The sequence below is a fragment of the Lampetra planeri genome, chromosome 4 (assembly GCF_965212315.1).
Source record: "Lampetra planeri chromosome 4, kcLamPlan1.2.h2, whole genome shotgun sequence".
Classification (NCBI taxonomy): Eukaryota; Metazoa; Chordata; class Hyperoartia; order Petromyzontiformes; family Petromyzontidae; genus Lampetra; species Lampetra planeri.
The window spans coordinates 3,813,561-3,885,649 of NC_136110.1; the positions used below are offsets into that span (position 1 = coordinate 3,813,561).

Below are 72,089 nucleotides of genomic sequence, written 5' to 3' on the forward strand. Positions count from 1 at the left end.
CAAATTAACTCATTGAGAGTCACCGCAGGACAACACGGGATCGACAGAACACGTGTGTGATTGAAGCCAAGAGATTTTTTTCGGGGATTAAGACAGCGTGGGCAGGAAGACCCGCGGAACTTCCACGTGTCTATCACGCATTGAGTTATGGAGCCAGTAGAGGTGGGGGGGGTGACGACGACAGCAAATCTGCAGTCTTCTGTGACAAGCTCAGCACTTTTGTAAACCCACTGCTGGATGAGTACCTCCCCACGCTGCGCGGTTTTGCCATACTCCTCGTTTTCCGTTTGCCCATTCTTCACAACGCTAGTCAGTGCGGGCTGCAGGACGAGAGGGCATCAGGTCTGATTCAGACGTCACTCGCCAATGACGTTAGCCGTGGCCGGGAATCGAACTCAGGTGTTCGGGTTAGCACAGTGGATTGACCACTATGCCACCACTCCCCTTTCCGTATTACTACGGGACTGCCTTGTGTTGTGGATTTCATATTTTTTCTTGGTTTAAGAAATATCAGAAGATGACATGAATAAATACGAAATACAAACAAGCATAATTTGAGGGTTTCCATGTTTAAAAGCAAAGTCCGTTATGGGTCATTCAAGGTAAGTGCGATTGGAAATGTAGAATCACGACATTATTTAGATAAATATGCAATTGTTACGTTATCCCCCAATGTCAAGAAGTTTAAATCGCTATTTAAATGTCGCAAAATTGGAAACTGCGGCAATAACGTTAAAAATCCAGATATGCCATGTTGATTATACGGTTCAACTTTTAGGCTTGGTGTCACAACATTGATCTCTGCCTCAACGCAGCATGGGATTCACTTGCAAAAACGTAACAATTTCTCTCGCGATAGAATTTACTGGCAGACAACTACGGAAGTAAGCACTTGCTGTTGAACATTCACCCCTGAACATGAATTTCCATGTTCAGGGGTGAATGGAGCTGATCAATGGCATCGTAAATACCGGCACTGGGAATTCCAGTTGGAATCTCCATTGTTGCTCTGCGATGTCCTCTCATAATTCCCGATGGGGCCAGGGGGTGGAAGAGGTGGGGGGGGGGGAGGCGGGGAGTGGTGGTGGTGGACGGGGGGGGAGGGCTTGGGTTATGTGGTGACGTTGGACTCGTGGATACACAAAGCATGCTTCATCAACCCATCCCAAGGCTCCACATTCCTCATGTGCGGGTGCATTCCCGACGTTGACATGGCAAGAATTTCAAATCCCTTTGCAGACAATCCAAGGAGTTCCCCCCCCACCACCCAGATTAGGGAGGATATATTCGCTCTGGAACTGAGGCCCACGATTGACAGGTCCGATGGTATCGGGAGTTGTAAACTCACGGCGAATTCACTGGAAATTATTTAATATATTTCTACTGCGATCTCAGAAGCATTTGCCAACACCAAGACCTCACGTTAAGTTTGTCAACAGAAATGGCTGCGTCATCCTCTTATTTCATTTGAGAACACATTTTGGCAATTTACAAACTATTGTGAAGAGCGGACTCATTGCATAATAATCAAAATAATTTACAGGTCTTTGCATGAATCCACTGCCCGTTGAAAGTATCTTCATCCCATGATGGCCACTGAGGTTTTTAACCATATTTTAGCACGCTGGTCAGTGCTGTGTTGGTGCAGTTGTTCAAGTTCAAGTTTCAAGTTCATTGATTAGGTATAGCCCTGTGAGCCATTCGACTCTTGAATCGGGTGCAACCGCAACAAACAGAAAACAAAAACATGAACAAGAAAACATCTTAAAGTCACTAAGTGCAAACAGAAAATCCAAAAAAAGACAGCAAAATATTGCAGAAAAAGCACCGTACACCAACGCTGTGCAAAAATCCCAGTAGGATGCAAGTCAAACAACAACAACCACAAGGCAACTTAGATTAAGGCCATCAGTCTAACTCTGTACTACAACAAACAAACATGGCCAAACCAATTTTTTTTCGAAAATCACCAAAATAAAGCAATAAAAGCAATGAAACAGTGATCATAGGAACTGTGACCGAATTTTCACAATAAACGACGTAAACAACATGTACTACCAAACTCTGCAGCCAGAGCTGGCTGCATGAGTCACTCCACAACAGCAGGAGCATCAGTCGGAGTATCAACATTTTTCAATGTTTCAATGTTGATACTCAGTTGGGGAGCATAGATGTGACAGCCTAGAAGTACCATACAGCAATTGATTTTACTGTACTGCTCGATGCTGCACAGTGTAGCTCGCACCCTAGAATACTGCTATATATATGGTGGTCACCCATCAGAACACGACTCAGGTTAAACCCTGCTTAGTTATTTAGATCTGACGAGTTTGGTCGTATTCTAGGTGATTTGGTCACAGACCCATTAAGTGAAACCAACTAACTGTGCTTATACTTCATACAATACACCTGAATATTGTACTGTACATTCCCACGAATAACCTTTTGGTGATGCAAACCAATGCATTCAATGTGGTTGTGATCATCGGATAATTTATACAATGTAAAATACAATTGCATCAACTGGCAGGTGTTACATAAAAAAGCGACATCAAACAAGTGGTGCAGAATAATCTTGCGAGCATTTGCTGAAAAGTTGTTTTATTAATAGTTTATAAGAAGTTCAACTTTTGCGGAATCGGAGATCTCACAGCGCCTTACAGTTGTGCGCAGGAACTAGGGCAGTTGCATCACGAAACTGTGAGAAATGGCTATGGTTTTGCGTGACCTTCAATCAGCAGCAAAGAGACCATGGCTGCTGCCGGTGATTAAATACAGGCTGCGTATGAGAGTGTAAGTTTAAACTGGCAATCTATCTTAATAAAAAAAAACAAATAGCAGCTTCGGTATTAAGAGGTTTAAACAATCTTCTTGGTTCTTTCGGTAAAGTCACGTAGAGTGGAAATAATAAAATAATAAAAATAAAACATAATAAAATTATTCTCACGACGTTTCGGCCACAACGCAAGCAGCCGTCCTCAGGTGAAGAACAGGTCTGTCAGAAAGACAGCGTCTGACGCTGCGTCTGACGCTGTCTTTCTGACAGACCTGTTCTTCACCTGAGGACGAGAAGAAGATGAATCCCTGCAGTCACGAAAGCTTTAAATCGAGGTTTAAACAATGTCTCGTGCTGCATTTCAAAATGCCTGCAAGCTCCAGAAACTATCACCTTGCGCATGAGAAGATAGAGGGCGCTCGTGGGTTAAATCCCGACCCTGAAACCGAAATATTTGGAGTTTGCACGCTCTCCCCGTGGTCGCGTGGATTTTTCTCCGGGTCCTCCGGCTTTTCCCTCCACATTTCGAAACAAACGAGCGTTTGGGGTATTTGGCTTCTAAACATTTCCACGGTCGCTTCTGAATTAAAAAAAAAGAACTGTATAGCTCAGTGGGCCTTATCCGGTAAAATGAAATAAAATATAGTTTAATAGTTTAAATTAGTATAAGAAAGCAAGGGAGCAGGCAAGTGCGGCATTGAACTCGCCGCCTTACGCGGCTCAATAGACACCGAAACGAGCCTGGACTCCGCGATTAAGGCTCGGGCTTTTAACGGCTCGGAATTAAACGGCACATCACGCCATAGTCCACCGCGTATGGGCAGGGGAGTTGCGCGGACGTGTTGATGATGCGGGTAAGCTAGAGGTCGCAAACGGGTTTTGATTCCTTACCCATACCCGGCCGCACCAGGGTACAGGTATCGGGTACCCGATTGCGACCTCTGGGATGAAGCCATGTTGCAGGCGCGGGTGGGTTGATTCTAGGAACTTGAATTGTGAGAAGAGACAAGACGTTGGGAAATGAGTGACAAACAGTTACTCTCCAGTGACTCACGGCCTACCCGTACCCGGTCGCACCAGGGGCGCAAACGGGTACCCGTACCCGGTCGGGTACGGGTAGCCGGGTATCGGGTAGGGTACGGGTATCGGGTACCCGGTTGCGACCTCTGGGGTGAGCTCGCGAATGTGCCCCCCTCCCCCATACTGCCACGCCACCACCGTCTCCCCCCCCCCCCCACCTTGTTTGTTAAAAAAGCGTTTCTGAATGTATTTATTTATTTGTTTTGTTTGACAAGGTTTAGTGATTTTTCTAAGTGCTGATGTAAAAAAAGAATGTGCGTTTGAATTGATTTAAGCTGATTTTATGTTTTTTGGTAGCGAAAGCTTTTTTTTCGTCTTTAACGCTGAAGCTCACGTTTTCCGCAGCAGTGGTAAGTTGAGTCTGTTATAAGAGGAATTAGTGGTGGGTAGTATGACAGCAAGCTGGTGGTCATCAAGGCATAACTTGAACGCACTAAAGAAAAAAATATATATGTTACACAAGACACAACAGTAATATGGATAAAATAATGAAGTATTTTAATAAAAAAACAAGATAAATGGATCAATAGTCTTCCAGAAGGAAATTCACTGTCATGCTGAGTAAATAATAATAGTAATAATAAATAAGTATACACACGTACATTAAAAGTAGTATACCATTGTTAGAGTACTGTAAATGTATGCTCTCATGTTTATATTGAGTTCAAATAAACCATCAACATTGATAACGTATACACACAAATATGAAAAAAGGCTTCAAGGTTAACCTGCACTGCTCTGGATTTTTTATTTGTTAAAGTGAATTAAACTTACTGTATTCTTCAATACATTGCCCTGTACACTTTATCCCCATTATTGTTGTAATTGATTAACGGTGGAGGAATATAATGGTACTTAGGACAAGCAAACGTCTGCATCAACGTCCTCATGACTTGTTTCACTGGCTCGTGTCCATTATAAAAGTCTTGTGCGCCACTCAACGCACGCTTCTGGGCCAAGCACAGATCACCGAACTCCACAGATAACCTGTACATTGCGTCTGCTTTCACATGTTCCCCCACCAGAAACTTCATCACAAGTCCATAATAAACGTTTTTGGGTTAGATCGCATTATTTATATACGTGTCGTAACCCTACACCACCCGACATGGCCAATCAGCAAAAAAGTGTCACGTTGACAAAAGACAAATAGTTCACTACTTGAGCCCACCTGTGTGTTGAAGAGTGAATCCACAACATTTACAGTGAACGTTATTATAACACATTCCTGCGGAGGGAGCTGGTAGGAACGTTGGGTTGCTCGGTCAATGGCCAGGGTCAACGGCGGCGTGGTGTATTCCGCAAATATGCCCGACTGTGAGGGCGGGCATAAGCCGGCGTGAGTAGGTTAAACGTTGAGTTTTATAAGGGCACCACGGGGTGACCAGCCCCTACCCACCCAGCCCCACGCCTCCCACCCCCACCAAGCCCAAACCTTCCCCACCCACCCCTCCCCACCCAGCCCCTCCCCACCCACCCTTCCCCACCCAGCCCCACCCTCCCCACCCAGCCCCTCCCCACCCAGCCCCTCCCTGCAAGACGGACGGACGGACACAATAATCCCATGTGGGCTGGAGTAACCAGGAGGTTCCTACAAGTATAACTGAATGACGTTACAATGACGACAGAAAACCCCATAAACGCAGCGTAGTTTATATCGACTCTACGAAAACAGCACAAACAAACGATGCCACATTGGCTTGTAGCGAACACAAGAAAAACACGTGCTGCTATGTAGAGGCCTAAAGAAGCACCCACGATTATAGCGAAAGGGCGAACTTTCGTCCAACTTTTTAGCATAACACAGTAGGCCACTATTTGCCAGGGTGAGGTTATGAGCTGTTGGCTGCCGCCACCACCACCCCCACTGCTCTCCATGCCCCCCCACCACCACCCCCCTAAAGAAACAATTAAATAACCCACGAAAGGAAATATAAACAAACCGAAGTGAAAGTGGTCGGTCGCACCGGCCGTTGCTGCACGTTAAGGCTCCATGGGAGGCGTGCTCTGGGCAGGGGTGTGCCAGGGCCGCGGAGCGCTCGAACGGCAAGTGGCCCTCTTCCTCATTAAATCGCAATTTGGTCGACTTGTAAAAGGGGGGCGGCTGGCGAGGAGCACGTCTCGGAAGGGGGCCTAGTGGGCGCTCCATTTGCCAGCTACTAGCGCCATTTACCGCCATATGTTTGGCCCTGCCCAAACGCACTGCTGCAGCGAAAAGGGGTCGTGTCACCATATGCGAGGCACGAAAACTTGGGAAAGACTAATGACTTGGCACCGAGGCCTGCTTTTTTGGCTGTTCAATTATCAGAGAAAGCTGGCCTCCTTGTTTTGTGCTATGTGTAATTAATCACATCCTTCCCTGAGTGCGGTGCGTTGCAATGATTATTAATTTTATTCTGCATGTAATGGTTTTGACCCAAGAGTCTGAGCTAAGAAGCTGAAATGCATGATGTCTTGCAGGCTTTCTTTCAACGCATCAGCCTTTCCGGGCATGGGAAGAGGGCTTTTTTTCTTTTTTTGCGCTAGTTTCCTTAGAAATTGAATGAGAGAAATAACTTAGCTCGCTGTTGCAAAACAAAAGCAAAGAAAATAACGATAACTTCTCCAACCATTCCTTTCCGGTTATGTCACCAGCAAAACAGCGCTTCAGTATTTTTCACGTATCAGACGGATGTACGCAATATCGCTTAAACAATGAAAAAGTGTGTCAAAAGTGAAATTGAAACCGCAATTCATATTTCCAATGGCCCTTCCAGCGTTGTTTAGATAAATTGCATTTTGCCTTGTGACCTCAGTTACAATAAAACAAAAGCCAGTCCTAACACCCAAACCTCAGGTTGAGTTTCAGGACAAGACAACGCCAGAAACAGAGTAAATTGATAAGCAATTGAGCGTTGGGTAACATCACAACAAGGTCAGGCGTTTTAACTCGGAGGATTTCGCGACCAATATCATCCATTATAGTGGAAGGTCACGCATGCAAATGCACAACTTCCTACACTCGCGCAGCATGCCCCATGAATGCAATCGCCCACTGAGTGAGTCGAATGTTCTCTCTGATGATTTATATATATATATTTTATTCCCCCCCCCTCCTCCAACCCCCCCCCTCATTTTTTATCCCGATCGTCCCCTCGGTGGTATGTCACGAGACGAACCATACATTCGGATCTCTCGCACAGTAGTGCAACCCTTCGTGTTTGAGAACGGCCCGTGGAAGTGGTTATCACAGAGCTGCATCCGAGATCACTCTTTTCAGTGACCCCTGCTCGACACAGCGGAGGGCAGCACTTTCCCACCTGCTTTGCCACTGTGGATATTTTTTTTTGTCGCATGACAGTCATATTGCTATTTTAATTTGTACAGCCACTTTTAACATGGTGTTTTGTGCAGTCAATCGCGACCGGGCTGACACCATCGATGCACTATCCTGAGAGTCTGGTTTAATCACTGCCAGGTTTCAAACCCAGGATCTCAGTGATGCTGGCTCAACGCCCTACCTGGTTTCAATTCCGAGGCTTTCAGCAGGGCAAACCACCCATACACAGCTAGTTTTTATTTTAAAGTAACTTCGTTCACGTGCCCCGAGCATGAAGGAAGAATAGCAGCGGTGTATTTTAAGCCAGTTGAGTCTTTAACGAGACATTATTTCTCTTTCTCCGAAGAAAGTTGGTGCGTTTCTTTTTGCAGGCTGCGGCTATCTGCAGGTGCTTCCTCTGCCTCCTGTTCCCAAGGCTGTCCTGGCTCCTGCTGTGCGGCCGCAATCAGCACAAGGACAGCGAGGTACAGGCAGCGGGCAAGAGACACAGCGAAAATATTGCGTGTGAAGGCCACTGCGATCCATGCCAAGCAACTTGCGCTACCACTCCTGCTTCTGACGTTCTCATTTTGCGTCTCCCCCTGTCCGCGGCCAACATCTCTCATCCCACCCACGCTGCCACCATTCCATCACCCTTTGAAAGCTGAGAAAAAAAAGGTGACCTAACCAACCCATTAAGCAGAGCCTTATACATTACCTTGAGGTATCATGCAAATGTAACCGGGTGGGAAATTCAGGGCTGTAGCAAAGTGAAGGGCCAGCCACACACACGCACGCACACGAACGCATACTCTTGGAGGATACGTAGGGAAATGAAGAGTGAGCGCAGAGCAGTATTTTACATAAACTGCTCTGTTCATGTATTGTTAATGGAGTCGGCTGGTAGGCAAATATGGCCATTGTACGATATACATCGGATGTTTTTCATTGCGCGAAATCAATAAGTAATTAAAAGCATGTCAAGCTTTTTCGGAGACTTCCAGCATTGCATGTTCATAAAGTAGTCATGTTTGCAACACATTCATCATTTTAGAATTTTTATTCTTTACAGTAATCACCACGTCAACAACACAATGATTTCACTTCGACAGTTTGTATTTTAGCTCCAAGCTAAACAAGTTAAAGAAAGAAAAAACTTGCTTGTGTTACATTTGGAAGGAATTTTTCAAATCCCTGCCTTGCAAAGAAAAGTCACTTGACCATACGGTAACCAGTTGTTTAATATATTTATTTTAGCATTGTCTTATTATATCAGCTAAACTTGCTGATGCAACAATAACAATTTATAACCACAATTATTAAGATGGTATAATATTGCCTGCATATTACTTGGCAGCAAAAGAGGATGTTGTTTTCCCATTCCAAAACTAACACACAAACATGTTTTTTTTATTATCCATACTAGTTTGTGGTTTCTTGAGGATCCCGTTACTATTAAAATTAACAATGCTCTCAGGTTGATTTCAATTGGCAAAGTAAACTGTGGAACATTGTGTTGCAATGTTCACCAAACCATCACAAGACACACCAAATATATATTTTTTAAACGAAACTAGCTTCAAGAAAATACTTGCAAAGCACAACCCCATAATAGCACGGCATGCCAATAGCCCTTACTATTGCCTTGGTCTCGGATAGAAAGTAAACAACTTTTGGATGCTATGAACATCATGAATTCATAGTTCTTATATTCCGAGGCTCGTTAACAGGAATGTGATTATAAATGTTGCATTTTCAATCGCTCCACCTCTCGACCATGTACGCGTCGGTCTAGGCAGAGTGTATTACTGAAGAACAGCACAGGTACAATTAGCATTTGTCCCATTTTGTTATGTACAATTTAAATAAAATGCCGGCTTCACCACTGTCACTCCACCACAAAGAAATAATAAAAATAACACATACGCAATTTAAATAAAAAAAACACACATTTTAAACAACTATATTATGCTACATGGGTCAAGTATTACTCTATACGGTGTGCAGCAAAGGACAATGCAGCCAAAGCCACTGTTGTACGGTACTTCTGTGTTCCCACTTATATGTACCCCGCCTTCACCAACCCACACTGACCGTTGTGGTCACGTGTGGTCAAATAGCCCTCACGAGTCACGCGGTTGTGGGAAGGACCTCATCCGGCAGCGGATTCAAAAAAAGGGCGAGAGCTATGATGAAAAGTGCGACAAAAAACATGTCATCAGTAAGGCGAACTAAAATGTCTCGAGATCAAACATGTGCATTGCATAAACGTGGCTAGCGCGGTGACTGTGGGGCGAATGTACGAGTTGGAGGCGGGTGAGAAGTGGGTTGACGCTAATTTTTGCTGGGTGGGTGGTAGTTTTAATTTTGTCACATCTGCCAATAACTCATCCGAGCCTCACCGAGAGACCGACAATGGGCAGCGAATGGGCAGAGTCTTGGCAGTCACGAGAGCGGATCGATTTGGCTGTGTATGGTGCAGGCTGCTGGGCGGAGTTTTTTTTTGTTGGTCCTGTTTAATGCGGATACTGTAAATTGCCATGCAGGCGCTTTCATCAGAAGTGAAGCCCTCCCTTCCACACAGCGGCGGCGGCCGTAGTGGTGTGGTTGGTGGGTGGCAGGGGTAGTGTGACAAGGTCCCACCCCTTGTTCGTGATTGATGGCTGGACTCAGGCAAGGTCAGCTGACAGGAAGCCAAGGGGCAGGGTTAGAGTTCGCTTCCCCCATACCTTTATTCCCCGGCTGCAGCTGAAGGTGATTTATGGCTCGTACAGCGGATTCCGTGGGGGCCCGTTCGTGCCTCTGTTAAAGAAAGAGGATAGAGGAAGGGAGGTGGGGGAGAACGAGAGTGTGGGGGGGGAGAACAGAAAAAGGGAGGAAAAAAGAATGGGCCTTCACTTCATTTTCAAACGCTGCAACAAAAAATGTGATTGCAGAGAGTCCAATCAAATAACGAAATGTCACTCATCGGCGGCGCGCACAAATGGGTTATTATAAATCACCGTGTCAAAGGCAATGGGATGATTTCATACAGAGCCCTGCTGAAATATTGGTGGATTAAGTTACAGCATGCCGGTTCTAATATTACAAAAAAGGCCCAAATGCAGGAAAGCGCATGTTTTCTAGGGAGAAACTCGCAGGAAATGTGTGAAAGATGACTGAAAAAATAGAAAATAAGGAACCTCACAAGTTAAAACATTTATTTTCCCCATTCTTCACTGTGATTAATCCACATTATTCCAAATGTAGCTTAATGTTCACGGCAATTGACCTCATTACAGTGATTTTCAAAACGTAATAAGTCATTTGATTACGTTTAATAAATATATATTTTATGATGTGAAAAAACAAGCTAATACAACTACATTTTCCACTTCTGTTTGTATCACAATAGCATCACGAGCCACTTAAAAAAATCTGAATTTCTTGCAAACATTAAAAAAAATCCCATAAAGCACCGGGTGAAAATAAACACTTCCGTTTTCACAAGCTCCCAGGTGCCGATGGCCACGTGCTTTTTTTACAGTTACACGAATTCTCCACAAAAGCTCCTTCACGAAAAAAAATAGCAGAGGACCGGGCCCCCCGCCTCCGTTCACTCGCCGTGGCTCAGCCTCGTACATCACTGTCGCGTTATTCGTGACAAAGCCGTTTATCAGTGCGCCTTTTTGGCATCATTTGAGCGGCTGGAGGAAGCAGATATGATATCCCAGAGTCGTGGGGAAACCTGGGAGGCACAGGGTCTGGGTTTGAGACCCCCCCCCCCCATCACTGAACGACAATTTGGCCCGTTCGCGACTGGACGAGATAGTTGTCCAAAAGGAAAAGATGTCGATAGGGGCATAGAACGAGATACCTTTGCACCTTTAAACTTGTATGTAATGCCGTCATTCCGTACTGACAAAAGGTGTGGGGGGGGGATAAGAGGAAGTCTAAGCTATCTTTCTCTGAAAGTTAACAAAAAAGAAGTGGCTTTAAGCAGTAACAGCTGAGCAAAAGTGATGAGATATGATTTCAAAAGTGTTACACAGAATTGTCTTGGCTCTTTGCTTGAACTTTGATGAGACGCACCTGCACTGAAATCCACAATACAAACGATTACCAGCATATGAAAGCATTTTAAAGGGAGGAAAAAAAAGCTATAATTCAATCTGCATGTTTCTAGAACATGCCAGAAATGGCACTTTCATGCAACGCTGTGCGTGGCGTTGCCGAAAGGTAGCAAGAAATGTAAAACAAAAAAAAAACTCGAGAAAGCGATTGAAAGGTACACGCTCTGCTTCGGTGTTTAACACACACACACAATGTGCAGAACAGCATTGCATTGGCAGGCAAGCAATGAATAACTGGGCACAAACAACTTGCTTGTGATAGTATCATCCCATTACGGAAAAAGCGGAGATGAAAAAAAAGTGTCCGACCATCTGTATATAATTAAGCTCGTTGGATGTGGGCCGACAGGGCCACGCGAGCTCTCTCCATCCTCGCTGCGTCACATTTCATGGTAAATTTCATTTGACGTCGACTTGCTTCATTGCACTTGTCTTTCTTCCGCGTCCTGTTCGCCTTATGTCCCGTCTGTTTTGAACCATTTCACCAATTTATTTCAATTCCCCTGTCAATGCCCCGCCGTTGCTTTCATTGACCCAAAAGCTATCTTTCGCCTCCCATTTGTTAACTTTTGGATATTTTAGTTTTCATACATCTTTTATACTCTTGCTCCTTCGTCTTTTTTTTTTAAACGCTGCGAACAAGCAAATGTTCCCGTATATTTCCACAAAAAAGGCGACGAGTATTAACATGAGCAATGTACACAGCCTCGAGTATTGGCATCAACCACACTGGCTAAAAACGCCAAGGACACCAATTCAGTTTAGTTTACATGTAATCAATAAGAGCGACCACACTTCTCAAAAGGCCGTGTAAAACATTCTTACGTTCACATGTTAATGAATACCAACCCTCCTTACTCCGCACTACGTTCTATCAAATTACTGGGGCTTTTGGCAAAGCCTTGCGGGAAATTCAGTGGGGAAGGGCTCTGCTTACTTTAGCCGATCGCGTTAATTGCAGAGGTCAAGCCTACGCGTTCAGCACTGCGGTCAAACCCTTATCCCCTTGCTTGCCGTGGTATAATGCCAAGTCTTGCCAGCGACCCACATCATGGCAGGAAGTTGCCCATTTGGTTTTTTTGGAATACCAAAGTAGAGTATTTCTCCTGGGTCAATCAGTGTCAATTTGAAGGAGGCAAAAAATGTTTTTTCGAGGCAAATGTTAAGTGGCAAAATTAAATTTAAAAACAAGGAAAACATTATTTCGTTTATTGAAATTGTTGTACATGAGGAGAGTATTTAAATGAAGTTAGGGATTTATCACCAAAATGAGAAATGTTTTGCACACATTTTATTAAAATCTTTTTTATTAAAACTCTCAAAATGTGTAATCAGCGATTAATTCAAGAAAATCCAAACAAAACACATACCAGGAGATATTCACCCTCACTTTAACAGTTTAAGGCATCAAGTTACAGAATGAAGTATCCATTGCTGAACCCTGAAACCCTGACTGTAAATATATACACGTACCAACTTAAATCTCTGATTAAAGTTACATTATTTCAAAATTGTTAATGGATTATATTTGCCATTTCCAGCCTCAAAGTATTAAACGTTACTCTACAACTGAAATAACATATAAGTCTAGAGAACAGAATAAGCTTCCCATACAATGTTGCAAATTACAAGACTAAACTGCAGTACTCCAGTAAAACCAATTGACAATGAAAGACCAAAAATCTTTAAAAGAGCTGTTCATAACTGCATATCACGAATATACAATGCGTACACAGCACATGTCAGAGAAAGCTGTGTACACATTTAATCCTCATACATGGGAGCAATACACATCAGCTTATGCATGACAACAACTCTTAAGGTCACTGGCATTTTTTATTAAAATTAATATCTAAGTAGTTAACTATAATTGATACTACTGCTTGTTTTTTTGCCTACTTAATAAATAATTGAACACATTGCCATTCACAATGAGGCTGGAAATGATTACTTCAGTGCATCGTCAATGCAAAGGACAATATTTGAACATTAGACTCGAAGACAAAAGGTCCTGATCGGTATCTGGGCACAGAATGACTTTCACTCCCAAGGAAAAGGTAGCACACTCCCTTTCCCTTCCAGGATGACAGCATCGTGCCTAGAAGCCTCGAAGCTCAGAATGTCAAAGCGTAAGGGATTTCCTCCATAAGTCAGTTACATTATCCATGAATTTTCAATTGGAAAATATTTTGAAGAGTTCAATATTCTATCATGATCAGAATGTAAAGTAGCTTAAATTGAAAAAAAAATATGTATTACAGCCAATGTTACCATTTTGCATCCCTTAGTGTATTTTAGTTTGAGCGATTAAACTACGATGAGGAATGCCAATGTTATGTTTAAAGCGTATCAATTTGTTTTTACAGATGAAGGGACATAACATGTCAAAGTTAGATTGTTCACGAAATACTTTACATTTTTCTTAAATGATTACAGTATACAGGTACGTTAATCAAATGCTTCAAAATTATTACTTAACAAATAAATCAAGTGTATGGCGTACTATGCGTAACATTTCTCATGAAAAGCATTTGCACAGAAGCTGCTCAGCATCTGTAATTGTCGAATAGTACTACACTGCGCTCCTGTATTGACAAACACTACACCAGCAAATTACACTTGCCCTATTCCGTGACTGCATGCTAAAGCAGGGCACCAAGAACAGTAATTGTTAATGTTCGCTAGTTTATCGACCATTTCAACGTGTGACGTTTGATACCATTACCAAAGCCTAAAGGTCAATTGGCGGTGTACACATCGCGGATTATATGCCAATAGGTGTATCCAACTTTCGTCAAGAATTAACATGATTTGGGATGTTTTAGGTATGGGTGACCTATACCTTAAATGATTCACTTTGTATTGGAAAGTGACTGACTTCTGAAAAAAAAGATAGCAACTCACATGAACATTCATAAGATTAATTACTTTTGGCCCAAAACCGTCATGTATATCGTATGCATTCGTAAAATCATGCGGGTGAAAAATAAAACAGGCTGTGTCGGCAAGCCATTAGACGAGTGACAAAACCAAACACACAGTAACGGTTGACCGGTGGGCAATTGTTCAAGTTAAATCCCTGGGCAATGCTACGTAGGTGTTAACAAAGGCCATTGTGTTCCCCTGTACTTGCAACTAAATAACCATACATTTTACTTAGTGACTTGAATTCTACTTTAAGATTATAGAGATGAGGCCACGAAGAACAAAACATTTTGCACATGAGGCTTTTGAACGTCATATTATTGTATTTGGAAAGGATGCTGCAAAATGATCTGCTGTTGACTCCAAACGCCAGCAAAGTTTAAACTGACATTTCTATACCGCCGCAGTAATTCAATGCTAGAGTAAAATTACAGTTGCACATGAACACAAACTTTACACTGGCCGCTTGGATGAAACGTTGGCTTGTCCATTTATAGCCCTGCGGAAACGGTTTTGGATATATTCAATTTCAAAGTAAATTAAGCAGTACATACACACAATTGGGAGACACGCATATATGTACTGAAGATAATATTGCAGCTCTAGCAACGACGACTCTTCAGAATGAAGGAAACAAATCTGAACCGAGCAAGAATGTTAAAACTTTAGCCGACAGACCTTTATGAAGATGAGGATTTCATTAGGTCTGCCCGTCAAATATTGACTCTCTGCCTGCACAGTTCGGATGAAATATATTTAAAGCATGTATATATATGTACACTGCACACGTGTGTATATACGTTTGTGTGTATGTGTCAGCATACATGTGTATACTTTCAATTACACACACGCAAGCCTGTGTACATATATGCACGCAAATACATTGCAGACATGTACTATACATGTATTAGTCAATGGGAGCGAATAAACTATAATCGGTAATCCAATCCCACGTTATTTAAATTTGTTAGAGTATTATGAGGTTTCTTATATACAGGGTGTTTCAAAAAGATGGACCCAATTTCAGAGATAGAGCGATTTCAAATCGGGTCCATGTTTTGAAACACCCTGTATAATTTATAGCGCATCCATCAACCAAGCCAAACATGTACCTAAACCATTACTAAAACGGTCTGACCTACATTCAAAGCACTGATTTGGATATTATTGAAATCACTAAACAAACAACAAAACATGAGTAAATTATTTATTTCCCATTTATCCACACGAAATTTAGCAACCTCTACCCCATGAATAAGGCCGGTAAAAATCTGAAAAAAGCACTTAATGGAGCCGCAACTGATTTTTTTACAAAAAAAAATTTGAGTATACTGTTATTCTAAAAATGCAGAAAAATAAGCTCTGTAGTATTACCCAGTCTGATATTTTGCTACGACTGTATATGAGAGCAAACGTACAATGACACCGATGTTAAAGCATGCCAGTGCCTTCCTCCTCAGTTGTCCATTGAGACGACTTCCATTATCAATATTTTTTCCCCCCCATCACAAAAAAACACACTTTTATAACCGCAAAGAGCCTTCAAACGCTGCAGCCAATGACAAACATTTAAATAAGAAAATCACTTTAAGCAAATAGACCAATCAAGTAAAATGCTATGCATCAAAATAAGTTGTGCAAGATTGCAAATAACAAACTAAAGATTGAAATCCACGGCAAATGATGATCACTTGAATGTAAAATCTGTACAATGGATGATACTTGGAAGGGTAGTGATTTACAAAATATCCCTAAAATTTATCTAAATATGGAAATGCATGCAATTTTTATGTCAATCTTAACGTGTGTTCGTACGAGTGGGCGGTGGGACTTGCCAAGAGCAGTAGCCTGAGTAAGCACTTCGTATATGCGCATCTCATATTCATTATTTTACTTGATGAGCGTAGGTTTAAATGGTTAGTGAGGAAGCATGAAACAATTGCATAAAACCCATGTACTGCCAACGTATTTCATTTATTAATAAAAAGTTTATACACAAAACAACCATATTTGCACCTCTTTACCCAAATAACTTTTGTTACCCCCCTGATCCCACCAACAACTAATCTTGTATAGTCTTTATTTGCTGAAATTGGCAAAACCAGAGAAGGCGTCCGTCTTTGGCATGGAGCCCGGAGCCCCGCCCGGCATCCCGGCGCGCATCATGGGGGCGGCGCTCATGTTCATTCCCACCATGCCTTGCGGTGGAGGCTGCTGCTGCTGCATTACTGGAGCAGGCACCCCGAAGTGCTGCTGTTGCTGCAAGTGCGGTGGAGACATCATGCCAGCAGCCGGCTGCATCCACGGAGAGGGCCCGGGCGCCCCGGGAAACTGCATGCCCTGTGGCTTAGGGGCGGCGGGAGCTGGGGTCCCACCCAGCGACATGTTCCCAAAGCCCTGGTTCAGTGAATTCATCGGCGGCTGCTGCATGGCTGTGTACATGTACATGCATAAAACATAAAAATAAAATAAAAATAATTGGTGGATTTTTCTTCTTCGTCCACTACAATACGAGTTTCAATTTAGACTTTCACAAACGTTATGAGAACGTTATCCCAAGATATGTTAAGCTGGTTACAGTCGAGAACACATACATGTGAACATATATAGACGCTTAACAACGTACGTATGGGAAATGGATACATCAAAAAGTACAACTGTATAATATTTATAACTCTACTACAAAAAAGATTGCATGCACGATTGGCCTTGATACAACCTTAGCAGATTTGCTTAAATACATCAAATTTATAAAAGTTAATCATTCATAACTCAAATATGTTGCATGAAAAATGTATTTTAAATAATAAATAATATAAGTTTTTTTTTTTACAGCTAAAACCATACAAAGAGGGCTCTCTCCTGTGAATGCACTCCCAAACTTAGGCGTTCAATGGGTCCCTAAACCACTCATATCATGTGGAAAATTATTTAATGCTGGATATAACAGCAGTGACAGGTCAAAAAAACGAGTTTGGGAGATACATTTTGGCAGTAACAGCTGAAACGGTGAATGAATTATTTACAGCCGACATTGCTGCTTAAGTGGTGCAATCCAATTGGTCTTGTAACTCAAACCATAGCAGAAGAACCTACCTTGTTGCTGCATAAGGGCATTGATGGAGAGCTGAGGCGCTTTGGATGGCTGTGCGTAGGGGCTGAGTCCCTCCAGGCTAATGTTAACTCCACCACTGTCGGACCATGTCGAGTTCTTGGCACGGTTGTCCAGGCCTCCTGCGTTCATGTTTGCCATCGGTTTCATTCCGGACATGGGCTGCATAAACTGTGACAAAAACACACAACAAATGGACGGACACAGAAATGTACACGGTAATTTTGTGAGAATACGGGTAAAGACTTTACAAAGTGTCTATTATTCACAGGATCTTGACAGATGGCAGCAGCTTGGGGAGGCTATCATCCAGCAGTGGATAGACCAGAGCTGATGACAATTACGGTGAGCATTACAAACACAGCATTCGGATGACGAACTGTAATAGACGTGCAAAATTTTGTCAAATCTGTCAGCAGGTCATTGTCTCTCACCTGCATGCCTTGTTGAGGGTTTACGCCAAAAGTTCCAACTGCTCCCGGAAAGGCAAAATTTTGCTGTGGCTGCTGGAGCCCAGAAAAAAGGTTAGGATTTGTGCCGGACAATGGGATACTCGGCCCAGGCATTTCTCCAAAAAGGTCCAGGCCGGCGCCACCATGATTCGTCGCAACATGCTGCATGGAGGCGTTGCCTAATAGGTCATCACTTCCACCACTCAAGGCAGCAGCAGCAGCATTGGGACCTTGGCCGAATGCATTCCATCCTCCCTCAAAGCCACTGTTGGCACTGCCAATGGCCGCTGGAACAAAAAAAAGATCAAAATGTAATAGCTTCAAAACATACAGTTCAAACAAATACAGGTTATTTAGAGTGAAGTGAAATGAAAACACAATAGACCCTGCATTTAAAAGTAAATGTGGTGACAGGTACTGCTGGTGAGTTCATTTCTTAGCTTGACATAAATCGGTTAGGGAAGTCTGGCGAGAAGCTAACTCTACATTCTGCCCCATAATTCTTTCTTAAGCACTTGCAACAATGACCCACTCATTTTAGGCTGGACCATCCTCAGGGAGGTTTTGGTCAGACAGAAGCTTAACTCAAACTTTGATCAATATGGTGAGTGGGAATACGATACACAAAACCACAAGGCCCACCTCCCCTTTTATGGAGATTTACAACACACACAGATAAAGCATCGTTACACAGAATCTGCACACGAGTGTAAATCGCATGAGTTTTTCTAAACAGCTAATCCTATCCCAACTTCCGTACGATAAGGACAACTTTGTCCAACAATGCGTGCAAAATCCCTTAAGCATAACATTGGCTTAAAATGCAAATATTTGTCTACCATCAATTCAAGCAATGGCTCAGCAATTTCAGAACAGTGTACGGAAATACTTCGGCCCTTAACCAAACGCAACACTAAGGGCATATGACCCACAGTGCCCCCCCCCCATCCTTGCCACCAAGAGTAGAGACACAATGTGAGAGAGGTTTTTAACCCCCCCCCCAACCTTCTCCCCCTACAGGAAATGGTGTGAAACGGTGTGAAACGGTGTGAAGCAATGTGTACAGGGATCACAGGCTAAAGGTTACATCAAAAATCTGTCACTAGCCCTGATCAAAAATGAGAAACGTGCCAAAATTAAGGTTTCTTAAAGCCAGGTTTAATGCTTTTAAGCACTGCATAAAGAAGGTCTTAAATTATTTTACTTAAAAATTTGTGAGAAAAAGATTAAAACACAAGCAAATTAAGATTGTCAAGTGTCTCTTGTTTTTTTCCTTTCAATATTCAAATGTTAACCTCTCCGATGCTTAACCTTGAATAATGAGGCACTTATGATGCCAATGTGCAGTAACAGGGTGAAATGTGTAAGGCAAACCTTGTGATTGGGGGAAGCTGGGAGCCATGGTTGGGGGTCCAGCTTCTTGGAATGCAGTAAAGTCTGCAAAGAGGTCTGCCAAGGGCACAAACAGCATGTGAGCATTGTAATGCAAAGTAAATAGTGCAACATGTTCAACTACAAAAATCGAAATCATTTAGATATTGGTTGGCCACACACTTAGGGTTCATGGCCACACACACTCAATGGTAAAAACAAGGGGTAGATGCCTAGCAGGGCTTGGAGGACTCTGCTCACCCAAAATTGTTATGTCACTGCTCTTTCAAATTGGGTCACACGATAGCTGACGGCACCCACCATCGAAACACATTGCCTCTTTACGACTTAACTGCTGGCTGTTTGTCATGATCTTGATTTATCTAATATTTAACAGTTACATTTTTACTTGGAAAAGTAGAGAAATACGAGTAGCTCTGTTTCGCAGCATGCGCACGTCAGGTGTGTCCAACGCGTTGATGGATAGTTTTCCATGCAACGCACGTCATGTTTATTGGCCACACATGAAGTATGGAAGTGGGGGAGGGGGGGGGAAGGTGGCAGAAACACTCAGCCCATTCCTGCCCACACTGCAGGGCTTAGCGCAAGGCTGGCGAAGTGACCTGTGCCAGACGCAGAGTGGGTCGGAGCGGTGCCCGAGAAGCCTGGGTCAAAGAGCAGGTCGGCAATGTCACCCGTGGACTTGGAGGTAGTGGCGATGGTGGTGGTGGCGACGGCGGGAGCAGACGCAGCAGCCACGGCTGCCAGTGGAGTGGGAGTAGCCTGCAAAACATCCACCACCACCACCATCATCAATTATTCAGCAACCAACATAACATTCCAAAAAAGAAAAATTATGAGCACCACTCATAATTTCAGCCAAGGTCAAAAAGAGTCAAAGTGGCATTTCTCAATCAAGCAAGAAGTGGTGGGTTGATGCGCATCCTGCTTCGAGCTAAGCCGGTTGTGGAATATACACAGTTTTCAGGTGGGGGTAAGTCCATTTTTATCAGATCTGGGAGAAATTAGGGATTGAATTGAACCCCAACTAGTATTCGAGCTTGCAGAATTCTAATAGCACACAGCGCAGCTCTAACTGCTTCGTACTTGTACAGCTGCTGTGTCAGTCAACAGCTGGATGAGCGTCTCCGCACCATTCACCACACTTGGAATTGCAGAACCACTGCACTAGCTGGCCTTATTAATAAAAATATGAATAAATAAGAAGGCTAAAAAGTAACAAAAAGAATAAAAAAAAGATAATCTGCTTTCATTAAATTCTGAATATAAACTAGCAGAGTAACTATATTGTGTTTTTTTTTTCTTCTTTACGGACTGTATAAATACAACTTAAGTAAATAAATCCTTTGACCTAAACAGACATATCTGCCATCAATCCCAGAGGTCTCTGTTGCAAAGGCTCGGTAACGAGAAATGCGGAAACAAAGAGGCGGCGTTTATTTGGGAGTGATGAAATGAAAAGGGGTGTGAAAAAAAAGTCTTAATGTCACCCATTAAACCAAAGCAGCATCAATTTGTATGATCCTGCCCTTGGGTACAGCTATTTATACGGAGAGGTCAGGCAATGACTTTGCTGCTGTATCATTTAACAATAGTGTAAAATAAGGCTTATTTAACTCTGGGTTTCAGCGCAAAGATGAACGCACGCAAAAGCTCTATTTAAAATTGGGAGAAAAAAAACGAATCTTCATTAATCACCTGCATAAGTAACTATTGCACAAAAGAAATAATTCTATTTCCAGAGCTATTGGTTACCCACTTTAAAGAAAATCTGCATAGAAATGCAAAGCATTCACCGGGCGACAAAAAAAACATAACTTAATTTAAGTTTTATCGCATAAACAGATGGGAAGGCGGGCAGATGCCTGGCACTGCATCCAGTCTGAAAAGGTTAAATGGCTTCACAGTACGTGTAAGCACTACACAGCTGTGTTTTAGCGAGCATCGCTGTGCCACATCCGTTTCATATGCTCACAACATCTGATGACCTCGAGAAATGGATCTTGCCAGCTGTGCTTAAAATCATGTCTACCTCTAATCACATCCAGTCCAGATGCATCGATGGGTTAAACAAGTAAAATATAACTGGGGGATTTTTTTTTATACGCTATATATTCAAAAGTAGCAAAAGTAATAAAGAATGCATGCTTTCAAATAAGTTAAACATGTCAAAATTAAGAAACTATTGTGTAATCATTTGGAAAAAAGTTAAAACGTACCCTTACCCATGCATATATTTATATACATAGTGAATGGAGGTGTTATTGTATAATATTTGCGTTTACATTTAGGCAAGTAAACATTCATACAAGTACGCGTGCATGTGCAAGTATACGCGCACATAACCACGAGGCGCACAGTTCAAAACTCGTACACGGACATAATAAAGTAATCGGAGGAAATGCAAAAAGATGGAAGGGTGCAAACACAGACATCCACAGGACCCAAAAAGGCACATGCCAGCTGCACTCATCGGAGACGGTACAGTGCATTGCACTGCTGTGGCGGGAACAGCTGGGGCCTCAGCTTGACAGCAGATGGAGGGAGCGTAGCCATAGGGTACAGGGCGAGCGAGAGGGAGACGACGGAGAGAGACGAGGGCAAAGCGGTGGAACGGGCCCATTACCCAATTTCAAACAACAACTGTTCGAAGCCGAAAACTGCCGCTGCCAACAAATAGCTTTCAGATGCCAGTTGTTTCAGCCTATCAGCCTAATGACGGGAAAATAAACGGATTCTAATGGGGTTTATCTTTGACGCACAGCTGTGCTGCAATGTGTTTAACGTTTACTGGGGAAGGAGGATGTCTCCCCTGTTGCTCGTAGGCAAGCACATTTCATCCCCGTACTTTAACGCATCAGATGCCTCAGCTAGCCTAAATGAGGCAGGGACAAAAGGACTGCTTTGTTTTTTAGTTGTAGAATGTTTTCAAGTGGATCCTCAATTAAATGTCTTAAAAAAGTACAAAACTAAATCACTGGAATTTTTCCGTAATGCATAAATGCAGCAATACATATTGTGCGTGCAGATTTACAATACGTGCATACGATGGATATGTGAACATGATATTAAAAAGTCGTGTGTGCATGTGCATGGCTATGTTCCGCATCATTATATGATATCAGTCATTTGGTCACTCTTGCTTACGAATACAAGTCCTTCGTCATGCAATGGTTCGTAAGACAATATGCAAAACTGGAACCAAATAAAACTTAATAAGAGTCGTACATGATGGGCAGGTCAGTGGTTGAACAGGTAAGTGGTGCATAACATTTAAAGACGAAAACCATAAACTGATGAGTAAAGCTACAATTGGTGACAAAAATTTGATGTAGCTTGTAATTTGTTATTTGTTTGGTGGTGTGGTATGGTGTTACATGTGGCACACGTGCAATTCATTATCTGTGAACAATTCATAGCAATGAAATCTGGATTTCCAAGCCAACAATGGAAATATCGCATATACATGTTCTCCACGTAAATTTGTCTTAATCTAGTTGCTTAATGTTATTTTATATGCTTTATAAAACGGACCATTAGTAAATTAAGTTAAAATACATTTTTTAAATAAAAGTTTTTTTTTTTAAACACAAGGTTAATTCTGAACGATTAAGCACAATTAAATATGGCATTGAATGTAAAAGGACCTTGACATTAAACCATGAAAGTCAACTTCCTATAATACTGTAATCATCTCAAAATAATGAAACAAAATCTTACCAAATGGTTACGCAGACTACTCGGTAAAAACCAGCACGAGCAAAACGTCAAGCTACCCACGCAGAAGCTCCTGCGTCAAGAACCAGGATACGCGCACGTCGGGGCCACGTACAAAATTACCCCCCATCACGCACGCACCTGCGTTTTGACCGGAGCGGGGAGGCCCCCCTTCTTATCCGCCCCCTTGTACTGCGTCGCTGCTCCCAGGTCCACCATCTTGGAGGGTACGGCGGGGCGTTTTTTGCCGGCCGCGCTGTTCTCGGCGGCAGCCTTAGCGGCGGCGGCGGAGCTCGAGGCACCGAAGTCGGCTTCGTCGTCCTCGTAGGCGTTCTTGCTGCTGGAGCTGTTCCGTCGCGGCTTGTGATCCTCCTCGCTGTCGCTGCACACAGCGCACACGGGGCAGCCGGGAGACATCTTCAACACGCGTTACACCCATCGTCCCCGCGTGCGGCGGCGAGATGAGCCACTGTCACCAACGTCGTCGTCGTCCTCATCATCATCCGTGATAAATCCGCTGCTGGATGATGGACCTCCCTAAGCTGTAAAGGACGCGGCAAAATATGTATATGCCTAGGACACTTACTGAAGGCAGACAGATCAGAATGATGAAAGAGTCGGTTGGAGTCGCGAATGTATTTTGTATAAAATGCCACGTTATCAAGGCATAATTTGTAACTGCATGGATTTTTTAATTGACATAATACAGCAACGCTGATAACTGAAAGGAGCCACAATCAAGCCAGCTGTTAGGTTTAAAGTGTCACCGTCCTTGACCTGTTTCATCGACAATCTCATGCGCACAGGTATGAAATTTAATTATTAACAGGTAATCATGTCATAGGTTTTTTTCCCCCCACAAGCAGTTAAATGTTTCCTAGAGCCATGTAAGAAGTAAGGTTATAGAATGCACCTTAGGCCCCGAGTAATATTACCATTCTACAATTGGTTTTACATAAAATTACTATGCAACATACTGCAATGGATTGAGAGAGGAGGCAGCATGTAAACACTCCTTAGAGGCAATTTTTTTTTAGATTTCCTAAAACTGTGTACACATAGCCAGTGTTTTTCATCGACCAAGTAATTTTTTTTTTATAATAAATGCTCAATTAGCTTTACTGAACACACCGGGCCAAGACAGTGGAAAACTTAAGATTGGATCTCTTTTGGTTATGCTGGATTTCCTTAAAAACATTAAACAGAAGAAAAAATAATGATGTATATGGATTTGTTTAAGCAAAGCTGGGGGAAACCTTTGGATATTGCGGGTAGAACAGGGGTAGAGAGGGAGGAGACGGGGATATGGAGCACTCAAGAGGCATCAAAGTTTTTATAGGAAATTGCGCACACACCTATCGCGGTACTCCTTTTGTTTTCGCCGAGGTTTGTCGGAGGATTCCTCCTCATCGTTTGTCGGAGGTTTTGGACGTTCCCAGTCATCGTCATATCGCATCTTGGGTTCCGAATCGTAACGATCATCTACAAAAAAAATCATCCAGTCACATTTACTCCATTTTCATGAATTCACTTTTTAAAGCCAAGTTAAACAATTGTGATGGATATAACCACACAAAAATTAGGGGTAGGGGGATTTATGCCATTTCTATAAATATATGGTTATGAAAATGTTTTATTAGTTCTCAAAAAACAGATTTTTACACATTATATAGAACACTTGCTCGACTAAGCACTCCCAAAAAAACTGCATTGGACTGCGCCAAATTGTTGCACAGTAAACGGAAGAACATCCTTTCTGATAAGTTTATACAAATAAATGCAATAGCCATCATTAAATGCACAGAACATCCTTTCTTGAGACTAATTTTCTCTGGCCCTCACGAATCAAGCGGAATTGAAATTAAATGTGAGGAGGCCAATTTTCCCGCTGCAAATCCCCGGTCTGCCTCCTGACTTTTACTTGCGATTTGCTCTCCAAACACTGGCACTAATTTAGGCTGCAGCACTGGGATCAGGGGATTCACTCCGCTTGCCAGCCATCTTTCCGTAGATTAATACGCCCAGATTAAACATTAAAAGAGGGGATTTAGGAGCGTTAACTTGGGAAAATTCTGCTTTGAACCTTAAATACACAGCGGGGATACTGAATATTTGATTAAGTTGTGCTTAAAATTAATTTTGAGGGCACGCGGAGATTCAATAAGGCCAAACACACTAGCCGGATGATAATTTTGCTCCAAGAGCTTCTAGCTCTTTTTAAAAAGGTGAGAAATGTTACTCAGGAATGTGCACTCACAATTATGAAAATGTATTATACAGTTCACCAGATGAAATGTAAAGCCTTTATTTTGGTAATTATATTTTTACTTCGTATAAATAGCTTAAAAACTAAATGGAGAAATAACTGCTTAGGAAAATTATTGTCACAATTTTAATCAATTAGCAAGCACACATTTGAAACAACGCAAACTACAGGCGAGTGCATAATCTGCACTCGGTATTAATTTTCCCCACCGAAAAACAAGACGTCGTACAATTTTACCGTTTTTCACAGTTTTCATTGAACAAATGCAACGGACACCATCACAGCCAATGCACTTTTGTCATTCACCACTCCCCCCAGATGTTGATCCGTACTCACTGTAGCCAAAGCGCGTGTCAGAGGACACCCCGATGTATTTATCTCGATGTTTCTTGGCCTTCTTGCGCTCCTCGCGTACCCGCTCGTCGTCCTGGACAAATTCGATCATCTCCTTTACCTTCTGCCTCACGTTGACGCCCTGATCTTTCCCATTCTCGTCTGTAACACAGTTGGGGGGGGGGGGGGGAAGAACCCACAAAGTAAAATAAACATGCTCGTCACATTAGTTGACTGATATTATTCTCTGTTTAACGAGGACGAAAGTTGATGAAGGCAGGTCTATTTCCTATATATATGAGGAATACATACCCTACATTAATAGGAACAAATGTTAAGATTTTAGATGAGTTATGGACATTGGTACCCAGGGGTGGGAATCCAGTGTTATGTAAATGTATTAAGAACATTACAAATAAATGCAGGTTCATGAGGAAATGAAGGGGAGATAATGAAAAGTAAATATATTTGTTTAAATCATAATTAGCCATGATCAATATGCTGCTGGATAAACAAGACATGGTATGCATAAAATAATACTGAGGAACCAACTTTGTAAAATAAAATTAATGCACATTGCCAGTAGATAAACATTTGTTATACGTGCATGATATGTTTATGGCAGCCTCGAGGGAAAGATTTTGCATCCACAATTTTGCCTCGTGAATTCACAAACTAAAAAAAATTACATCTTATTTTAATAGTAGTCTTTGGTTTGTAATCACAATTTACAGTATTGGTAATTATACCATTACATTATCAAGCGGCTAAGCTGGAGCATAGAAAAAAAGAGTACGCGGTTTTTTCCGAGAAGAAATATTTATATATATATTTAAAAAACACCCAACTGCACATGAGCAATAATGAGATAATAAGGCACGGAATTATCCCGCCGTATGCCACGCTGGAGTTCCTTAGACATTGCATGCGTAAAATAAAGCACGTTTGCGCAAGATTTAAAGGCACGGTCATTTTTTTTTTGCTGTCATTGCATCAAGCCTGGCTAACGGGGTCCCCAGACACCTCACACTCATCTCCCACACGATGACCATAGGGAGTCTAGCACCCGTTTGAAAATCCGCAAACAATTACGTGACGTTGGCGCACCGCTATCAAACCTCGATGGCCCCCCTGCTGAGCTGTGACCGCATCGAGTAATTAATACTCCGGGGGGTGGCGTGGTTGGGCGCACACGCACGCTATTTGTTCGTGCATGTGTGAATCTGTTTACGCTTGCAAGCATCCATTTGCTTTGCACATTTGTACGTCCCCACCCTTGTGGTGGTGGTGGTGAATGAGCGGAGGTGAACAAACGAATTCGCACGTCGCCGTGAAAAAATGCGATCCGGTGTTATTGGTCGTAGACATTTTTTAAGTTGGTACAGTAGAAGTGGAACGGACAAGAGTGCTATCGGCTGATGTGCATAAGACTCGGCGAGAATGTGAAGAGCACAGATGTGAACCGCTCGCGGTATAAACGTGCCTTGTCATGCGAGAGCAAAGAACAAGCCATATAGTCAAATAATAATAAACAAAAAAACAACTACACCCACAATGCAAGCTTACCAATTACATCGATTCCCTGCTTGTGTGAAAAAAAAACGTGAAAAATCTTTAAACAAAGAAAGCTTGCTTTCCTTGAATTTCAACAGCCTCATTTTCACGAGACTTTGAAATCCCAGACCACACGATGGCGATGTTTGGCAGGGGGAAAACCACTCCTGCGAGTATGTGCATCTCATTGAGGAATCGTGTCCCCTCCCCCCGTTTAAGCCGTACCAACAAAGTGGTAGTCCTCCAGGGAGCGCAGGTCATACAGGTGCTCGCGTGCACTTGTGACCACGCGCTCAGAGCCATTGCGCAGCAAGTACGTCAGCAGCAGCAAACCCTGGAAGATATAAATGTTTTAAGGATTCAGACAGATGGGGGGAGTACTCTTACGCTCATACATTCATATCTGGTTTACTTATTTTGCCCCATGCAAATGTTTTAGATATCTGTTTAAGCACCATCCCGTTACATTTTACTGCCTTTTGTTTAGTTTGTTTCTAGACAATTTAATTTATTGCTGAATTTTAAGTACCGCAATATGACGAGGGCCATTTTAGCAGTTGCCCAAGTCACAGCTTGTGGAGGTTTTACATCACTTGGTGGCAGTTTAACACCCTCAAAGATCATCTGTTACGAGTTTGCATATTGAAAAACAGCTGCTTTATTTCCCGCATTAACTAATTTATATGAAACCGGGACAGTGGTTAACAAGCATGAAACATTAGCATTATAATAGGACAGACGCATTTTTCATTTATACAATAGGGGATGTAATTATTAATTGGGATTTTAGTGATGACATTTTTTGTTACCGCTTACAAGTTGTATTTTTTGCAATTACGACTAAAATACTCTTTCACATATACATTTGACAGACGTCGCATGTTCTTTGAAGTGATCAAGTAGGGGGAACACACGAAGGGGCACCGATTCATTGGGAACTATGGCAAAATGATTCGTAACCTAAAAACCAGGTTTAGGAGCCTGCATTTTAGGGGCTTTGGTTTGTTGCCGTAACACCCGAGCACATCAATGCTTGCAATTAAACATGTTTAATGAAAATATTCCATGATAGATACACATGTTGTGAACATTTTTCGAATCATATAATTTGGTATCTCTTAAAAGGAAAATGGTTACTCTTCTCCAAATGAGATACATTTAGTACCACCAACATGCTCACCACCCCCTTCCTTACAAAAGGGTTTCCCAGTGGTCCTTTATCAGGACCTAAATAAAGGAATACCATTAATTTAATTTGGCACCCTTTAAGGTGTATCATATTTAGGCTTACCATTAAGTTTAGGTGCCGAGCTTTACCCCCTTATTATAAAAAATGGTTCAAGAATTTACAAACACGATGACAGAATTCAAAAATGTTGCAATTCTAATTCTACAAAAACATAATTTTGAACTGCAATAAAATTGTACATAATTAAGTGAAATAAACATTGCAAGGGGGCACCTTGTACGCCCTGCGCCAGTTGTTTTTGTTTTCGCGCAGCATCCGTGCCCACAGCATGTTCATCACCTCCGGAAACAGCTCGTACATAAACGTCGCTCTGTGGGGTGGAAGAAGCAGCAGGGGGATGAGTCAATCTGGAGCCTCGGAGCGACTGCTCCGCCAGGCATAGCTCCCTCAACTCTCGAGTTCTTGCCTCCACCGTTCAACACGTACTTCGATGATAAACACTAAAGCTGTCAATTTTAATTGTAACATTGACAGAGGTAGAGCAGCGGCAGCGGCAACAGAGAGCCCGGGTATCAATTACCTGTGAAATTAGGAACAGCGGTAATAATGATTATGATGTTCCAATACCAACAGTTACAAGGGTGAAGGATAATTTTTACAATTATAGCCAGCAGTTACAAATCAGCTGTTAAACTGACAACGAATATAATAACATCATCATCATCATAACAACATCTGTTACCTGCACCACCTATTCTCAAATATGGTATCATTCTCATCATTAAAAAACAAATAACTCCACAATTGGTAAAAGGTCAAATAAAATAGGTAATACAATCATAACAAAGAATTGTGCTTTGTTAGCACAGAGCTCTGCGTAGCATGCGCATTTTCTTCACTGTTACCTTTTATAATAATCCCAAAGCAAAGCTTTGGGGTATAATCTTCTGCACAGCACTTGCTACAGCCTGTATCGTACAAAAACTGCCTTCCACATTGCTGCAGGAAACACTAAACAGAACCTTTCCAAATTGGCAGCTTTAGAGGTCAAGTAATTATAAGACTGCAATTACATGTTAAATACCATTTGACAAGATTTGTTAAACAATAACATCACAGTTCAAAAATGATGTGAGAATTAAAAACAAAACAATCTGGAACAGCCAGTTCATTAAGTAGGTCTCAACATTTTTAGTAAAAGTTAAACTCAAGTTGTACTGAGTGCAGTACATTTTGTGCCTACACAAGGCAGTACATGCTGTGAAGTGAATTAATTATTCATGAATCAGTAACACGCACTTAATTTGAACCATTGTATTCATTTTGTTGTAAAACTCAAAGCGCGAGCATTCAAGTCCACTCCGGAAGCCTGGTCTCACAATTATATATATGTAACACGGCACTCGTACAAGCATTTTAACAAAAACATTACTAAATTGGACAATGTATTTTCTACATTGAATGTCATATTGGCTGTGTGTGAATGCAATTAATGAGCAGTAACCTTACATTTGTAAGTTTGTTTTGTTTGTATCATAATTTGCGGAAAATAACCTGCATTGTTAAATGACAATTTGGGAGACTAGCGTTTTAATTAGTAGAAACTATTGAATGGTACAGTGACCATTACCATTGAATTTTGGTAAAGTCCAGCTTAGCTTTTTTCTTAAATGCTTGTGTTTTTTGTCAAGTTCTACTTGAGCGAACACGAGACATTGTGCAAAAAATCCCAGATCTCCCTGAAGGCGCAATAACTGGCTCCACATGGCCGAGGTATGCGCTTTTGCAAATTAAACGACATGAACTTCATTAACACTGCTTTTTTTTTTCCCCCCAGCTTTTCTTCCAGAAACCGGTGCGATTTTGACGGATCAGGGCTTTGCGTCCGGCATGGGAAGTGAATGGCAATTTTAAACATTTTTTAAAATTATATTTTGCCACCCCCATCTCCCCCAACCCCGCTGACCCTAACCACCACCGAACGCACCCTAACTCCCACCACCCCCCAACTCCTTTAAATTTACAATGCCACCCCTACAATGCCAAGCCAGCACCCTCCCACCACCACCAATCCATTTCGCTGGCCCCCTTCAAACTCAGACCCCAACAAACCACCCCATACTCATTAACCGTGACCATGGATTGCAGGAAACGGCCTGTGAGGGCGCGAAAAATCTGTTTATCCAGCTGCAGACGTGTCAGCGCAAGGCCCAAACCACTGACCTCATGGGCCCCTGCCGCTTCCTCTGTTGCGCAGTTGTCATTTGTTACCCCCCCCCTTCCCCCCCATGACATACAACCTATCAAAATACCGCTAAATAACACAAGGAAGCTCAGTCTTGACAAAATGTATGGGAGTATATATATGTGTATTTTTTAATTTCGGTTAGGAATTGAAGAAGATCATTTAGTGCGAGCCACCGTCACTGCAGCCATTCAGCAGGAAAAGTTGTAAATGCTCTATTAATAGCAATGATGATATTTCCTCCCAACAATTGTTACCCAGGTTCAGGATATTTTTTTAAACATGTTTACATTTTAAGAAGGAAAGGATGTTTCCACGTGATAATTTTTTTAAGATGTGCAAGATTTAGGTTTCAGTGAGAGACAATGCACACTTCTTTGTACGTGATATTTTTCAACAAATCCAACAATTTAGTTGACTAATATTTAAAATGCATTTAATAAGCAAATCGCACAGCAGTGCAAAAGTAATTGTCATACCCGATTTAAAACAAAGATATGCAATACATGTAATACAACCACTGCAGAAAGTAAAACGCTGTACAAAAAAAGTGGTGCCCTTATTGTTGATTATTTTCCCGACACTGTAACTAAGTATTTGATCAGCAGGCCCTAAGACTCACTCTCTGGCACTCGAGCAACATAATACACGGGTGAATATGGTCGACTCAGAAAGAATGCATCCTGCTGTGCCCAACAATTACAAATCTTTATTTGTGACCCTTTGAGATAGGTGCAGAATCACAATGGGGCGACACTATTCTCAAGGGCTAGTCGCCGGACGTATGCCATCAAACGCTCTGGTAATAATGTAGACCTATGCGATTGTCATGAAGGAAAATGTATCACCATAAATTTGGCAGATAAGTGCAAAAAAAATGTCAAGGGTGGCTTGACGACGCTTTCAATTTACTTGACTTTGAACGATGCGTATATATTTATGGAAACTAAGCACATATGGTAATGGTCTGCCTCATTTTTTTTTATGTGACTGGCCATAAGCCAGCTTAAAAAGTAAGGACTTATGGCAATAAAACCAATTTTTATGCTTAAGGTCCATGCATGGCATACATGGTGTAATATTATGTTTTCACAAATGTCCAGATGCCAATGCAAATATATAAACAATATTAAAAACCACTAAAATCGCAAAACGAAAAAAAGGTTACTAAAGCAGGACAAAAGTTAAGCCCCATCTATCTTCTTGGTTCTTTCGGTAAAGTCACGTAGAAGGGAAATAATAAAACAATAAAAACATAATAAAATAAAAATTATCACGACGTTTCAGCCACAACACAAGCAGCCGTCCTCAGGTGAAGAAACAGAGCCGTTGGAGGACGGCTGCTTGTGTTGTGGCCGAAACGTCCGTGAGAATTTTATTGTTTTGTTTTTATTATTTTATTATTTCCCTTCTACGTGACTTTACCGAAAGAACCAACAAGATGAATCCCTGCAGTCACGAAAGCTTTAAATCGAAAAGCCCCATCTATTTATTGTCACTGACCGTTCGGAAACATTTCAAATCCGTAGTCCTTCAGGTTGCATGAATTACATAACTGAAATCTGAGAACATAATATTTCTGGCATACATAACTGGCAAATAAAAACTCAAGCAGTAAGAGCGCCGAGTAAAACATCTTCATCCCATTGGGGGTAGCGGAGCGAAAAAAAGGATGTTATACGCTACACAATGTTCTCAGAAACATGAATTAAATCTGTCAATATCCCCCTAAACCTATCCTAGTTGTGCTCAGACTCACATTCATCTGCTAATGTGTCAAAACAACAATTGAGTCACAAGAACGTGTGCACGCTCACAACAGGGAATTTTAAAGTGCTATCTTTTACGCGTTCGATGTTTGTTGCAATTGATTAATCTGCTAACTTTATTACAACTTGTGATATTTCACCTGAATCCTAATATACACACACAAACATACACACTCATGATATCAATTCACAAGCTCGAGGCACATTCCTGGGTGGTGGTGTCTTGCAAAAAGCATAGAGCAGCTCTACATCTCGGATCACATGAGACACAAATCAATGTACGTTTTGATGCAATGCCTGCAGCTCCGTGACTACGCATTCAACATTTAACTGGCAACGCTCTCAGACTTGACCGAGAGTGCCGACTGTGAGATGACCCTGCCGGCCACGCCCTGGAGGATACACTTGTTAGAACGGCGAATGAGCACATGTGCTGCAGTGACACTTCCAAGACGGGCAAATGCTCAAGGCCAGCACAGCTTGAGAATCTTAACAATAATGGCATCGGCATTGTGATACACGTTAAATGCAAGGTCGTTTCAATAGAAAAATCCACTACATATGTATGTTGAACTTATTTCGCACCGAACGTAGCCAACCATGCTCATCGAGGGCTATCTTTACCCATGATAGGCCTTCAGTTTAATGAATGAATAGCTGAAAACAGGAAATGCCTATTTATTTGTATAGAAATATACACTTCATATCTCAGACTGGATGTGACCTTGGCACAAGACAGCAAATGTGAACATGATACAAACTGGATCTGATGAATCTATTCAGCTTCATCACAATTTGAGTGAGGCTACCATTACGCAATTAGCAATTTCAAACTGTAATTTATACGGCATCGAGATTCGAACATCAATATGACGTACAGCTGAGATAAATGGTTGTGGCCTAACAACGTATAAAACATAACACAGATGTAGAAAACTGTAACAAATAATAAACAAGGTCTTACCCTTTCCATAGCAAAATAAAGTAAAACCGCTTTCCTCCGAATCAATGTTCACCAATGTCATGGTCCCTGATTGATGGAAGTTTTTATTCTAGTTTCTCCATCCTCCTCCCTCTAAACTACAACCCCTAAAATTTCACTGATGTTGTGAGTGTAATACAATACATAATTTACTTGAAATGCTTGGAAAATTAATTGTTGTCAACTCTAAGAGAGATCATTTTTCTCAAGCTGTTAATTTGTTTCAGGTAAGATAACACTTTATGTCATTGATTGTAAAATATTAAGTTCAAATCCTATGATCTCTAAACTAAATGATTTATCAATGTCAAATATAGTTGTATTTTAGTTGCACCTTTTACCTCGGCATAGTGTGTAAAAGCTTTCATTGTATTTAAACAAATTTATAACATCCATGTCAAGCAACTTTCACATTATGAGGTAATTTGAGGTAAAATTCAATCTTTTAAAATTGCACAACAATTTAAAACCTTTCCGGTTATTTTAGGTTTTATGCATGTACAATTAATTACAACTATGCAAAACAAAGTTTCAGAAAAGTATAATTATTGCAAGCTCAAAATATGCCCCAACCATTTTTAAGTCATTACCATTTATTATGTACCGGTTTCAATTCCTGTAGTTTATTAACAAAACATTTGCTAACCTACCATTTCACTGTAATAATTTAAACGAAACCTACCCTTGTCAACCCATTTTCCAACAATTTCCCCAACTACACAAGTCAAAACTGCCTAAAAATTTATACGCCACCACATAATGGAAAATCATGCCGGACATCTGCAAGCAGTTACCGATACAGTACAATTACACGCGGACGCGTTTTTATAACGAACTTTTGGTACAATTATGAGGCGGTTAGCACAGCTGGTCTCCCAGTGGTCCGAGTACCACGGTCAAATCACCCACAATCCCCGAGGGGCAATGATGTAGGGATGTGGACCAAGCCAAGTGGCAGGAGCTTAAACAGCGACATACAGTCAATGTTAAATGAAGCCTTTTTCCATTTTTACACGTAAAAAAACTCAAACATATACTGTATATATCGTAAAAAGGAAGCATATAAAACCCATACACTATTTATTATTGCCAAAGAAATTTTTATAAAAACGCACGGCAATTGTTTTGGAATTATGAATTCCCTATACGCCCTTAAGACATTTCATACATGCATTATATTTATATACAACTACGGATATGAACGCTTACGACTTTTCTCCACTATACTTGCTGTGAAGACGCATAGAAAACATAAAATGCAAACAGCTTATTGCACTTGAAAGTCTTCGTACAATAGATTAAGACACAACGTAGATGACAGAGTGCTACAAAACAAAGCTGGTCGACTAAAATGAATATATAGACAGAAGTAAATATTCAAAAATGGTTGGGGGTACAGGATTTTTGCACCAGTCCTTCCAGTGTTACTCACTTGGCTATCTCTCCCATGAGCTTCCCAGAAGGTCCCCACGGTTCATCATTGGTGGCCTCCCGCACCTTCGCCTCCATCTCCGTGTAATTCATAACGATGTTCGTTCTGAAACAAATGAAATGCACACACACGCAGAGGCGCACACACACGCAGAGGCACACACACACACCCGACAATGTTAGCCATCATTATTCTCATGTATCCCTCCTGTTTACATGTACAAGAGCCTTCAACCAGAAGTCTCTATAACTGCACACCTCTTATGACGACGTCATTGGCCGCGTTGAATCAACTGCCGGATGGAAGGCCTCCAAGTCTGCAGAAATCTTATGTATTCATTATTTTCAAGTGAACAAATGTTTTACCGTGTAATATGAAGGTATATTTATGGAGGCATTGTGTATATTGTTGGTCAATTGAATTACAGCTCAATAACAAAATATAAATTGTATTGCAACATATAAAAATAAGTATTTAAGAATGTTAAATTATGTGTGCAATTACATAATTTCCAGCTGCAATGTTTGCTGCGATTTATCTCGAAGTTAAACACTGGGGTTTGAAACATCCACAATTATCTGCGGACAAAAACACAAACAAAAGCATCCACTGTTCCCGTACATCTGCCCACCACAAGGTCCACAATTAAAAAAATTACTCCTCTCTTTTGGCTCTGGATGCAGGTGTCAAGAAACAAGCAGGCTCTGGGTGCCCCAGGTCTGCACGCACGGAGTTGTAAACCCGCACGCCTCTCTTAACACAGCTTCACATTGTTCCCGAGCCTCCGTGCGCTCGCGTTCTCACAGTGGGTTACTGCAGAAAAAAATTACAGTGAAGCATGCTGCTGGGCAATTTGGCTCTTCTAACAGTGAAATGAGCCTAGTTAGTAAGCCTTAGCAGTGCAATTTTTTGCAGAGATTAAAAAAAAAGTGTTACCGCAGAAACACTGATTTGCTATTGACGATTTTTTTTGCCATTCTGGCTGTATAGCAAACAGAAGGAATTTCGTTTTTTCCTTATTTTAACAGTCAAATTCAGCCCAATCGCATTAAAAGTATGTAAGGAATATTTGACCAATGTATTATAGCAAGGGAATTATTATTCTTCAACTTAACTTAATCAGCAAATGTGTCGCATTTCAACACCAAAAGGCTATACAATCAAATGACGGCCAATTTGTTACGCTAAATAAATATCAGGTTTAAGGTGCACAATGGACACGTGTCAAATATTTTGTATATAATTGGAGCAAAAAAGCCTAATATAAATTGCCGCAGCTTTCCGAAAGAGCATATTAACAACAAAAAAGGAAGTTTGGGGCATATCACAGTACTATACACAAGCATAACAAGTCAGCTCCAATATGTATAAGATAGAAGGATGAAGCACTTAGGGAGATACACATGCCAGGTCGCATAATCTTGTGTGGTGGCAAGTATGTGTTTTGCTCGTTGTCTTTTGTCTGGGGGATATCCAAAAATGAAAACTAGTGTGTGGTTCAAGAAACACACACACACTTGGGGATTATTTAAGACCAAGGGGCAAGACATCCTTTAAAATACACATTGCAGCCAATATTACCAGGTGGCAACATGACACTGACCTATACCCCTAAGCCTAGTACCTAATGGTTCTGTATCGCATTACGCTGCAGCTATGCGTTATAAGAAAACTCCAAATCTTCATTATTGCACTGATTATTCAATAAAAGCTCATGTGATGAAAAAAAACGAAAACTGACAAACAAGAGGTGAAAAAACAATACGGAAAGAGTTACTGCACCCAAGACCAACGTTCAATTGAAATTTTGAAAAATAAAAACATTGTGATAATGCATTCGGTTAACCAATTTTAAGACAGGAAGCATAGAGTGTCACATACAGCCCTACTGTATACTACAAAAAATTGACTCATGTGGCTTGATTCTGGCCTTGCGCTGACATTCTAGACTAGCAGAGTATGAAGGCAATACGGATTTGGGATTCAGGCAAGTGATGAAGCATGAAATAATTTCCCGTCTCCAACAATGGTGCTGCTTTTCACCAACTTGAATCTTTTTTGTTGTAAATATGACACTTAGAAGTAGAACACTCTGGCATGCACATATTTAACTAATTAGCAACGCTTTATATTGCAAAACGGCGTGCATTACCTGCACCATTAAAGCAGGACAGTATTGTAGAAATATGCAATTGAGGCTTTATTCAGGACAGGAAATAACAGTGCAGGCAGCAAGCATAGAATCGTGTTGAAACGTCTGAATGCAACCTGCCAAACACTCATCAGAACGGAATGCGAAGAAAATGCAGACACGTTAGTCCTTCCCATTTTGACAGTCGATTTTGATGGGGGATTCCATGCCGTTGATTATAGATGCAATGCACCTCAACTAAGTTTTCGTAGGTCCAAACAAATCTAAGTCAACACACGAAGGAGAGAACACTATGCCAATCGCACGCCTACGTTCGAACACCTGTGCACCAAGAATGATTAGGTGCAATTTAATATCGGGATTCCACAGGCGAGAGCGGTCGGGTCGGACATTTCAGCGAGCCAAGAACATTTATGGTCGGCCACTGATGTACAATAAGAAACGGCAGAGCTATAGAGCCGTAGTTACAAGAAGAGATCATGACCCTTGCATGTCTCATCAATATCACAGACCCAAGGGCCAAATGAAGCTTCCAGTTTCATAGAAACTTGAACCCTGAGTTTGATATACTCTTTACTAAAAGTCACACGAACTGTTTATTAAGGATATAATGAATAAAGTATTTTTTCTCAAGCATTGAATTTGCAAATATAATGTATGCTTGATAAAAAAAACAAATATATTTGAGTGTATGGCTTTCAGTGGAAGGAACTAAATCAGACAGGATTATATATAGCATTTTAAATTCAAGCTAATTAATACGGGAAATTTCTACAAAGTTAGATTAACAGAATTGGTATCGTAGTTATACATTATGATATACAGAAGCAATGCATTCCAAAACGTTAATCCTATGATCATAAAATGAAAGCATAGCCAACACATTTAATGAGCATATCATTCTGTCACTAAAATGTCTTGTTAAAAACCGACTAACAAGATATTAATTTAGCAAACAATATTTCAACTGTAATGTAATGATTAAATGTTGTTCCAATGTTCACAGGATTACATAAGAATCTTAAGCGTATATTGTAAATCTCACGTATTAAAGCTGCTAATAAATAACGGAATGTGCAGATAATAATCAACCATTACAATTTTAATCCAAAGGCTCACTTTACTGTACAGGTTTGCACAAAATACTAAACGTTTAGGAAACGCATTACGTTTTTCACACATTTAAAATGCTATGCAAAGGGGGGGTTACCTTTCGACATTCATGTAACGCTTTAGTACAAAAGTACAGCGATGTTTTTAACCAACGTAATACTTTCCATCGCATTTATATCGCAATACCATGTAAAATAGGTGGTTTGAATGAGAAAAAAACAGCCTCGCACAGAAGAGGGTATTGAGGACTATGAAGGGCACTGAACTGGAGCCCTGGATAGACTTAAAGAGGATAAAAATGATCACATTGGTGTCTCGTCATCCAAGTACATATTATTTACCCGATGCAATATCAAACTTGTGCTTTCATTATACAAATATTTGCCGATAATCTCGGTGCAATTCAATTTTCCACCAAAGACCCAAAGTGTATTGACTTTACAATTTCATCGTTTAAAAAAACTCGCAATCCCAGATTGTATTTTCACACCGTGGGCATTTGTAGTACTCCTTGAAAAATGGTGTAGAAAATGGGGCATTTTGAGTTTCACGTTTCAGCTTTTCATAAAACAATCATACGTGAAGATTACGATTTTTGTTTAACGCCTTGTGAAATTTTAACACGCCTAATGGAGGTAGCTTCTTGTTCATCTCACCAAAATAAAGAGCATTTTTAAATTAATACGAGGTAATGTTTACACATTATAATTTAATGTAGCAGAAAACAGAAATGTAATTTTAATGACGATATAAGTATATAAAATATTACACACATAATTGCTATACAATGTCACTTCTTACTGACACTACAGGTTATAATATCATTAGCTGCCTTTATAATGTTATAACATTGTCTCTGTGGTATTGGAAGTTCTTTAGTGGAGCCTATCGAAGGTCTGTACCACTTGTTTAAACATGAATGCTAAATATACCAAGCAAACTAGTTATTATTGTAGTCCTCATAATAAACGCAAAAAAATATAACACCTAAAAAAAAATTCCATCAGCACTTTATTGAAATGCACTGCTAACTCCGTACTCTTGTGAATATGCACATCAAGTTCATTTATTAGGTATAGCCCTGTGAGCCATTCAGCTCTTGAATCGGGTGCAACCGCAACAAACAAAAAACAAAAACATGAACAAAAAACATCTTAAAGTGAATATGACCTAAGGAATAATTTAGCAGTGTAAGTTTTCACCCTCCTTATAAACAGTAACCCTGACTGCCGCAAACATATAACTAGAAACAAACTCTGAAGGTACATAACAAAGACAAACATAGGAAAACGTCAATGGTTAATGCCACACCTCAACACATTTACATATGATGGTGTTGATATTATGCACATGTACAGCAATGTTGGAAAAAGCAACATGATATTTTAGCAATTAGGAAAATGACTTCAACCATCCATTATTCTTCGTGTCAATCTTCCAGTTTGGTAACTCTGCATATATTAATATGAACTCTAACAAGCCAACCATGATAAATAAAACATTCTGTTAACAAATTTATACATGAACAAATTCATACATGTATGTGTACAGTCCATCAAATTATGCCCAATATTTGAATATATTTTGTCATGGTACAAATCTCTTTATGTACAAAGACACTCTGCACTACATAAGCAAACACAAACGTTCTCCATGTTGGTTTGATATTTTCTTAACTTATGGGGACGCCACGGTGGCGAGATGTTCTAACACGCCAGGTGTGGCCTTCAAAGGTGCTTTAGGTAGCCCAACGATAACACCACAGTGGTGGGATGTTAACTCCCTCGCCTGGTATGCAGGTCGTGGGTTCAATTGCAATCCTAATGCCTGTAAATTTGGAGTTTTCACGTTCTCCTCGTGGTCGTGTGAATTTTTCTCCAGGTCCTCCGGTATTTCCTTCCAGATTTATAAAAAAACATTTTACAGTATTTGGCTGATATAAATTTCCACGTGATAAGCTACTTTGTTGAGCTATGATTTGCGGCCAGGTCGATTATGAAAAATAGCTATGTAGCTAAGTGAGCCTTAAGTGAGCCTTGGCTGGTAAAATAAAAAAGGTAACAACGACGAAAAAAAGGACTATATTTACTGGTAATTAAACAAGTTTGGTGTAACGATGATGTAGTGGTGAGTGCACCGTCCCATGAACCCGACGACCTCGGTTAAAATCCCAGCCAAAGCAAACATCAGTGGCGAGTGATAGAACCAGGCTTTGGGCTCCACCTTACGAATCCACAGACCAGCACAGATAAGGTCAAACAGCCCCAATAATGAATATGATGTGAGGGGCCAACATCCAGCAGTGGATTAATCATGTTGCTATAAATTAGACTCTATGTATTTATAAGTCAACAACAGCAACACCACATTTCGAATAGTTACATTTTAAAAAAGGTGTACTGTAAAAGAGTGAATAAACTAATATAGAATATAATGCATTTTATTATGACTGCAGTTATGAATATTTATCCATATAATTGCTGCATTCTAAATATCTGCATAAAACACTAGCATCACATAAGACTGAATGTGACACTTACACCCAATAGATTATGATATCTGACATTAAAATGTTTGGCAATAAATGTCATGTGCTGTATGGCACCTCGCTTGTCCATTCAGTTGCTCGTCCCTCAGACCACAAATGCAAGGCACTCACATGGCTTGAAGTTGGCCTAGTCACCTCTGCTTGTTTAAAAAAAAAACAGGGAGTGTCACTGTTCCATGACATTTTTCACAAAGGTAGGGAGTAATAATTTTCTAAGATGTACATTAAAGCTGACATTCCATTTTAGCAGCACTGCCGTGATTATAAAATATGCAGGAGCTCCCCTAATTAAAGGACGCCTAATTGCAGTATTAATTAGATGGGAATGCATTAGCCAGTGCCAGGGACCCTGAGGGATGGAGAATTGTGGCGTTGTGTGGAAGGCCAAAAACTTAAATTCTGCAATATTTAAAACCTTTGGCGGATTAGAATGCATTAATGACAGGCAAAAGGTTAAAATTAGCCTAGATGCTCGGAATTAATTAATTTTGGGTGGGGGGGAAACTCTAGAGCTCTCAAGGAGGGCTTTTTGTCCAACCTTTGAACTCCACATCAGAGTGCTCAGCTCTTTTTAAACAAACCCTAGGAACAATGAAATGTCGTGCGGCATAAGTAATAGAACACATTATGCAGGAAGTAAAAAGTGGTAAATCAAGTGACAATGTTAATTCATGGAAAGACTCAATTATTAAAATAAATTAAGGCAATATATTTAAAAATAAATGTATTACCACATTTGAAGAATAAATCCTCCAGACGAACGATACAAAAATATATAATTTTACAATTAAATGTTATGTTCCAACGAAGGATTAAATTTACTAAAATGATAGTCATGGTATGAACACTAATTTGAGACAGTGAAAAGTGTTAACTATTTTTAAGTTCACTGAAAATTATAAACTGGATTGTTGTATACAAAAATCCCGCCTCCATTAGTATTGGTGGGATGATGGTATCTTTTATCATGTGTCATGTAAACCAAGTTATGTAAAACATCTTAGTCACTCTACACGTCACCCACCAGGAATCTAACATTAGGCTTAAGTTAAATTGTGTAACTGCATATTACTGTTTAATTCTTCCCACTTTGAACATAACCGTGTGTAAAACACTGCAACTCTATAGCTTTTTTAAAATAAATAAATGCATATTACCGATACATAAATAAACTAATCACGGCCCATGTCTCTAATCACAAATATAATACAGACTGAGAAGGCCTCATGATCAACTCCATGTCCTCTGGTGAGGATGTTCTGGGTTGGAAATTGTTGAATGTAGAAAGGTAAAAAAAATGCATAGAACATTTGAATAAAGTTAAAAAGGTTAATGGTCAAAAAAACCCACCAATTACATTATTTGCTTTGGCCACACATGACCACATCCAGCCAAAGTAATTTTTCATGCAAACTTATTTTAAAATCGTTGCATGTTTCAGCGACACAAGAAAATGCATTGTCCCACTGTTATAGCTCGTGATAATTATTATATTTCTGCCGTACAATGATTACATGGAAAGTCACCGTGCACCAAGGTTAAAATTCCTAAAACTCAAGACCTGAACACTTGTTTAAATAATATTCTGGTCACCTTGAGGACTGTATCATAGTAACACCTGCCATTGTTGATGAACCTTGTACCACCTGTAGTCAGCTAAAATTGATTCAGGTACTGAAAGACTTTGAACTTACATATTACATCACAAGTGCTTCACTGGCACATCCCATGAATTAATGTTATTTTCAACAGCATGCAGCACAATTCTCCACAAAAGCTTTCGCTGTAAGTTAAAAGCCATAAGATTAGCCAAACTAACATGGCAGGATGGCAAGAATACTAAATGTTAATGGCTATAAAACAAGTGTGATGCAGGCTGCAGTCCCCCATATATGTAATGATTATCATACCTAGCATTCCGCACACGCCTCCCCCCCTTCACTCCATCCAGCTAGCCAGCAAGCATAGCTTTGTCCTAATGTAGTATATGATATACAGGGTGTTTCAAAAGATGGACTCGATTTGAAACCGCTATATCTCTACAACCATGTACCGCCCATGAATGAAACTCTTACCACTTGAAAGGGCGGGGCATAGAGTTTCAAATGATTGCTGCTAGCTGCCTCCCCCAGCGCACAAACAGCCCCTAACCTCATTCATTCGCAAGATGGTGACCCCGCAACACAAGGCATTTTGCGTTATGCAGTTCAGCAAGACTGAATCCGAAATTGCGGTGCAGCGTGCGTTTCAACGGCGCTTTGGCATTGATCCGCCAATGTCAAAGAGCATTCGTCGTTGGTATCGACAATTTGAGGAAACAGGCTGTTTATGTAAGGGGAAGAGCACAGGGCTACCACGCACCTCAGAGGAAAACGTAAGAGAGGCGTTTAGGACGAATTCAACTATCGTCTCGATGTTGTCCGTACAGCAGGTGGAGGTCACAGAGCATTTTTAAAATGGTAAGAAAAACTTCACTCATTAAACCATTTGTAACTTTTGTGGAATTGTAACATGTTGCCATCGTGATATATACTGCTTTGAAATTGGGTCCATCTTTTTCAAACAAACTGTAGTATGATAGCAGAGCCCACGCATTTGTGCGGTATAAAAACGGCCACGGCGGCGAGTGGGTGGAGGTGTGATGTCACAAACCGTGGAATGTGGGTGCCGGCATCACGCAGATGTGCTGGGGTGACGTTCCCCAAGCACACGCGCCCACTTGGCGGCATACCAGCCAGTCATGAACCCAGGCAGCAATCCAGCCAGCAAACATTTTTCGAATATGGCAAGATGGCGTATGACAAATAGTTTACAGCTCTTTGTCAATATACTTAGATGAAGGCCATCCAGAGGGTGCGCCTTGCCATACGTCGCCATGGTAGTCTGAGCAAGTTGAAGGGTAGGGGGAGAGGAGGTGCAGGATTGGTTCAGATATCACTCTACACTGACGTTAGCCATGGGTGGGAATCAAACTCAGGTCACGGGGTCACCACGCAGTACGCTAATCACTATGCCACTCCTCCCCCTCCCCATGTAATTATTATTAATTTGAATTGGTTAGGAACACATGTTATGTGGTTACAAATAGGAACGTTCCCTTAGAAAACCATTCCAGGTTTCAAAGAAATGATACTGCATTGTACATAAAATGAGCAGAGGATACTAAGTGTGACCAAACCTGCTGTTAAATACCGCGAGACAGGTTTTGCAAGTTTCAGAGCATGGTCCCTCCCTGAAACCAGATTTAAAAAAAAAATTCCCCTTGGTAACCTAAAAGGAATAATTCACAACAGCAAGTGACACCGTGTTTTACGTAATTCTTACAAAACAGTGCGACCCCTATTTTGTACAACTAATCACATTTATATGACAAATCATAGGATATATACCCGCATATTGTAGCCAATTCTTAAATAGGTATCATGATTTTTTTCATTGGCAATTAAAGCAGTCATTTAATGCCATTACGTAGTGTTCTCCTCCTTCCAAGCCATTATTGCATGGGGTCCCACTGCCAAGACTGTTTGTACATGCACTTTTATTCGGGGCCTCTTCTCTGGTCACATCTAATATCCTCATCTTCATATTCCAGCACATCATGCCACCTCAACACTTGGTCTCGGACCACATATCATATAAATAATGTAAAATAAAAATTGGGTAGAAAAATAACGGTCACAGCCAGCATGCACTTGTTTCCTGACCATGGTCACATCTAACAAAAAGTCAAGTCACTCTAAGTTCTTGGTTCTTTCGGTAAAGTCACGGAGAAGGGAAAAGATATTATACGAAAGCTTTAAATACAAATTTCACTCTAAGTTATTTTGAAAATATTACAAAATTAAAGTAAAAACTGAGAACAAATTATAGGATTATTTGAGTATATCAATTAATTACGAACGTACCCTTACTGCAGTCTGAACTACTGCATATGAAATTTGTTTATAACTCTGCATTGACAAAATGCAGATCCACACTGAGGTTGCATTAGAGACTAAATGCTGTTAAGGGTGACAACTGTGCTTTAAGTGGTGCAAAATTAAAAGGAATTAAGCAATATAGGCTAAGTCCTATGGGTAGGCTCAAGCATAGCAGAGGCTTACAGAGAATTCCTCAAGGATTGTGCCTTCCATATGTAAAAAGGAGCACTTTAGAAAACTTGTCTCTTTAGCGTAAGTGTGCCAGCTGAAAAAAGAATGCATGGTCACTTGAGGGTAAAGAGAGAGTAAAGAGCAGATCTTAAGCCCAGGCAATCCACCTGGTTGAAAAAAACAGTTTAAACCATCAAATAGTTAAAGTAAAAACAATATTACATTTTTATCCAGTTATGTCTCACTCAGTATCACGAATAAAAAAAATCAGGTGCATTCTACGTAGTATGTTGGATTAAAAAGTGTTAAAAGCGGTCACCGATGGACTCCTAAACCCACTTGTATGATATCTTTTGGCCACCCCGTATCTCAATGGGTATGGGATTCTCAAAATTGTCTGTGTGACACCGACGCTTGCCTCCAAAGTGCCGGCTTTACAGATCGTCACCAAAATGTTACGTGGACTTATTACGAGGGCAGTGTTTCTCAACTTCAGTCCTGAGGCTCTCTCCCTGGTCGACGCCTTTTTTGTGAATACCAATGTTTTTTGTATTCATAGTGCACACTGCATGCACCTGATGGTTGTCACCATGGACACCTGTACAGTGGTGAGGTGGCAAGGACTAGGTTCAGGAAAATTAATTACTTTTAATTGACCACTACATTCCATAAACACTGGCTGCCAGTAACATGTGCATGTGTGCATTTTTAGAAAGCTCGTTATATAGTCATGTGTTTTTTGTCCTTGCTTAAAACATTTAAACTATAATCAACCATTCTCATGTTGGCACGTGGTTTATTTGGACCAAAACACATTTTTGATGGGGGAAACTACACATTTTTCACTCAAACATTGAGCACCTTGGAAGAAGGCTATCAGACACTGCCTGATTTATCAATGAATGTCCATGACGTCAAATTATGCCATCAACTCCTTTCTTACAAAGTGGACGTTGAACCCCAAATTGTCACATGCCCTAAACAATAATTGTGGGAACACCACTGAATCTTTAGGCGTTGTGTCCGTTCACTTGGCGTGGTAGTACACATGACTGTGCCCATCATCAGGTCCTATCAAAGCTACTTTATCCTGCAGGTAATATCATAAGCAAATGCCTTTAAGGATGAGTGAACTGCCACACATTGTTAAGTAAAATATCACTCCTTTAATGTATATAAAGGGACTAAGTGGTAAAGTAGAATTGCAGAAAACCCCATTACTGTATTCTACATCTCTGCACCCACATCTGATGCCTGCCATCACCAACCCGCACTAACCAGCAAAGTGATATGGTCAAATAACCTGCAGATTATAAACAACAAATGAATGGATAAGTGAGGAAATAAAACTAGAACTCTTAACCTTTGCATAAACGAGTACATTTTTTGCCAGACTTGGTGATATGACGCGCAGCTAAAGTATTATTTATAGTAAAAATCATATCTGAATTTTTTTAACTGTTCAGATTTTTTGGAATACCTTTAAGTAGCACCATACTCTATGTGTAAAGTGGGTTGTATAATGTGACTTCACATTGTATCGGGCATCAACGGTTACAGTACTTCCTCTTAAAGTTGTGCAATCTAGCAACAGCAATGTTGTCAACCAAAACATGCGTGGAAGCTCACAACCATTACTTAAACATAAACATTCTTATACTTAAATGAGGATGAGTCTATGTATACCAATTTAAATGCCACTAATTTTGTAATGTTAAGAAGATCATGTTGTTCTTGTTGTCCAAGACACAAACTAACACCATGAGCATCGAAGTGTAAATAATGACCATAATAAAAACTTACTTTATTAATATAATAATCACTATTCTTTGTTTGGTTTTATTAGTCTTGATATCCCATGTAACAGTGCCATAAATACACCTGTTGCGACAATCTTGAAGCAATTTTTGGAGTGGTAAAACATTACGAATATTTGGATTATAGGGTCAGACGTGTATGCAACGATGAGGAATACAAAAAAGGCCTGTAATGAAAAAGCAAACATGTTTAAAATTCACCAAATTGTACTTGCAGACGAGTTGCCCAATTTGCCACACCCAATACATTCCAGGTCAAAACCTTAAAGTTCACTTACCAGTTGTCCGAGTACCATAAAGTGCTGTAACAGTGTTTTATTTCAAAGTCCTCTGGTCCTATAGACTTCACCGAGGTCGAAATGGCCAATGTTAACGCACCCAATCACAGACATGCTTTTAGCATTTGAGGTGTATACCTTATCGTTCATGTAAAACTGGTAAAGTATATGCATGGGTTCATTGAGGAATTTGCATGTTAGTCAACGTGGAAAACACTGCACGTTTCGTGGAAAATACAACAAAAAATCAGAATGACAAGGCATTTAAGTAATACACGTAAGTCAGGCCATGAAGAAAGAGTAATCGTTCATTATAAAAGTAATCGTCCCAAATTGTAATTACTGTACAGGAGTTTCCATAATTAGATTTTTCCAAAAAAAGGTATATTGTCAAACTATGCTTCCTGGTTTTTTTTCCAGAGCTTAAAGCACAAACCCTGCCCGAAAACACCCGAGATGTTTGCGTGGCTAGTTGCATAATACACCTCAAGTGTTTCCACATACAGTACCGTCGTTTTTAATTAAAATATGGAAATAAAAATGAAGTACCAAGCTGCTGCTTTACTGAACATGTACATGCTATAACAATAACTCATACGATTATGTTATTAATATCACTGTACTGAAACATAACCGTGTTTGACAGGCTGGCCTTATTCAGGAAATATTGAGGTTTAGTCTTAAGTCTTCATAGCTTAAGTTGGGTGGTGATGGCTTGTCATATGATGGGATCGATGGGGGGGGGGCAGCCGGTCATGTTTGATATCTTATGCATTCTACAAGGAATAACGATACAGGCTTAAGATGCGCGTTCAGATCTAAGTCTTCTCTTGTATTTACTTCCCTAGGCTAGGCCGTAGTATACTACACGAATTGGATGTCCCATTAACGATTAAAAAGAGACCGTGTATAAGGCGCGCCATTACTTCATGCTAGTGACATCCCTGCCAAAGAAATTCCAATAATATCACCGTCAATGTGTACCTGTGCTGTGTCCCATGCCGTCCTACACACATTGAATGTCCCATTGATAATAGAAAATGTACTTTCACGTATCAGGCGCGCCATTATGCTACTGCAGTGGCATTCTACAAACATGCCCATTCATTTGAACGTCAAAAGAAAGCAGCGACATGACAGCGTCCTTGGTCGTAATTTGCGAGTGTTCTTCCCAAGTGACACAACTTCACACTCGTAGTGTGTGCGAGCCTGCGATACGCAACGTGGTACAACACAGTGCCTATAAGGCAGCAACATCGTTTTTTTAAATCTGGGCCTTGCCTTCGTAAACGGGCCAGCGAAGGCCTAAGTCGCCACCTCTTTCCTAGAAAACCTACCGCCCACGAGGCACCAAACCCGGCCGAGGGAAGTACTACGAGGGTCTATGGCGGCGGTGAGCCGGGTGGTGAGGGGGGGTGGGGGGTGTGAGAGTCGAGTGTCCAGGGAGACACATTTCCACCCGTCTGGCACCACGGCAAAAATTAAAACACGAACCGCCGCGCTCTTTTTAATGAACGACGGCTAAGAATACGGCGGCAGAGGTGAACACGACAGCGAGAGCGAGCGAGACGAGAGAGACGCGTTTGGCGGCGGGGAGGTCAGCCATTTCTTGCATACGTGGAGGTGGTGGAGAGGGGAGCGCAGCGGCGGCGACACTTACGCTTTGTCCAAGTACTCGCGCATTTTCCACATGCTAATCATCTTGCCGCCTTTATTCGTGAGGGGGGGGGACGATGATGATGCCGAGAGTCTGGAGGAGAAGTAGCACACGACGACGACGGCGGCGACGAAATAAACGAGGCAGGCTTTTTTTCTTGTTGTTTGTTTAGAAGGGGGAGAAGGGAGGAGAAGAAGAAGACGAAAAAAAAACCTCCCCCCCGCAGAAATGCAAAGCAAAATTAAAGAGAAACGCGTCCAATGCGGAAGCCGCGAGGCCGGCACAGCGTCACTCTCGCAGCCGGGAGGTTGAGGTGGCCGCGCACCGGAAGCGCTTCGCTAATAGCCGTGTCACGTGGGCGGGGATCGCGACGTGTCAGATGCGAGGGGGGGGGAGGGGTTTACACGATTTTATTAAATTGATTAACTCACTGTTGTTGTTGTTGTTGGCGTTGTTGTTGTTGTCGTATCCTCAAATCTTGTAACTGAATTTTAACCCACTTCACAACGTCGTATCGACTGCAAACTTGGTATACTTATGTCATACTGATGACAATTCTATATTCTATCATTAAACTTTTTTTTTATATTTTTAAACATTATTTTTTACATGTTATGTTTCGTCTTGGGTATAATTGTCCACGCTCAACTCACGTTGGCTGTAAATCACCATAGCCCCTTGCGTTATGGCAAGCCTCGGGGCCACTTCCTGGAGTCGTCGAGTTCTACCATTACTCGTACGTTATATTTCATTAAAGCGTGTTTAAAAAAAAAAGTATTTTAAATATTACTTATTTTATGCGCTTTCATTTTAATGTATTAACTCACTCTGTTGTTGTTCACGTATCCTCAAATCTTGTAACTGAATTTTAACCCACTTCCCAATGTCGTATTGACTGCAAACTTGGTATACTTATGTCATACTGATGACAATTCTATATTCTATCATAAAACTTTTTTTTTTATATTTTTAAACATTATTTTTAACATGTTATGTTTTGCCTTGGGTCTAATTGTTCACGCTCAACTCACGTTGGCTGTAAATCACCATGGCCCCTTACGTTATGGCAAGCCTCGGGGCCACTTCCTTCAGTTGTAGAGTTCTGCCATTACTCGTACGGTATATTTCATTGAAGCGTGTTTTAAAAAAAGTATTTTTCAATATTACTTATTTTACATGCTTTTATTTAATGTATTAACTCACTCTGTTGTTGACGTATCCTCAAATTTTGTAACTCAAATTTAGCCCACTTCCCAATGTGGTGTCGACTGCAAACTTGGTATACTTATGTCATACTGATGACAATTCTATATTCTATCATACAAAATAAAAATATATTCTTTAATATTTATTTTTATATGCTATGTTTCGGCTTGGGTCTAATTGTCCACGGTCAACTCACGTTGGCTGTAATTGACTACGGTCCCTTACGTTATGGCAAGCCTCGGGGCCACTTTCTGGAGTCGTGGAGTTCTGCCATTACTAGTACATTTCATAAAAGCATGCTTTAAAAAAAGTATTTTTTTATATTACTTATTTAGTGTGTTCGTTACCTTCCTTCCACGTTGCGGTGGTGGTCGAGCAAATAATAGGGGGAGCTCGCCAGCGGTGCGCCTCTGTTAAAGGACTTGGCAACCGTGACGCCGTTGCCGACCCCTGACTGACCGTGGGAGTCCAGTTCACCATGGGAGTCCGGATTACCATGGGAATCCAGTTTACCATGGAAGTCCAGTTCACCATGAAAGTCCAGTTGACTAGGGAGGGCCAGTTCACCATTGTAGTCTAGTTTACCATGAAAATCCAGTTTACTATGGAAATCCAGTTGACTAGGGCGGGCCAGTTCACCATTGAAGTCTAGTTTTCCATGAAAATCCAGTTTACCATGGAAGTCCAGTTTATCATGGGCAGTGGTTTTCAACCTCCGGCTCCAGAGCCGCGTGCAGCTCTTCAAGGACTGCTTCGTGACACCGTTTATTAAGGATCACCGTCTCGTATTCACGTGCATTTTGCGGCTCTTGAAATATAGAGGGGTTTTTTTTTGTGAATTCGAAAAAAATGGCACTTGTGATTTTGGTTGCTGCCCCCTAGGGTAGGGCAATTTATAGTTTAATAATCAAAATCATCCAGCGCTCAAGTTTTACTCTGCTTAATCGGATGAGAACTCAAAAAACCAGGATATAGACTCATTTGTACCAAACTTGATTGAATCGTGAACTTTAAAAAGTTCTGTACTACAAACTAAGCAAAATATTAGAAATCAGAGCAAAAATAACCAAATACTGTCCAGCGTATGTTAGAGAATACAGATTAACCAAATTGAAATTAGAGCAAAAAGATTGGCACTACATAATAAATTGAAAACAGTTCCCAAACATATATCAACGTTAAAATGCATTTTCTGTTATCGAAGTTTGGCTCGGTCAACTAATTTACAGACACAACATGGATTTCGAGTAATTATTGCACCAATATGTAAACAGACAAAGCATATAATCATCAGCCAGCCATGGTCAATCCACTCCTGTAAGATTGGTGAGAGGGTTTTTTTAATGTTTCTCTTAAATTTTGTCTTAGTGCTTTTCCCCAATTATAAACCTAACTCGCCTTTTGCCCGTCCAAGGACGGGTGTATTGCAGTAAATCAGAAACTTGCAAGCGAAAAGCAGATCGCGACGTGATATTCATTGCATCCATTCGTGTGCAATTTGTAAGGCCGCGGTGACACAGACTTATTTAATTGAAAGGTTATGATCTTTAAATGAAATAAAATAAAAATCCGTTGTAACTTCTATGTCTCAATCGCGTTACGGAGATAGCGTGACGTGAGGGTTCTGCCTTTGTACTGAGGGTTGTAAGTTGACGCTGAGGAGGGGGGAGGAGGCGCCTCGCCCCCCCATGTGGAGTGACGTAACCCGCTAATTATTATTAATGAGGGGCGGGTCCATGTGGAGGACGTAACCTGTCCATGATTATTAATTAGGGGGGCTGGTCGACGTGGAGTGACGTCACGCGCGTTACACACTGACATTCTTGGGTAAATATAGCAGTAAATTGTGATTAGTAGCAGGGCTGTCATCTCGGAAGTACACAAATATTAGAAAAAAGGAATATTTCACTACCACAAAGAGGGGAGAACTACCGTACATGTAAACTGACAAGCACAGAAACGTCTAATGCCCTGTGCAGAATTACGGAATTCCCAGGATAGCTTTGTAAAAAAACGGATGATCCTGTGAATACCAGGACAGTTGGCAACCCTAATAAATAGTTTCTCGTTACGAAGGCTGGGGCTTTTATGATGATTCAGGTCATGTGTGGAGTGCTTGGAGGGTTCAAGTTGATATTTTTAATTTTCAGAAATAGGATTTATCCAAATTAATTGAAGAACCCAATTAAATGTCATGGGTTTTCTTTTTTTGCTCAGTCATTTGTGACCTGGGTGGGTCCATCAGCACACGACATTTATGAAGCTGCTTTAAGCACAAGCAGCAGATTCCGACTGAATGGTGCAAGCTCAGCAAATGATGGCTTCTGAGCCACGCAGCCACCTCTCATTGATTACAAACGTGCCTCTTGTTGAATCTACACATGCCACTCTGATAGAGTTCACAACACCACACGAGGTATTGCACCTTCCCACAGGCTCTTCTATAGAGGGTTTCATAGCTAAAGATTCAGTATGTGAAATAAAGTGAAGAGCTACATGAACTGTTTTTCTATTTTAGTGCTGTCATTGTTGGTACCATCAATTGGCTGCAGTCGAGACCTAATTTAATGACAGGTGAGTGAAAAAAACGAAGAATCTTAGCTCTGCAAGGTTCCGTACTCTGAAACATAATTTGGTATGTACTGCATTGATTATTTTTTTTTAATGTACAGTATACGTATGCTCACGACACATGCATCGAAAGATGTAAGAATCGATTATTATCATTACTGCAAATTATACGCAAATGGTTGGCGAATGTTACATTTAGCATAATGGTGTTCACAAAACTTGGAAAACGCGACGGAAAAAATACGCGGGAAATAGCACATCCGAGATGGCAAAATTAAGAAAATAAAGCAAATTATTACCTACCATGAATCTTGATCCAGAATCATACGGTTGTTTTGTTGCAAATCTGGTATTTTCCCACTTGAATCACACGGCCATTTCATATGTGGACATTTTACTGTACAGGGGTATGATACGATTTTCCCAGTTGAAAGCAATGTATGGAATGATGCCTTGGATACTAGACTGATTGATTGGTGAGTATTATCATAATTCATATTCACATGAAGTTATTTTTTTGATTTTTAACACGTTTTCCATCTGGTGTGAAATCTGGTGACACTACTTCATTCAACTGGCGTCCTAACACGTCAGATGTGGCCTTCAAAGGTGCTTTAGGTGGCCCATCGAGAGCACCACAGTGGTGGGATGTTATACTCTTCAAACTTCAAATCTAGAATGGTGGGATGTTAACTACCTCGCCTGGTATGCAGAAAGTCGTGGGTTTTATCCCGAACCTGACGCCTGCTGTATATTTGGAGTTTGCGTGTTCTCCACGTGGTCGTGTGGATGTTTTTCTCTGGGTCCTCCGGTTTTCACCGTCCACACTTAGAAGCACGAGAATTTCGGCGGCCTAGCTCCAGGAGAGGGCTTCTCAGCCCTTCACGCCTCTCCCGTCGCCCCCACTGATGTCCTCTTCTTCTCCCCCCCTACCCAATGTGTGCAGATACTACTATTGTGTGTAAAGGGTGTGTAGGGATATATGCCTACAAAATAAATGTATTTTGGGGGCGGGGGGCGTCGACAATTTTTGGAAACTTGTTGGATCAACTTTTTACTCCCACATCTAGGAGGTGGGGGGGGAGGTCCACTTTCCATAACTTTTTGTTTCAGACCTTCTGAAAGACTCTCATAATTTAGTTGATGATGCGTTTCGAGTATTTGGCTGCTATATATTTCCACTTGATAAGCCACTTCGTTTGTGGCCAGGTCGCCTCTTTAAAATAACTATATAGCACAGTGAGCTTTACCTGGTAAAGTAAAAAAAAATGTTCAGCCAAACAGATAAGACTTGCCGAGATATAAAGATACCCAGGTTTTATAAACGAAAGACAACACACACTATAGAGCAGAGAGAGCTGACATGATATAGAGAGATTAGTCAGGTAAGAGCCAGACCAGGCATAGAGATGAGACATTCACAACATATACAGATTATTGATATGAAAGCAACATAAACAAAAGGTGAGGGATCTGGAAGCGAGATCTGGAGACAATAAGTACAGAATATCGGTAACCACGTACAGAAGTTATAATTCCACAGTGCCATGTGACGTAATGTTCTGAAGTCACATTGCCTGCAATCACGTCCCAATTTTATTACGTGGCCCGTCAAAGATAAAGTTGAAGAACCCTCCTCTATTCATTTGTTAAGAGGTTTTCAGCTCCTACATGTTGCAACACGAATCTCTTGCTGCCAGCGTTATGGCATGCAGGATCGTGGAATTTCACAGTAACCTGTAGATGTACATACGTAATATTTGGGTTATGCGAAACAATTCCTTTGAACGTTTGAGACTATGTCTCTTTTATGAGTGAGTCTTGGAAAACACATGCATGGTTGTAAACGAATGATACGCATTTTTTTTAAATAAATAGGCATTGACTCATTGATTGCAATGTTTCTGTACACTCACGATACATGTATTGAATAGTGTGTGAAAGAATTGATTATTAAAATACTGGCGGATGTGGGAGGTGTTGGGCAGATGGACAAATGAGGCATTGCAGAGCTGAGATAAGTGGGAAGAGAATGGGAGCTCAGGATCAATTACATCTTTAAGGTTTTCGCACGGTTGGCTACACACCTCTGATTAGCATGGTTTGCTTCGTACGGTGCGAAAGAAGTTCAACATACATACACGGTTTTACGCCAGTGTCAATGAGGTGTATGCTCAAACTGTAGTCTTTACCCAGTGGTATTTTTTTTGCTGATGTAGGCTGCTGCAGCTCTGGCAAAAAAAAAGACTGAAACCCCTTCAGAATACATGCAAATAAACTCAGAAATGAAGTAATCCACAATTATATACACATGGACGTTTTAGCACTAAATCTGATAACACGTCGATTTGAAATGAGATTCTTCTGCCACAAAGAATTAATGTAACATCGTCTGACAAAAACAAAGTCGCAGCTGGTTTTGTCAGCTGTTCATTCCTCATTGTGTGCTGGGTATGGTGATGACAAGATTGATGGATTTGACCACCAACTTCTAAATATTAAGTCCTAATCGGGAAGGGACAATCACACTTTAAAAAAATGAGTGAACTTGAAGCAATTCTGATTTAACTGGAAGGGCATGTCAGTAGAGCACAATACAGCAAAGGAAGTTAATCAGAAATGTATTTACATAAACTTTAGCTATGGCAGAATGCCACATGTTAGCATTGGCGTGACAAATTGCAGTATATCATTTTTTGAGCGTGCAACCATTGACTGGGAAATACTTTAATTTTTCAGGATCAGAGGAAACTAATGTGCAATTAATCGCGTGATATGGTCGTAAATTGTCACCGTTGTTGTTTTGTCCATCCAGCACCTTTCCATGGCCCTCTGGGGCCTCATTTCCGGATGGGAGTTGCTATCGGGCAGATGAGCCCCTCATTCCAAGCAGAAGAGCATGCTGTGAGCAGTAGGTGGGTCACCCTCTGACTAATTAGCTTCCTGCTTTCATAATTGGCGGCCCTGCCACAAACCACCAGTCAATGTTATATTTAGCTTCGCACCTGTAATCAGTATAACCTTCTAGCAACGACCATCACCATCATTTTTACCATAATTGCCGGCAGCGACACTTGTTAACTATACAGTATATATATTTAAAAAAACGTATTTTCATGTATTAAAGTTCCATGAGATACAGTACTGCATGTGTGTGCTTGTTGTTGTGGTTGTTCAGCATTTCACTTGTAATAATGTATATAAAGTATATTAATAATTATTAATGTAATCCCTTTGTCAATTCTCTGCTGGATGAAGGCATCCCCATGCGACATCGGTCATGGGATTGCGTGACCATACTTCACCACGGTGGTCAAGTGCGGGTTGATGAAGGGGTCGGTGAACCCAGGACCAGTTCCTTTCTGAATCTAGGTCTGTCCAGGAATCAAATGAAAGCTACGAGATGCATAGCACAGTGCACATTATTATGCCTTTTTATTCAGTGATCTGTCAATTCACAGTTATCTTGTTTTCATGTTGCACTTCATTAATGAATAAGCGAATTGCCAATATATTACCTTTTTGAATGCTTTATATAACTTAGACTACACATATTTTTTGGGTCTTTGGGTAAAGTCACGTAGATAGGTTGAAAGAAAATAACAAAAAAAATACGACGTTTCGATCACAACACAAGCAATCGTCATCGGGAGGAGATGACGATCGCTTGTGTTGCGATCGAAACGTCGTAGTTTTTTGTTACTTTCTTTCAACCTATCTACGTGACTTTACCGAAAGACTCAAAGAATATGAATACCTGCAGTCACAAAAGCTTAAAGTCATGATTTAGACAACACATTTAAAATACCTTAGGAAAGAAAGAAAGAGATTGCAAGATTTTAGTAGCGCGCATCTCTTAAATCAAGGCATCCTTATACATTATTCTAAAAAAGACAATCCCATTAGCCCAGATAACAACGGATGCTCATTTTTCTCGACGAATCGGCTTATAATCCATTACCATTATGGCCATCCACTTAATGCCCGGAAGTTTTAGGGATTCTCATTTTTTTTCTTTGTCCCTCCAAAAATGGAAAAAAACATTCCACAACTCTACATCACTTCCAATTACAGCGCCCCCAAAAAAAGCTCGTGAGTTTTTTTTTACCCAAGTGCACGAAATAGTAGGCCTCTCTCTCGCGTGAGTTTTCAGTTCAAAAAAGTGTTTATAACCAAATGTGGAAAAAAATTCCAAATGAACTGAAATAATGCCAATTTGGTGGCAAAATATACGGAATACTTTATAGCTATGAAAACATCTCTTACAACCAATTTATAAATTTAACAGCATTGCCCATATTCTTGGTTCTTTCGGTAAAGTCACGTAGAAGGGAAATAATAAAATAATAAAATATAAAACAATAAAATATATTATTTAAATTTTTCCCGTCTACGTGACTTTACCGAAAGAACCAAGAATATGAATCCATGCAGTCACGAAAGCTTTAAATTAAAAAGCATTGTCCATAGTTGATTTGACTCATTATAAAAATGATACCTTAGATAGCACTATACACCTGTACGTGTATTTTTCGATGTACATACGTATGTTGAACTTATTTCGCACCGCACGTAGCCAACCGTATTAATCGGAGGTGGACTGCAAATTTAACATGCGTTCAAGTATGTAACAGGTCGCATGGGTATTTTGTGGAACATTATGAAGCTCCGTAACAAAATGAGTTTTGCAAAGGTAATCTAAGCAAATTTTTCACGATGTTCTGACCTTCATTGTGTGTTTAACTAATCGCTGCCATAGATGGCATGATAATCGTCGCCATGCCTGAAATACGTGCGTGACATGCCATGGTTAGAAAGTCGAAACTCACACGAATATATTTTTCGTGATTATTTTTTTTCTTTGTTTGTGTCCACGCCTCTCTGCGCTTTACAGCACCACACACACACACACGAAGACGTGCGTGTGTGTGTGTGATGGTGTGTGGCCGCTCCTCCTTGAAGCTGGCTTGGCTTTGGCTGGCGAGCGAGCGAGCAAGCGAACGGGGCTCGTCGACACACGCACGGACACACGTCTTGCAAAAAAAAGGCGCCCACTCAACATTAATTGCCCGATAATTGCTCTGATTAATCCCAGTCCGCGAGAGTCACGGGCCGCGCGTGCACCGCGTGCCTCTCAATCAGCGGCTCCGTGCATCCTCTTCCTCGCCCATTGTGGGGCGAGCACGCCGGGTGGGTCGAGATAACAGCACTCCACGCCCGCTAATGAAGCTTTGCATTAACGTGCGCAGCTGATAGAATTCTTTTGCATTTAGAATACATTTTGGCCATCGTGTTTGTTTCAAGGAGAGTCACCAATTATTTTTTGTATTTCCTCCCCGCCCCTCCTAAATTGCTGGCTCGGAGTGATAAGAGAACTTTCACGCGCCCCACTTAATGGACTGCCTTTGATGGCGTCGACATAATAAAGAGTAATCTTCTCGGGCGCAGCCACAAGTGAGCTAGTTAATATGCAAAATCCTCTTTTTAATAACTAATTTGTTTTTCTGTCAATAATATTTCGGCGACTTGCCGAACTTATAATACAGCGAATGAAATTGCGGGCGCGTGATTAAAAGAGGACTAATTAAAATGCGGTGTTTTTAATGAAGCGCATTTCATCAAGAGGCGGCAAGTCATTACACTGGGTTGCGGAGATTGAATGGAATTTACATAGATTGCGTTTCTAAAGCGCAGCTGTTCTAATCTGACCTTTTGCAGATACGTTTAAACAGCGCGGAGTGTGTATACAGAGAGAATGACATTCAGGAGCTGAAATGTCAACTTATTAACACTGATTTGTAATGAGAACATTGAAACTTGGGTCGTGTGCGTGCTGGTAACACACTGTCCTTGTTGTTGAGACATGCTTCACTTGCTTCGAAAACACGAAACCCACTTTAACGAAGGCCTCTTCATCTTCAATTGTTGTCAGCGTAACGTGTCATTATGCGTGTGTTTGTTTCAGCCACAGCCCCTGGGTCTCATCAAGAATATTAAAACAAATTGTCAGCTAGTGGACAACAACAAATACAACTCCACACGTTCTTAAATAAGTGTCACAAATGGTGACGCTTTAAAGTGTGACATGCCACTTCTATTTTGATTTAAAGTTTTCGTGACTGCAGGGATTCATATTCTTGGTTCTTTCGGTAAAGTCACGTAGAAGGGAAAAAATAAAATAAAAATAAAATAATAATATTTTTTTATATTTTTATTATTTTATTTTATTGTTTCCCTTCTACGTGACTTTACCGAAAGAACCAAGAATATGCCACTTCTACTTTGCACTCGAGACTCTGCTGGATTTCACATCAACGAGCAGATCGCAAGTCATATGCTGGTCCCAACGTCGCAGATGCACGTGCATTGTGTGTGGTGTGTCGAGTCCTCGCCACGAAGGACAATTGGCTAAACATTGGACATTTGTTTCATCATAGGACCTTGTATTTTATTTTTGACAATGTACACCTTATACTCTTTTTCTGCATTACGCATCACGTTATGTAATTGGTCATAGATGAACATGTCATTGATGTGATTACATATGTGTATTATATACACTAGATATGATAATTTTCAGGCAATTTGTCAACCATTTTCTGGGCCAGTCATGGGGGTTGATTGACCATACATCACCATGCTGTTCAATGCGGATTGATAAAAGGGGACCCAGGACAGGTCCAGATATCATGAGCTGCTCGCGTTAGCTGTGGTCAGGAATCAAACTCAGGTAGGTTAGGATTTTTAGTGCAGTGTGCTTACTACGGCACTATGAACCCGATAAGCATCAATCTATCCCTTCTGTGTATTAAAATATCATATTGATGATAATTGTCATTGATAATGAATCGTGTATAATTTACAAAACTATTGAAACAAATAATAATTTAGCAACAGCTATTTTATTCGTTTATAGGCATCACAAAGTCAAAGTGTCATTAGTCATGATGCTTACAATAATATGCATTTTAGAAATGACTATTATTATGCACAAATAGACTGCGAAACAAAGCAAAGTAATATCTTTGAGCAAATTAACAAATATTCGTGTCAAATAAGGAAAAACTCTGAATCTGATTCTGCAACAAATTAATACATTTTCTTGCTCATAAAGTAACCAATAATAATACAAGTTTTAGTTAAATAGATTTTGTCGTGTTCACAGTTGTATTGTTTTTGTTAATTCTTAACATTTGTTGAAGCGGCCCACTACTTGCATAACCATTTTTATTTTTGTTTACAAAACATGAACATTATTTCACTGGTATAACTTTTGTAATATTCATCCAAATACCGAATTGATTTATTCATGGTGTGTAGCAGACTGACCTCAATAACAAGGTGGCCACATTGCCCTAATTCAACCTCGCTTTGATATGTTCCCTTCCGAGCCACCCACTAGAACACCACCCCCGGCTGAGTTCATGGCACTGTGTCCTTGTGCAAGTGCAAGGGATTGTCTGTAGCCTGTCTCTCTTCTCATTCCAGAAAGACAGCCAGATTTCCTCTCGGTTGCTTTGAACGTTCACAAACACATAAGTGTTTGTTTGGAAAGCCTGTAATGTGAGCCCCTTTTTTTTTTATTCCGCATGTCCAAAGAGCACATTAACGCAGTGCATTAAGAAGGATTGTTTATCTTTTTTTGTAAACAGCTATTTGATGTCTGCCAGTTTTAACCCCTCTTACTTCTCTTGACATTCCTATTAGGGAGAGTGGCAGACACCATATGGTTATTGAAGAGTTTCCATTGAGTAATTTTTTTGCTTTTCTGTGAGTTATTCATTTTTCACACACTACCCTCGCACTTGTGTGGGTATGAGTGAGCTGCACGTCACGATTTGAATTCGAGTGAGGCTGGAAGCATGGCACCACTCCCTTCAAGCTTGCAAAGACGCCACCAACTATATGAGCAAATTCATCAAATGTACGTACGTTCTGCACACAAAAAATAATAAAGATGGTTAATGTATTGGCCATTGGGTCTTTTCAGGATTCATTAAGCTTCAATATTTGACTGATATTTTTCTCTCTATAATAAATGTCTGTATTGTTTTAGTCCAGCCATTTATCGCCGACATGGACACTGACAAAGAAATTGGAACAAAAGCTCAAAAATGCATGTGCAAAGAAGCATGGAGGAGAGGTGCAGGCTTGCAATTGCAGTAAGAAAATATCAACAACCGCCGTTCACCACTAAGCGGTGGAGACGTCACAACGGCGCTTGTGTCACGCTAGGTGCACTTTGACCACGTGAAGTATCGAAGGCCCCGTTGGCAGGAGGTCACGGAACAGCTCCAGGTGCCATGGCTTGACTGACTGAGAGGACTGGCAGATGCACCAACTGTGCTCCCCACTGTGCCAACTATCTGCGCTTTAGCCACGCGGCGTTCTCCTCGTTGTTGTGAGCGTCGCTCCTCTGCCCTCCTTTGTTGCTGGAGGGCGACTACCTCCAATTTCCCAGCAGTGTCCTTCACGGACCTCCTCCACAGAGGCAGAACTTGACAACGTTGGTACTACACAAGCGCACAGGTTAGAGACATCACATTGACACATCTTCTTGGTTCTTTCGGTAAAGTCGCGTAGAAGGGAAATAATAAAATAATAAAAATAAAACATTAAATAATTATCACGACGTTTCGGCCACAACGCAAGCAGCCGTCCTCAGGTGAAGACCAGGTCGGTCGGGGTTGTGTGTCGGGGAGACAGACCTGGTCTTCACCTGAGGACGGCTGCTTGCGTTGTGGCCGAAACGTCGTGAGAATTATTTTATTATGTTTTATTTTTATTATTTTATTATTTCCCTTCTACGTGACTTTACCGAAAGAACCAAGAAGATGAATCCCTGCAGTCACGAAAGCTTTAAATAAAAAAAATCACATTGACTGTTAAGAAAGAAAGTTAGATTGAACAGGAGCAGTCACTGAAGAGTGCTCGATACATTTTTTTATTAGATTTTTTATTTTACCAGGTAAGGCCGACTGAGCTATTTCGCTTTTTTTCAGAAGCGACCTGGCCACAAATGAAAGCTCAACGAAGTGGCTTAACACCATGTGGAAATTTATAGCAGCCAAATATTCTGGAGGGCAAAACCGTTGGGATACGGGGAAAAATACACACTGCCACGTGGAGAACATGCAAATTGCATATATGCAGGCGTCACGGTCGAGATCGAACCCACGACCTTCTGCATACCAGACGAGGTAGTTTACAAAACACATTCCTGCGGAGGGAGCTGGTAGGAACGTTGGGTTGCTCGGTCAATGGCGGCGTGGTGTATTCCGCAAATATGCCCGACTGTGAGTGCGGGCACAAGCCGGCGTGAGTAGGTTAAACGTTGAGTTTTATAAGGGCACCACGGGGTGACCAGCCCCTCCCCACCCAGCCCCACCCCTCCCACCCCCCACCCTGCCCCACCCTCCCTCCCCACCCAGCCCCTCCCTGCACGACTGACGGACGGACACAATAATCCCCTGTGGGCTGGTGTAACCAGGAGGTTCCTACCAGTATAAGCCTTCTGTGAAATTAAATGGAATAGTAGTAACGATTTAGTGGCATCAAAAGGAGGGAACACGCTCTCGAGGAGGTCCAACGCCGATGTGGAGCGATGGAACCATCTCATGTGCAGGTGCGAGATGAATTGCAGCAACGCATCGGCGTGCGGAATGGTGACGGCTTGAGGTCTTCATCCAGCAGTGGATTGAACATGGCTGATGACATGATACGCATTATCGTAAATTGTGCACAAGTGCTTAGTGGAGAAAACAATTCAAACGTTTAAAGTAAAAAAAAAATCCCGCTAAAATTATTCCCTGTAACACGTATACGTCGAAAAACCTACCATTTTTTTATTGCATTGTCTTCTCAATGATATTCATTGATAGGTCTGATGCCTTTTTCTCCCTCCCACGCATCACATCCACGGTGGCAATCAAAACGTACCAGAGTCGGGTACGTGGCGACGAGAGCTGATAACATAATCGGACTTTACACACACGTGCACACCAGGCGCACGCGTGCGCGCGCGCCTGGTGTGTGATGCGCTCGGGCAGATGTGAACGTGTTTGGTGTGCGGGGCGAACTTGCGCCGCAGGGAACTTGTTATGGGAGACGCGCACACAGCAATGCTCTCGTAAGATTCCAAACCCTCACTGCCCGCTCTGTCATGCGCTCTCACCCACTCGCACAAAGACCCCCCCCCCCCCGTTTAAGGCCTAATAAGATGTTTGTGGCAAGAGCTGTTAGCGAGCACCTATGAACGACCGGCTACGGTTTAAAGCTTTCGTGACTGCAGGGATTCATCTTCTTGGTTCTTTCGGTAAAGTCACGTAGAATGACGCTGTCTCCCCGACAGACCTGGTCTTCACCTGAGGACGGCTGCTTGCGTTGTGGCCGAAACGTCGTGAGAATTATTTGATTATGTTTTATTATTTTATTATTTCCCTTCGACGTGAGTTTACCGAAAGAACCAAGAAGATGGACCGGCTACGGCACACGAGGGGGTGGGTGAGTGGCCACGCCCGGTCGTCTTTGTCTTCCCATTGATGATGTTTACACACTGAAACAAGGTACTCATTTGAGGCTGGGTCGACCCAGGACCGGTTCAGATAATCGTCACCGGTGTTGGCCGCGAGCTGGAATCAAACTCGGAAAGCCGGGATCGTATTGTAGCGCGCTAACCTCTACACCACCGCTCCACGTACGGCTCGCACACTCGTACACACACAAACAAACACACGTCTATGCACGACAGGGCAGTGACCACCGTACAAATGTGCAGTGATATGCGCACATCAATAATACATAACGGCAGAGTTTACATGCGCACGCCAGGGGGATCGCTGGTGTCGCGCTGCATAAACCAGCGCGCTGCTTCAAACTAACTTGACATCATTCTAGCCACTTATCCCCCCACCCCTGCCTTCCAGCGGCCAGCCATCCAATCACCAATTACTTACTGGCAATAGCACGGTGCAAGGCTGTGTGATTGCTTCGCCGGTGACTGGTGAGTAAGGGGAACTGAGATTGGGGGGGGGGGGGTGGTCGGTTTGGAAAAGGAGGGGGATGAGCAAAATCGTGGATTATGATTAAGAGTGGCGATGCTATCGAGTTTGGCTGCATCGCAGTAAGAACATATTTAACCCAGCGGTGTGGATTAATAATTATCATTGATTATAGACAGCACGCGATAGTGTGTTACGCGTCGGTGGCACCACCAATGATTCGATGCAGACATAGAGAGAATTACATTTTCTCTCTCTAAATATACGTAAGAAAATGCTTTATATGTTGAATAAATAAGCGAACAACACGTCTCCTTCATATATCCAGCTGTCCACATAAAAACAAACGAAGCACTTCTTTTTCTACACAACCCGTCGGCCACACGGCCTTCTGAGAGTGAATCATTTCAGCAGCATTGGTTCAATAAAGACAAGCTCTGGACCAGTTTCGACACACAATGTCTCATCAGCAGAGTCAGGCTTGCTTGAATCAATGGCAGTGAACTGCCGATGTTACAGGCAAGGACCGTTACGACAACATGGGTTATGATATTGCTTGGAGTGACGGCACCTGCCTTGCTTGGAACGTGCATATATCAGGAACTGAACAATTATTAGCCGCTCCTCGATTCACAACATATGCTGCAGCTTTCAGTTGTACGCTCGCAAGCAGCTGAAAAGCTTGTGCGGAGAGTACCGTGCGATGAGGAAGATGTTACTTGGATGTGATTGTAGAGTCTCTTGTCAAGCCAACGATGCACCTTGAGTGAGTGTTTTTGAGCTACTGTAACAATGATGGTCATTAGCAGCCACCTACGAATATAATAGAACATTGGGGGCTTTTTTTGTACAGAGACCGTGTAATCGTTTGGTAAAAAGCCACTTTCAGGGAAGAGGAAATAGGGCCTCACAGAGTCACTACCAACATGCTTATTTATTCCAGATGTTCCATACGTTTCAGCAATGTAGATGAGCCAGATGTGGTTCCGTACCTGATACACTTTGCTCAAATATTTCAATTTAATCATGACTAATGACTTTTGTTGGCGTGATAAATGGGATGCGCGGTGTGTAAGTTAACTTAATGTCATTCTTGTTGGGGTTTAAAGGGCACTCCCATGGAGAAAGAGCTGGCAGATTGATGTAAAGCATACATATGTCTTTATAAACAGAGCCAGAGGACAGGAGCAGTGCTGACAACGCAGCCGCAATGATACATCCGCACGTAATTATCCATTTATTACCACACTTCTTCAAGCGCAGTGTAACCGCGTACGCGTTTTTGAGAAATTGTGTAATGGAGACATCGAATTACCACCTTGGCACTTCATTGAACACATTGTTTTCCATGAGAGGTGATGGTATTTTAAGCGTGGCAATAAAACACGTTTTTGTCTTTTGCGGTTTATAAGTTATGTTAATAAAACATAAATCTTGGGATGTGTACAATGGATCACAACAATGTCGGTAATGAACGTGTGACACTTTAATGTGTTGCTGATGAGTAATGCAGTTCGGTATATTTATCTGAAACAAAATGCGTAAATATTACCCCCAGTGTAACAGATGGAGGGGGGGGGCGGTATAGCTACGTATAGTTTTGTAATATTTTTAAATTATGACTTTGAAAAAAAAACAACTAACCCTGTTATTTTCAAACAAAAAAAAACCCTCCCACTCCCACCTTGGCAGCCAGAAAGAATTGTTTAAATTTAAAAGACCTGACTGGTGTCATGTAAGACAAATTGATGTCTGTCTCTAACTTCCTTAAAGCGGCAAAATGGCGTGCAAGGCACTTCATCACTTCGCAGGCCTTACTGGAAGTAGCAGTTCCTTTCCAGGGAGCATATTCCCATCTCCCCACAGCTCATACTCAACTAATATGCAGCTGAATATGGGATTGCGGAAGAAAAAAAATATATATAAATTGTAAATTTCTCAGCTGTATTGAAGATGGGGATGGCACAGGGTGTGGGGAGGTGGGGTGGGGGGAGGGTGTGGAGGTGGTGGCTGACGTACAACATTTTTGCGAGGCCCTGAAATGGACCGGCGGAGTGGCTGGGAATGCTGCAGCATTTTGACGGGCATACAACGGGCGCGCCAGCGGGGGTCCCAGGCGCTGTCAGCCACCGTAATCAAACCTCGGCTTGACGGACCTGCCCCTTGAGTGATGCCGGCAATATTTTTTTTCTCACACTCCCGACTAATTGAAAGGCCCTCGAGCGAAAGGGAGTGAGAGGGGGGGGCAAGCGGGGGAGAGGGTGCAAGGGTTGATGGTGGGGGGCTTCTTGTTGCGAGGGGGAGGAAGGGTAGGAGTGTGTGTGTGTGTGTGTGTGTGGAGGGGGGAAATACAGCCAAATAGACGAGCAGAAGAGGAGCACAGAAGGAGTAAAAGCGCAGAGTTGGAGAGAGAGTGAGGATCGGTACTGCTGTGAATTCATCACGGTTCAGCACGGTGCCCGTGCACAGTATGTGTGCGAAATAAACTGGGTCATTTAGGATCCAAGCCAGCCTGAAGGCTTGTGTTTGATAGGTGTCATTTTTGTGTGTGTGTGTGTGCGTGCGCGGCTCGACGTTCTTAAGTGTGCCCGAGCACACGTCAAAACCAACCACCGTAGAAGCGCGTACGTGCGTCAATGTGCACACGCCTGGCTCCGCTTTGTCTCTCAACCCACAGCTGGGACGAGAGATTCCCCCGTAGCCGTGCGGATCAGGAGGATTTATTTTCGCAGATTGGTCACGCAGTTCGGCTGGCCAGCCACAACTGCACACGAACAAGCCCTCCATACCATGGAGATGAGGATGCTCAGATGGAGCCTCGGACTGACTCGATGGGATCGTGTCATGAACGAAGGCGTTCGGAAGCGGACAAGATGCTTGAGGCAAGGCTTCGGTGGTACGGCCATGTGATGCGAAGTGAAGAGTCATCAGTGGCCAAGACTGCCATGCGTATTGAGCCAGAGGGCCGCCGTCCACGCGGACGTCCGAAGAAGCGATGGATGGATCGAATAAAGGAAGACATAAAGACGGTCAACGCATCCCCTGAAGATGCCCTGGACCGAGCCAAATGGAGAAGACAATGCCGAAAAGCGGACCCTGTGCCACAGCGGGAACAACGCTAGGAAGAAGATGAAGAAGGTCACGCAGTTCGGTGCGGTCGAGAGAACGGAGGAGGGCATCGATGGCCCAGGCACAAGAAGTACAGCACAACAACAACAACAACAATGTATATTTCGATTTAAAGCTTTCGTGACTGCAGGGATTCATCTTCTTGGTTCTTTTGGTAAAGTCACGTAGAAGGGAAGTAATAAAATAAAAAAAATAAAACATAATAAAATAATTCTCACGACGTTTCTGCTTGCGTTGTGGCCGAAACGTCGTGATAATTATTTTATTACTTCCCTTCTACTTGACTTTACCGAAAGAACCAAGGAGAAGAACAACAATGTGTGTTTGCCGCACTTCTCTCTGTTGCCCACCACGTCGCTCCCGCAATTCGTATTGGCAACCTGTTTGCAATTGGTGGTCACCCATCCACGCACTATCCAGGTTCAAGCCGCCTGCCGAGCTTTCGTGATCTGTAACGATCGGACACATCCTGGGGTCATTTGATTTTTCGATTTAAATCTTTCGTGACTGCAGGGATAACACATGTTATTCATAACATCATTTGATGTTATACATATGTAATAAACGACTGGACCACGATGTCTGGCTCAGTGTCCTTTATTCGGTTCGTGCTGTACACCCACACGGCTGTCTTTACTCTGTAGCTTCTCCACGGTGCTGACTCCAATGTCGGCCCGATCCACAACAGCAGCCCCGCTGCTGTTACTCTCACACAGCCCCCCTTGGCTGTACTCGCTGCAACTCCTCTCCCTTTCGTCCTCTCTGCAGCTCTGACAGCTTCGTGCTGTCTCTCTCTCTTCTCTCCCGCCTCAGCTGGCAGCCACACCGCTGCCTCTAACACGCAGCCCTTCTGGCTGTCTCCTCTGCAGCTGCACACCACTCCGCAGCTTCCTCTTGTCTTCGGGGTTGGCTCCCGATGGCCGTCGGTGCCCCCCCTCTTCTCACTCGCCCGCGTGGCCTCTCTCTTTTCCGCTCACACCCCGACTGACTTCCCCTTCCGGTTTACCCGCTTAAGGACCCGAACCTTCCACCCACGTCACATGACTCCACCCCCCGTGACGTCACATCCGGAAGGTCGCTTACGCCCGCATTACACCACCCTCCCCCGTAGAAAAATCCCAGCCGACCTCGGCTGACCAATAGCAAATCGTAATGCGGCGAACCGAGCTTCCCCCCCTAAAGGACACTAAGCATACAATGTAACAGCAAGAACAACAACAACAACGCAATTAACATCAACGAACGTACAAAAAGCATGCAATAAATACAACTGTAAGAAGAAAAAGATAACAACACAGCAACAATCAACGAAACGTAAGCGATTTGGAACGTGTGCGGGTCGCCGGCCCGTCCCGGACGGTCGGCGGCCCACTCGCAGAACGGGAACGCGATGAAAGTCGAGGAATGACAGGGGGTAATCCCCCTGTCGCAGCTGGAAGTCCACCAACGTCCCGTGTCCCTAAAGAGTTAGTCTTGGGCTTGTCCTGTGACCGTGCCCGCAGCTGGGTCGGAAGGGCTGCAGGGCTCGAAGGTCCCGCAGACCTGGCAGGCGTCCTCCGAGCAGGGCCCCTCGTCCCCCGCAATGTCACGGCCGGCCTGTCTGTTTCGGAGGATCTTTAGCCGACTTGTCCGGTGCCGAGGCCTCCTGCTGCGGCGGAGCCGGGAAGCGGGCCCAGCAGTCTCTGGCGTAGTGGCCCCTACGCCCGCAGCGGAAACATTCGGCCTCGTTGCGCCGAAGCGCAGGCCTTGCCTCCTGACGGCCCCGTTCTGGTAGCGCCGTGTGCGGTCTCGGCCCGCCGCGTCCCGTCCATGGAGCGGAGGCGGCCGTCAGCTGTTGAGGGCCCCGGTCATCCGGAACATAAACAGCCTGCGCAGGGTTCCACCCCAGCGCATCCCCTTCTTTGACGGGCCCCCCCGTCCACGCCGTCACTTGTTTCCAGCGACGGAGGTTGAATTGCGCATCGAGACACTTAGCAGCCGTCTGGGAAGTTAGCTTCTCATGCCCACACACAGGCATGGGGATCCCTAGATCCCGAGACAGCTCCAACATTTTCCCTAATATGAGAGGCTCGAGCAGGTCCTGTGGCGTCTCAGGATAAGCTGCCATGGCCAGCTCCAGCACCGCACCCCTGAACGCCACGGGCGACTCCTCTGGTGCTCGTTGTCGTTGAGCGAATCGCCGATGTGCATCATCTGGTGGCTCATAAGCATCGGCCATTTCTTGAAAAACACCACGTAAAGTTGCCTTCTTATCGGTCGTTATGGAACGGAAGAATCGGACAGATTCGTCGTCCAGGAGAGTCGGCAACACCTCCAAAGCCTCCGCATCGGTCCATCTTGCTGTGCGTACCGCCGCCAAGAAGCGGCAGGCGAACGCGCTCCAGTCCCCACCGACGGAAAATTCTTTAACCGTGGTAAGGTGGCGACTCCGACTCCTCTTCCCGCCGTCTTCCAATGGTGGTGGTTGTGGTGGCAAATTCAAAATGGCGTCGGCCCGCGGCGTGGCCAAGATGGCGGTTTGGCGCCGCGGAGCGCGCAAAATGGCGGCCTCTTGCCGCGTGGGCAATGGCGGCGGCAGGACAGGCAACGTGGCGGCCCGCGGAGCACCAACTGCGTCCTCCATCGTCCCTGGCGCGACGAGATGGCATAGATGCGCCAGGACGTCCTTAAGTGCCTCCAGTTGTACCGCCATCGCTTGCCATCGTTGATCCGCGTCTGATGATGTCGACGGACCCGCCACCGTGCCAACATCCTCCACTCCCGTTCCCGTGGTCGCCTCAGCCGGGCTCTCCCCCACCACCCCAACAGGATCCGTGGGTGGAGGGAGTTCGTCGTCGTCGGACGAAGAAGCCGATGCAGGCGCCGGATTAACTTTCTTCCTCACTTGTTTTGACATGCCGTTGCACTTCCGACACCAGTGTAATAAACGACTGGACCACGATGTCTGGCTCAGTGTCCTTTATTCGGTTCGTGCTGTACACCCACACGGCTGTCTTTACTCTGTAGCTTCTCCACGGTGCTGACTCCAATGTCGGCCCGATCCACAACAGCAGCCCCGCTGCTGTTACTCTCACACAGCCCCCCTTGGCTGTACTCGCTGCAACTCCTCTCCCTTTCGTCCTCTCTGCAGCTCTGACAGCTTCGTGCTGTCTCTCTCTCTTCTCTCCCGCCTCAGCTGGCAGCCACACCGCTGCCTCTAACACGCAGCCCTTCTGGCTGTCTCCTCTGCAGCTGCACACCACTCCGCAGCTTCCTCTTGTCTTCGGGGTTGGCTCCCGATGGCCGTCGGTGCCCCCCCTCTTCTCACTCGCCCGCGTGGCCTCTCTCTTTTCCGCTCACACCCCGACTGACTTCCCCTTCCGGTTTACCCGCTTAAGGACCCGAACCTTCCACCCACGTCACATGACTCCACCCCCCGTGACGTCACATCCGGAAGGTCGCTTACGCCCGCATTACACCTATATTTAGAAAAATATAATTATAGTGACACAAGGACCGGAGCATAGCACACAGGTGTGCGAATACGAATCTTAAGTGGCATTCAACTTTAAATTGTTTGTGCTCGTTGTGCTCCCGACTTTTGAAGGGTACATTCTGGGCACGAGCTGGACGGGAAGGGGTTTCCGAAGGTGTGGGGTGAATGAGGGTTGACTTGTTGTGGGCATAACGCACGAGGTGATTTTTTTTTAAAAAAGCAACAGAGTACACATTAATATCAGAGCAAGGAGAGGCGTGAATGATGCGAAGCCAAACGCAAAATGCTGAACAGCATTTTAATGTTGGTGAGCACACCGGACGTGCAATCCATAGGTCGCCAGTTCGATTCCATCTCGGGGGACGTCCATAAATGACGTCACGCACCTGGGGGGGGGGGGGGGTCAGACATTTGTGACGAGGGGGGGGGGGTGTTTGAGAAATGTGACGTCACATAAAAATGCGCAACTTTAAATGAATATAAAAACACGTTCTAAATAATTGAATAGACTTTTTTATAAATGTTTTCTCTTACAACATCAGAGTGCAGCGCCACATTAAATACGCACTACAATGACAATCGTTTAAAGCGATTTGAGGCATGTTTTTTTTTTTGGGGGGGGGGTCTGACTTTTTGTGACGCCGTGTGACGAGGGGGGGGGGGTCAAAAATCATCCAAAATCGCGTGACGTCATTTATGGACGGCCCCTCGTGACATTCTACGTCACAAGACAGGCGAGTATCATATCCTGTCCCCCCGTCCAACTCTCTCCACCCAGCAGGATATCATAGACACGCCTCCTTTAGTTGACGGGCAGGCCACGCCCGTTCGTGTAAAGTGTGGGGACATTCCCACGTCTTCCATCACGGTCTGCCAGTGTGGAAGAGAAGGCCAACTACTCAATAGGGGGGTTCTCTCGGCCCCTTCGCCAGTAGTGGTGTGAATGAAAAAATTGCAGGGCTGCACCTTGACTTAAATGGTGTACTTGATTTGAATAATACTATACTGGAAATATTAAATATTTACCATAAATAACTATTAGCGCTATTCAAATGTTTTATATGCTAGAGCCTCGAATGAGTATTGAGACCTGCATCGACAGAAGAAGGAAGGCCAAATTGAATCAGATGTATTTATCTGCAAGAATGGCATTATTTTGTGGATGTGCACATCAGTGGAAATGTTTATTTTGTCACTTGTGTTAATATAAACATAATCACCTTATCAAGACATTTTATTTAAGCGAGGGCAACCACGAGTTCAGTGTCAGTTAAAACTCGCCGTTGTTGGCGAATGCAAAAAAAACCGAGGCAGATGTTGCATGGAGGCCGCTTGCTAAGGTTTGTTTGGGCAGTTTCTCCAAAAAGGAGATCTGTAAGACACACCAAATGTTGACAGCAAAATCGAGGAGGAGAAAAGAGAGAAACAAGAAGGATGGCCCAGAGAGCTTGAGCGAGAGAGAAAGAGACCTTCATAAAATATCTGCAGATCTTTATGTAAGCATAATTTAATGAATGTCTATCTCTCTCTCTCTCGATGGGCCCGTTCACGGCTGTATTAAAAAATATCAGAGGTGTCAATAATGGGGCATCACCTGTTGATGAATATGGTCTGCTTTTAAACTCCCGTTACGAGGCATATTAAAGAATTTATACATTGTCATGGGTTCTAATTAATGAGCACGGTCTGTTTTCGCAGCGCTTGAATTCAACCCCAGGCAATCCCGAACCGTCATGTAGTGCTCCCAAGTAAAGCACGCGAATGAAAGCAATCTCTCACACGCGGAGAGCATTGGCAGTGTGAATAACGTGGCACTGGCGGAGAATGATTAGTGCTGCATTGCACCGATATTATGGTTCCGCCGCACAAACCAAATTCGAGGAATATTTGGACGTGTTTGTCGCCTCTGTGTAAATGTATCTTTCGTGATTTTAAATGTAGCCTACTATATATGACTTTATTTAAACGCGTGCGGAAGTGTGCAGGTCTTCGTTTCGCTATTACGATGTTCTCATAAAGGTGGAGTCACCTACAAACATTTTTAATTCATTTACAAATGCACCGTGAGGCTGTTTTGAGGAACTGTACGAAAAATGACATTTCACCATTGTGGATCATTTTCTCCAATTTCCGAACTAAACAATGTGTAATCAATAGTTAGAACTTGAAACTACATTGGGAGACATATAAATAAAAAAACACGTGAATTAGAGAACATATGCAAGTTGAAGAACATGTTTCTAACTGTGGAGAAAAAGCGAGCGGGCTTTGGCAGCACGTGACACGTGCAGGGATGATGGGCCAAGGGTCAAGAATAACGACGGAGTGAAAGCAAAGGGATGGAACGCGTCCCAGAGGATGTCTACCAAGCAGAAAGAGCCACGAAATGAGCTCGTGTGCGGGTACGAGGTGGATTAT

General features: G+C 42.4%; 1 protein-coding gene across 2 annotated transcripts; it reads right to left on the reverse strand.

The window, feature by feature from the left end:
- Window positions 1-16,146: 16,146 nt before the first annotated feature.
- Window positions 16,147-48,637, reverse strand: CLINT1 (clathrin interactor 1). 2 transcript variants are annotated; one of them, XM_078593073.1, is made up of 12 exons: window positions 48,294-48,637; window positions 34,635-34,739; window positions 28,480-28,576; window positions 27,243-27,351; window positions 25,467-25,625; window positions 24,220-24,346; window positions 23,006-23,246; window positions 19,822-19,909; window positions 19,130-19,204; window positions 17,738-18,042; window positions 17,288-17,474; window positions 16,147-16,623 (listed from the first exon to the last, which is right to left on the reverse strand). In XM_078593073.1, exons 1-12 carry the CDS (start codon window positions 48,332-48,334, stop codon window positions 16,271-16,273), a joined length of 1,887 nt encoding a protein of 628 aa, XP_078449199.1. In that variant the 5' UTR covers window positions 48,335-48,637; the 3' UTR covers window positions 16,147-16,270. The 2 variants fall into 2 exon arrangements, with proteins under 2 accessions (XP_078449199.1, XP_078449198.1); XM_078593072.1 differs by having other exon boundaries at window positions 19,750-19,909.
- Between the last annotated feature and the right edge of the window lie 23,452 nt (window positions 48,638-72,089).

Bases quoted from the DNA above. Each gene is read 5' to 3' on its own strand.
- CLINT1 (XM_078593072.1), bottom strand. From the start codon at position 48,334: ATGATTAGCATGTGGAAAATGCGCGAGTACTTGGACAAAGC. The intron at 24,347-25,466 runs GTGAGTACGGAT...TTTTTTTTGTAG, and splicing joins TGACACGCGCTTTGGCTACA to ATGATCGTTACGATTCGGAA. The intron at 23,247-24,219 runs GTGTGTGCGCAA...CGCTGTGTGCAG, and splicing joins CAAAAGGAGTACCGCGATAG to CGACAGCGAGGAGGATCACA.